Source organism: Sphaeramia orbicularis, chromosome 21 (assembly GCF_902148855.1).
Source record: "Sphaeramia orbicularis chromosome 21, fSphaOr1.1, whole genome shotgun sequence".
NCBI classification, from domain to species: Eukaryota; Metazoa; Chordata; class Actinopteri; order Kurtiformes; family Apogonidae; genus Sphaeramia; species Sphaeramia orbicularis.
In genome coordinates, this window is record NC_043977.1 from 35,020,175 (window position 1) to 35,092,263 (window position 72,089).

The 72,089-nt window shown below is 37.2% G+C and overlaps 1 protein-coding gene across 2 annotated transcripts; it reads left to right on the top strand.

The window, feature by feature from the left end:
- Nucleotides 1-2,776: 2,776 nt before the first annotated feature.
- LOC115411861 (ICOS ligand-like) lies at nucleotides 2,777-30,577 on the top strand. 2 transcript variants are annotated; one of them, XM_030124087.1, is made up of 8 exons: nucleotides 2,821-2,896; nucleotides 11,532-11,578; nucleotides 18,415-18,559; nucleotides 20,708-21,070; nucleotides 21,583-21,873; nucleotides 27,717-27,821; nucleotides 28,178-28,297; nucleotides 29,243-30,577. In XM_030124087.1, the coding sequence occupies exons 3-7, from the start codon at nucleotides 18,529-18,531 to the stop codon at nucleotides 28,243-28,245; spliced, it is 858 nt and encodes a 285-aa protein (XP_029979947.1). In that variant the 5' UTR covers nucleotides 2,821-2,896; nucleotides 11,532-11,578; nucleotides 18,415-18,528; the 3' UTR covers nucleotides 28,246-28,297; nucleotides 29,243-30,577. The 2 variants fall into 2 exon arrangements, with proteins under 2 accessions (XP_029979946.1, XP_029979947.1); XM_030124086.1 differs by lacking the exon at nucleotides 11,532-11,578 and having other exon boundaries at nucleotides 2,777-2,896.
- The last annotated feature ends 41,512 nt before the right edge of the window (nucleotides 30,578-72,089 follow it).

The window sequence follows — 72,089 nt, forward strand, 5'->3', positions numbered from 1 at the left end:
CGTCCTACTGTGTGTATAAATGTGAAATGGAAAAGGCAAAAATCAAGTTTTGAATCATACCTTGGTCACCTGCATCAGCACCGAACATATTTTACTAACTACACTGCCTGTCCTGCTCCCCTTGAGAACAACACATAATACTGGAGGAGGAACTTGAACACTAAACACCTACTTCATACATTAATACACTCTGCACTATCTGACTGAATGATGAATTGCATCTATTATAACTATCAACACGGGACAGAGCTGAGAGCCAGAGGAGACTAAAGTCCTTTAACACTGTGGATTGTGTGATTTTGGAATGCTTATACAATAATCTCATATGAACAGTTAACGGACTAGGAATCTGTACACTTCCATATATTTAACTGGGTAACTTAGGCCAGATGTTAGAACAGTCATTAATGTGATGTCACTGAAATTAATTCACTAACAGCCTGAATCACCGTCTTTTACAACAGAGGTTGCGCTACACATTTTTATTGTCTGTCATTTTGACGGACAGGATCATAAAAATGCCGTCATAACATTTAAAATTTTTATTTTTTAATGATAATGAGATATATTTAGTAGTATTTAATGTTCAAAAACATCTCAGTGATGCAGCAGCTGTAGTTGCTGCTGGCTGATAAACCAACGTGATATTACGACTCGCATAATTATATATGCCACTTTTAATTGGTACGTTATCTGTAGACATTCTAAGCTTTCTTCTGTATGTTCACGCAGTGTCAAATCCCATGCACTGAGGGTTAGGGTTCAGGTTATGTGAACCACAGATCTGGGCACAAATTGACATGCCATCAAATAACACATGAAAGGTAGAAAATGCGTACACATAGCACACCAAATGCCATAAGACATTGCGCATTCCTTGCTTGTTCGTCATCCTTCACCGCATCAGTCCCTCTTTTTTCACCGCGTTTATCAGTGCCATCACATTCACTGGGCTTTCTAAAATAACTAAGGAGACTGGGCTGTCTTCACATTTTGCACTAGCAAAGTAGCATCTAATTTTGGCTAAAGTCAGCTAAACAACGAGACAAGAGTTGACACTGACTGATTAATATGCACTCTCACCATCAACTGGACAGGGGTCTACTACAGGTGAACTAACTGGACAGGGGTCTAGTACAGGTGGACTAACTGGACAGGGGGTCTACTACGGGTGGACTAACTGGACAGGGGGTCTACTACGGGTGGACTAACGTTCATGTGACTGAAGTACAGCTGTTGCATTCAGTGTATAGTGAACAGTGGTGCTATTGGGTTCTATACGGGTAGGTCAAGGTCAAGGTTACTTCATTTGTACCTGTAGGTACATTTGTTTTGCAGTCTTGGTGATTGCTTTGGTATTACAACAATACATACATTGAACATGTAAAACAGGTACTTGATCGAGCTTACAGACAGGACAAAAAGTGCTCAGTGTTCCACCATTCATCAGTATAACATATGGATAAGTAAAAGAATAAAATAAATAAATAAGATCAAATAAATAAAAACAAGACACAATAGAGGGAATGCACTACGTCACTTCCCCCCTGGGCCACGCCCCTTTGAGTCAGACCGAGTGGCAAAAACAAACCGGCTCAACATGGCGGAGCATAGCAGTAACTACAGCGAGAACGGGAAAAATGTGGAATATAACATGAAATTAAAGACAATTGGACTCGACACGGATCCATACAAGCTACCAAATAACAAGTGGTCTACGAACATTGATATGTGGCCGGAAATCACTATCCTGACATTTATATGAACCTTATTTCAACTCTGGGAAAATCCATAATGCAAAGGCTGAAAACATACAAAAGACTAAGAGTTGTTGACATCCTCGTCATCGTTAATTAGAGGATTACAGCTGGTGAGTGCTTTCAATTCAACATACTATTGTTTTGGAGGTTTTATGTCAGTGCAGACATATTTTCTTGGCGGTGATTGCCAAGGTAAAGGCCCAGCAGTAGTGCTCACAGTTCACTACTGATTTACTGGAGTTGAACCCTTAGTATTGACCCAAGTGAGTGTATGATCTACTGGTACTGTGGAGATTTAAGTAGAGTTAACATCAAATACTTGATACAACACAGCTACAACAGCTTTGTACTAGAGTACCCCCTTATTTGGAAAACTAGGTTAGCCTCAGTTTAAGCTAGTTTACAAATCATGTAGAGCACAAGGTTCAGAATCACACAACTGAAGACAAAAACGTTTCAGTTATGAAATGTAGAACTAAATGACAGATGCTAACATTAAGAGCTTTACTAAGAAGTAACGTTAGCCAAAACGATAGCGGAGATGTCACGTGCATACCCGCTATAGAACACATTAAAAACCAGAAAAGATAAAAACAATTCGGGATGAAAACCAGGATAAGAACATAAAAATTAAAAATTTAAAGTCACAATGCATTAGTAGGATGCTGTTATGGAATGTTTGATAACTTGTTCAGAGACAGACAGACCACTGGTCCTGTGAGCAGGTTCTATTCACAGTGTTGTGTGAAAACTTTCTTTGTTAGATTACCGTCAGTATTTTAATCTGTCAAAATGACGGACGGTCTATTTTCCGTCATTTAAAAAAAACCAAACAAACCGGAAGTGTGGTCCTGCAGCTGTGGTGCTACAGATGCACAGACTGGAGAAAAAAAAAGAAAAAAAGTTCTCCTACTCACTGGGGAAGGTTTCCTGAAGTGCCTCTTCCGAACTTGGGCGGGCCTGATGCCTTTGGTGGGTGGATGATACTGACTGGAACCACTCTATCTTTTGGACAACCCCTACCCTTTCCTCTCTGCACCGCACACCACTTGCCTTGCATGCACACACACAGATCAGACAGTGATCGGTGCGTCTCCCTGCACAGAGCAGCCAAGCAACCGCGCAGTTTTTTTCAGGTAAGGCAGTTTTCTCTTTCATACAAAGTGTTAGTCAGTTAAATATGTAATGAACAGAATATACGCTAAAGGCGATGTGTCAGCACTTTCATTCATCACGAGCCAAAAGTGATTTGCATCTGGTTTGTTGGATTATTTCCTCTTTGATTAGTTTGCTGATTAGTTAAAGTTAGTAAACAGTCTATAAAGCATTTAGACATGTAAAACTGCTGATCAGTATCACAGCAAAAAGCCGGAACAGTTAAACCAGGTTACACCTTTACTGTCAAACTGGGAAAATAACAAATACAGTTAGAATGCAAGGATTTGAACCTGACATGTTCATATCTTGACACTTGCAGGCTACAATGAAAAGAGTTAGTAAAAGTATCTGTAACATCATTATAAGTTATTTTGGGGAAACATTTGAGGAATGAGCAGGAGGAAGAGAAGGGGGAGAATAGAGAAGTAGACAGAGTGGTAGAGGTCACTGAAAAACAAACATACTAGGACAGACGTGAAGAAGAGGAAGGAAATAATGTCTGACATGGGTATCTGAAAGAGGGATCCTTTATGAGTCAGACAGAGAGAGGGGATCACAATAAGGGTTTATTTATACAGATGCCGGTGCAGTGACATAACATGCTACTCACTAAAATAACATGTTTTCACAAAAAGCCTTTGTCATAAGGTTAGATGTGTAAAGTTTTACATGTATCTTGTTTTATCAGTAATTATGATAAAACTAAGAATGAAGCAATGTTCTACTCTATTGCATAACAACTCAATAAATAGTTTAAAGCTATTATTGACTGTATTTATACAGATATTGGGATCTCATGCCACCCTGCTGAAACCTCCTGCCATCACATGTAAAATGATCTAGGTCTGTGTGTTTGTGTATCTGTAATTGGTTGAATAGTGAAAATACTCAGTTATACACCAAATCAAACCACCAAACCTGAGGAAAATGTCACGTCTGACACATGTTTGTACATTACTAAAGGGGACAGAAGCACAAAAGTATGCACATGACTGCACGCCATGACCTGCCCCTAATCTCACAGCTAAGATATGGCTAAGGCCACAGATGAAGTTAGAATGTCTTTAATTTTTAAGTTTTTTTTAAAGACATGTTTACAGCTCACTGGCTGATGTCCTGAAGGAACTGTGTTTGGACTTGTGTCGTTGCCACCTGAGCTCAGAAATATCACTTCACTCCGTCTTTGCAAATCCAAACTCAAAACCCATCTGTTTAGAACCGCTTTCTCTTTGTGAACACAATTGCATTGTCCAATTTTTTAACCTGCCTTTTATTTTTTACCCTGTTTTGTTGCGTGTTTTATACTCTCCTGTTTTACTGGATGGTGTTCTTGAGTGCCAAGAAAGACGCCTATAAATAAAATGTATTATTATTATTATTATTATTATTATTATTATTATTATTATTGTCTTCATCGTCTGTCATCATCTTTATTAGCAAAAGTTGGATTCCTCTAAAGTTTTATATGTATCTTCCTTTCAGACAATGTGAACAAAGTTTGTTCACAGTTTGGAGATAATTAGATTTTTAAAGTTTTGACAGATTTTTGAAGTCTTAAAAATGAGCCTTTACTTACAATGGGCCATATTTTGATGGCTTATAACATGGAAATGGTTGGAGATATTAATAAAGTTACTATTGAGCACTGATAGGAAGTCATTTATGGACTTTCATTTGGGTCCATGACCTTTGACCTTGAGTGACCTGGAAGGGTCAAAAAGGTTACCAATATCTACAATTCAAAAATTTTCTTCTCCAAAACTTCTGGTCAGATTCATTTAACATTTTTATGCAGCTTCCTTGGATCAATGTCTGCAAAGTTTGTTCGCAGTTTGGAGATATTTAGATTTTTAAAGTTTTGACACATTTTTGATGTCTTAAAAATTAGCCTTTACTTACAATGGGCCATATTTTGATGGCTTATAACATGGAAATGGTTAGAGATATTAATAAAGTCACTATAGAGCACTGATAGGAAGTCATATATGGACTTTCATTTTGACTTTCATTTAGTCTGCCATCGTCTTTGTTAGCAAAAGTTGGATTCCTCTGAAGTTTTATATGTATCTTCCTTCAGACAATGTCTACAAAGTTTGTTCACAATTTGGAGATATTTAGATTTTTAAAGTTTTGACAGATTTTTGAAGTCTTAAAAATGAGCCTTTACTTACAATGGGCCATATTTTGATGGCTTATAACATGGAAATGGTTAGAGATATTAATAAAGTCACTATTGAACACTGATAGGAAGTCATATATGGACTTTCATTTGGGTCCATGACCTTTGACCTTGAGTGACGTGGAAGGGTCAAAAGGTCACCAATATCTACAATTCAATAGTCTTCTTCTCCAAAACTACTGGTCAGATTCATTTAACATTTCTATGCAGCTTCCTTGGGACAATGTCTACAAAGTTTGTTCAAAGTTTTGAGAAATTTAGGCTTTGGAATTTTGGATGAATTTTGTGAAACATTAAAAATTTGCTTTACACTTATAATGGGTCATATTTTTATGGCTTAGAAAATGAAAATGGTTACATATATTAATATAGTTACTATTGATTACTTATAGAAAGTCATGTGTATGGGCTTTGATTGAATTATTTGAGTTCTCCTCCAGTGAAAGTACCTCCACTTCTATTGGGACATTAATCTCCTGCATCAAGACCACAGGACTCTAACATAGAGGCAGAACCTGACAACCTCACAAATTCAAGTTATTGATTCTTGATAGAACATGCTGGTGAGATACAGGGCCATTGGTCCTGATATTTTAATAACAGTCTGTTAACGTCTATGAGCTGAGACCAGTTGCTGGAGTTTTGATAGAGCAATGTCATTACATTTTTGTCTTTTAGACCATTTTCATTATGGTTTTATTTTTGTTATGTCTTTTTATGGTTTCTTCTACTTCTACTTGAATTTTTTTCTTGTTGCAGTGCATTACTCAGTTTTCAGAAACAGCCTCTCGTCTAAACTTCACATTGTCTCTGGTGAGGTCAATGTTTACAAAATTAATCAACTTGTCACATTATTACCTCCGCCAAGGAGGTTATGTTTTTGCCAGGGTTTGTTTGTTTGTTTGTCTGTCTGTCCGTTAGTGTGCAACATAACTCAAAAAGTTAAGGACAGATTTGGATGAAATTTTCAGGGTTTGTTGGAAATGGGATAAGGAAGAAATGATTAAATTTTGGTGGTGATCGGGGGTGGGGGGGCCCACGGGGGGGGGGCCACGGGGGGGGGGCACTGATCGTTAGTGTGCAACATAACTCAAAAAGTTCTGGACAGATTTGGATGAAATTTTCAGGGTTTGTTGGAAATGGGATAAGGAAGAAATTATTAAATTTTGGTGGTTATCGGGGGTGGGGGGGCCCACGGGGGGGGGGGGGGGGGGGGGGCACTGATCGTTACTGTGCAACATAACTCAAAAAGTTCTGGACAGATTTGGATGAAATTTTCAGGGTTTGTTGGAAATGGGATAAGGAAGAAATGATTAAATTTTGGTGGTGATGGGGGGTGGGGGGGCCCACGGGGGGGGCCACTGATCAGCCTTGGCGGAGGTCTGCGCTCTCTGAGTGCTTCTAGTTGTTATTTTCCTCAATTGGTGACTGGATAAAAACAGATCTGCAACCCATGTAGGCCCAAACCCAAAGTTCAGGGATGGCAGCTATGAAGACATCAGTGAGAACTTCATATGTGCTGTAATTAATCAGCTGGAAAAGTGTTATACGACTACTTCCCTTTAAATGTAGGCATAGCCGAGGAGCAGGGCTGGAGAAAAGACATGGGGCCTATATCACCATGGCATCAAGATAAAGTAGATCAGATGCTTTACTTTAAAGTATGCTCAGATGCTTGGGTTACTAAATGCACGTTCCATTGCCAATAAATCCTTCTCCCTAAATGAACTTTTTACTAACAGGAACTTGGATGCATTATTCCTGATGGACACGTGGCAGAGGGATGGGGAGTTCATTCTATAAAGCTATACCGTATGATGTGGCATTTTTACACTTTTCTTTTGTCATCTTAAAATGCTCCTAATAAGTGTGTGTCAAACTAAAATGTAAAAGAAATCCACCAGGTATTGAAACTCAAAAATGTTTAATTCTCATATATTTCTGATAACAGTCTGACCAATCATTTTAGTCGGTCCGAATAAAATAATTGGCCGAACCTGACTGAGCCTCCTGTCAATCATCCATTACGGCCGTCCAGCATCCGATCCATTATCGCCGTCTCACATCCGATATGTGTCCCTCTGAATCTGACGCTTCACTGGTGCTGCTTCTCCTGACACTGACCACAGTCTACTGTCTAGGATGTGTTTGGATAGAACTGACATGCACATGTGGAAGGGATTAAACGGATTTATGAACAGAAACGACAACTGAGGGGCACAAACGGGAGTCTGATGAATGAAGGATGGAGATAAAAGTCCGGAAGTCAGCTGTACTGGACTGAACAGGTCTGCATAAAGCTCAGCTTTTATGACGATGGGACTCATACAGGTACATGTACATGGTGTCACACAATGTAAGATGATGTAGGATGATAATTGTATGGACTATGAAACCTCAAATGTCCACGGAAAATTTGCGGAGGCCGCGCGTTCACAGTGCGCGCGCCCATCCCCTGGGCACTGCAGTGAAGACACTGACCCAGTACTGCACAGACCAGGTCTACTGATGGAACAGGAGCCGCGGGCCCACGGCAGGTGGATGATGCATCTGATTACTGAGGGAGGGGTCCGCGGACACACCAAAACGGAGCGGACCTCCACCTCTGCTTCCTCCTCCGTTTCCATCGCGCATGAGGAGAGAGGAAGAGGAGCCTCAGTGCTCACGCAGAGGGAAGGGGGCGGGGCTTTGGGGGGAGGCAGGTTGTTCATGTTCAAACTTTTACTAAGTGCTGTGAGAAATGCCACATCGGTAGGTATACCTTTAAATGAGCTGTGCCCTCCTGGCTGCTCTGCTGTTGGTCAGCCCCGCCCCTGTCGCCGGGGTGGTGGCCTTGCTGTAGTGCACCAAGACAAATACACATGCAGAGGGATGAGCACCGATGACTTTCCCTCATTTGAGTCACAAATGATCAAGACTGGCTCCTCCAGTGTGTTTTACTGTTTCTTCATCTACTGTCTCCCTGGCCCTGCTGGTGCCTTCTTAAACGATTTTAGTGATTTCCTAACATCAATAATAAAACTGGAGAAGGTTTTAATTCTTGGGAATTTCAATCTGCACATTGACAACAATTCATCCAGCCCAGCAATGGAACTTTTAGCCATGACTGACACTTTTAACCTCAAACAACATGTATCTGGCCCCACCCACAAGAAAGGACATACCCTGGACCTGGTATTCTCACTGGGCTTACACGTCACAAATATGTGTGTTGAGGATGTCCACTTAAGTGATCATTGTGGTGTGTTTTTTTTTACTTATGTGTGCCTCTTGAGCCCAAGCCTGCACCTAGAAGGGCCAAGAGGAGGATTATTACAGAGTCCACAGCCCAGGATTTCCGTGCCCTGTTTAACCCTAGTCTTCTTAATGAGTGTCCTGATGTTGATGAGTTTATCCAGTGCTACACTGCAGCTCTATTCTTGACCAGGTGGCTCCCTTGAAAACCAGTGTCACTCGTAAGTGGTCTTGTCCCTGGATAAATGAAAACATTTTAAACCTAAGGAGAACTTGTCGCAAAACTGAGCGTCTTTGGAAAGCAACCCAGTTGGAAGTACACAGGTTACATCTTAAAGATCTCATAACCTCATTAAATAAAATGATTAAGGAGGCAAGATCCAGCTACTTCCACAAACTCATAGCCACAAACAAGAAAAACCCCAAAGTAATCTTTGACACAATCCAGTCCATTGTGTCCCCTGCTGTCCCTGCTGCCCCCGTGCTCTGTAAAGCTGACAGCAATGACTTCCTAAACTTCTTCACAGACAAGATCAGGGATATTAAACACAATATCCCACCACCCTCTGGCCGTCTGACCCGAGCTGATCCCCCTCTTCAAACCTGGTCCTCTTTCGACCCTGTGACACTGGAGGACATCTCAGCACTTTTATCCAAAACGAAACCCTCCTCCAACTCTGCAGACATCCTCCCCCATAAGCTCCTTGTCAGTGTCTTTGACACAATTGGACCATGGGTCACAAAGTTTTTTAACCTGTCGCTCTCAACTGGTTTGTTTCCCAGCTCCTTCAAACAGGCCATCATAGAACCAAAACTAAAGAAAACCACACTGGACCCCACAGACTTCAAAAGCTACAGGCCCATTTCAAAGCTCCCCCTATTGGCCAAAATCCTTGAGAAGGCAGTGTCTAAACAACTTACAGCTTTTCTGGAGACACACCAAATCTATGACACTTTTCAGTCTGGGTTTAGACAACGCCACTCAACAGAAACCGCACTATTAAAAGTGTCTAGTGACATCCTGATGGCAGCCGACTCTGGGAAATCCACGGTCTTGGTCCTGCTAGATCTCTCCTCGGCCTTTGACACAATGGACCATACCATAATGATTGAGAGACTGAGGGACCTGGTAGGGATGTCAGGTCCTGTGCTTGACTGGTTCTCCTCTTACCTGACCGGCAGAAGCTTCACTGTGTCAATAAACAACTTCCAATCTGGCTCAGCGGATCTACTGTGTGGTGTGCCCCAAGGCTCTGTCCTGGGACCAGTGCTATTCTTACTCTATGTCCTCCCACTTGGCCACATTATCCGACAGTATTGTGATGTCTCCTATCATCTATTCGCTGATGACATCCAGATATACTGCTCCTTTAACTCCTCTGAGCCCCACAAACTGAGTTCCTTAATCAACTGCTTGTCAGAGCTGAAGCAGTGGCTAAATGATAACAGCCTCCAGCTGAACTCCAGCAAAACAGAGACCGTCATTATTGCCCCGGACAGTGCAATCCCAGGGATCAGACATCACCTTGGAGACCTGAGTTCCTCAGTAAAGACCAAACTGAGGAATCTGGGTGTCATCTTTGACCAGGACATGTCTTTAGAATTCTACTCCAAACACCTAGTGAAAAACTGTTTCTTCCAACTACGCAACATCTCCAAACTCAGATCTATGGTGTCCATCAATGAGCTCGAGATGATCGTTCACACTTTTGTGTCTTCTCGCTTAGACTACTGCAACAGCCTGTTTACATGCTTAAACAAGAAGGAGCTGGCCCATCTACAGTTTGTCCAGAACTCTGCTGCAAGGCTCCTGACCCGCACAAACAGGAGAGCCCACATCACTCCCATTCTTAAATCTCTCCACTGGCTCCCTGTTCTATATCGTCTTCATTTCAAAATTCTTGTGCTAACTTTCCGGGCCCTACATGGCCAGGCCCCTGCATACATTGCTTCCCTGATCCAGCCCTACAGCTCGACTCGTAGCTTGAGGTCTTCAGAACAACACCTGCTGATGGTTCCACGCACCTGTTTTAGCACATGCGGTGACAGGTCTTTTAAAGCTGTGGCACCACGTCTATGGAATGACCTGCCTCTACACCTACGGTCCATGGACTCTGTAGAGAGCTTTAAAAAACACCTCAAAACCCTCCTGTTCAAAAAGGCTTTTTAGTCTCCCACCTGACCCAGGGCCACTACAAATTGATTACACTCTATGTATTCATCATAAAGTGCTCCATGTGCCCCCCCCCCCCAGTCTCTCTATATCTCTATCGCTCTCTCTTTTCTCCTCCTTTACGCTCTCTCTTTAACCCCAACTGGTCAAGGCAGACGGCCATCCTTCAGGAGTCTGGGTCTGCTCGAGGTTTCTGCTGTTAAAGGGAAGTTTTTCCTCGCCACTGTCACCAGTCACAAGTGTTTGCTCCTGAAGGATTCTGTTGGGTCTCTGTAAACTTGATTTGATTCTGATTTGAATTGGTAAAGCACTTTGTGACTCTGTCTGTGAAAAGTGCTCTTTAAATAAAATTTACTTACTTACTTACTTACTTACTTTAACTATAAAATGAGGTAGATGACAGCTGAAACAACATTTACAGTCTGCAGAACTTCTCTCCACATTCCCTTGTCATTTGCATCATCGCCTGTGGCCATGGAAACTAGCAGATCGTATCAGCACCAACATTTTTATTTACTTTCATTCACTGAGACAGCTAGATAGTTGTAACAGCAGAAGGGCTGTGTTTGCACAGTACTTGTTAAGTTTTACAGAAGAAATATATTATTTGTTTACGACTTACAGGAAACTTATTTGGATCAGTCTAACATTTCTTATCAAAAGTCTTATAAACCTGCCTCAATGAACAAAGAAAAGTACTTTATTTGAATAAATAAAAATCTAAATGCAGCATGTAGATGGCAGATATCAGTAATATAGTGCATTTTTGGGTGAGTGAGGGTAGTGTGTGTGTGTGTGTGTGAATCAAACACACCCAAGACACAAACTAAACAGTGAGATCATCAGGCTGCTCAGTCATGGAAATACAAAGCAGACCTGAGTTTTAAGCAACATCCATAAGAGGTGTGACCAAAAAACAAACAGCCCAACATGGTGCCCTCCAGCAATTGGAGAGAAAAGAGATCGGTTTACGAGAAATCAGGTGACAAACAACGTCTGAGCTACTTTGTGGTTCTTCTGTCTTTAGGTAGTTGTCAGAGGGAAGAAGTGGTCTGGACTGCTTGACTGTGTTGTGTAAGTGATACTTTACTTAATCTTTTCCAGTGGTGAACCAACTGACAAATGAGGTTTTCCTTTTATCTTTGCAATAAATTCATTTCATAATTCAGTACTCCATATATTGCTCATTTAACTTGTTTTTGATTGTGAGACATTTTTATTTCTCAGTGTCTACAGTTATCAAATACTTTGAAGAATTCAAATGGATGAATGCTTTGGATTCTTTTTATGAGTTCGATATATGTAAGCAATATGTAGACATAAATTTTTCTTGTTCAAACATTGAAGATAAATAAGTAGTAATATACTGTAAAATAATGAGAATTAGAATGAAGCCCAAAATGCATAATTTATATAATTTACTACACAGGTTATATAATCATAACCTCATGGTCCTGAAAAATGAACATGTTACTGAAGACATGCAGCTGTTGAGAATTATATTTGGCAATTGTCAGACTTCTATACATTTAAATGGTACAAGATTATAGTTAACTTTGTATTATAATATAAACTTGGAGTCAAAGTCATGTTCCAGTTTTGCAGATCTGTGAGAGTGGAAACTCAAGTGTAACTGTTCTTACTGCAGAACCTAATGTTTGATGAGCAAAATGTGACTGATGAGTTAGAGGGAAATCTTGACGCAGGGTCCCGAGTATTTCCTCTTTAGAGAAATAGCACTCACTTCTAAACGTGCATGAATTTATCCTTTCATTCAATGTTAACCCAGGACAAACACTATGGATATGACAGAGCCATAATTCATGGTTTATCAGTTTTTTTTCGCTCCATTTACTTCCTTAGATCAGTAGCAGCCATGTGTGTGTTCACTATTTCTGTGGCATGTGTTGTCTCTTAGCCGACTACACATGGACTGTCACTAATCTGACATATCTGATGATTCGCTATAGGAATTTTCAATAATATCACACTCAAAATGTTTTGGTCTAAGGCAGTGGTTCCCAACCTTTTTTGGCTCGTGACCCCATTTTAACATCACAAATTTATGGCCACCCCAGACATTCAAAACTGACTTTTTTTTCTAAAATTAAGATGGTTTTGATCATGTAATAGTTTGCTGTAATATGTTGCAAATACACTTTAATTTTAGAATACATTTAGGCTATATAATATATATTATTATGGCAGGAGGCAGTAAATCCAGGTGCAGATTACTGCACAAAGGGAGAATTTTATTTTCCTTGGTCAGGATATGTACAGTCAGTCCAGCTTGTATTTACAAGGCTGACAATTAATACTGAACAAACAATAACTCAAACTATGAATTATGAAAGAGCTGCAGCATCTGAAACTGACCACAATAAACATTTGAAAGATAAACAGTACCACAGTGCTTCAGTTTCAGCTTCACAGTTTGTCATGTGTTTTGTGTATTGTGATTGTCTCTCTCAACTCACCATATATTTTTATTAGTAAGTTTTTTTGTTGGTTTATATCAATTACTAGAAATTTCAGGCAACGCCGTTTGAATTCCAGGTGACAAGGTTGAAAAACACTGGCCTAAGGTAAAGATTTATGATTATGAATGCATATAAAATATCCTTCCATTCTGATTACACAGTTTTATCATAAGTAAACTCAGCGTGATGCGTGATTGTCTGTCAAAAAACTGGTTAGTTTTTTCATACACACACACACACACACACTGAGGAGACACAAGGTCTATATAGCACAAAGTTCATCTCATAATATTAATAGGACACAGAGTCATATTAACTCTATCAAAAGACGCTCATAAGACAGTAGCAGTACAGTGAATTCCATGGTTTCCAAATAGGAAACTAAATGTAGTTCGGGTGCTCTTTCTGAAAAATATGAAAATGGTAAATAAATTTTGTAATAACCCAATAATTGCTAATACAGTCAGGGCTTGGCGAATGGCTCGTCACATTGAAGGGAGACCTGGGTAGACCTACACTTCTTTTGTCAATAATCCGGACTTTCTTCCAGGTGTGCTGGATTCAGGTTTTGAGGACTGGGTAACTAAAGGCATTTCCACTTTCGGTTGTCTTTTTAAGGAAGGAATTCTCGTGTAATTTGACCAAGTTGAAGTCTTTGGAATAGGGAAAAACAATCATTTTTGCTTTTTTCAGATAAGAGACTTTGTTAAAAAAGAAGCATCGTTAATGAAGGACAATGAGGTTTCGGACATTGAAAAGTGGTTCTTTGGAACTAGGAAGGTGTCACTTAGTATATGCTATAAAACTCTGAAAGGTCATTGTAAGCTTGATTCTCCTATTTTGGCTCAGTCCTGGGGAAGAGAACTGGATATTGATATCACAGAAGACATGTGGAAGGAAATTTGGAATGCGGCCAAAAAAATTACTATCTGCAATCGTTCTTGGGCTTTACAACTTAAACTGCTACATAGAGCCCACTTGGCGCCAAACCGTATATCTAAATTTAAACCGGGCTGTTCTTCACAGTGTTTCAAATGTAGAATATATGAAGGCAGCCTCACACATTGTCTCTGGTCATGCCCCAACGTTCAGGGATACTGGGAGTCTGTCCTACTTGAAATTAGAAAAATTCTCAAAACCCACATTTTGATCCTCTATCTATTCTCCTTGGCTTACCAAATAGGTGTATCAGTAACAAACATAATAGGAAACTATATAATGTTTTAACATTTTGTGCCCGAAAGAATATACTACTACACTGGACTTCTGATGAACCCCCTTCTATTTCTGGATGGAGGAAGCTGATACTGGAGCACATTCCACTTGACTTTTTGACATGCCTGACACACTCTAGGATCGACATATTCAATCACATTTGGAAACCCTTCCTGGTCTATACTGAGGGAAATTTGTCCTCAATTCTGCCTCGAGCTTTCATCTGCTCGTGAATGAACTTTTTGTTGTATTGTATAGATATGAATGTGATGAGTATCTGTCTACGTGCTAACTGTGAATCTCTGTTTCAGTTTTGACTGTGGTGCTGAGCTGTTTTGTTTTGTTTTGTGTCATTTTGAAAAATGAAAATTGAATAAATATATTCTTTAAAAAAAAAAAGACGGTAGCAGTACAGTGAACTCCACAGTTTCCACATAGGAAACTAAATGTAGTTTGGGTGCATTAGTCAGAGTGAAATCTTGGCACAGGGTGCCAAGTCCTGTATTTCCTGTTTAGGGAAATAGCACTCACTTCTAAACGTGCGTGAATTTATCCTTTCATTCAGTGTTAACCCAGGACAAACTATGGATATGACAGAGCCATAGCTCATGGTTTATCAGTTTGTTTCGCTCTATTTACTTCCTTAGATCAGTAGCAGCCATGTCTGTGTTCACTCTTTCTGTGGCATGTGTTGTTTCTTAGCCGACTTCACATGGACTGTTGCTAATCTGATATCATATCTGATGATTCGCTATAGGAATTTTCAATAATATCACACTCAAAATGTTTTGGTCTAAGGGCAGTGGTTCCCAACCTTTTTTGGCTCGTGACCCCATTTTAACATCACAAATTTATGGCCACCCCAGACATTCAAAACTGACTTTTTTTTTTTCTAAAATTAAGTTGGTTTTGATCATGTAATAGTTTGCTATAATATGTTGCAAATAAACTTTAATTTTTGAAGAAATTTGGGCTATGTAATATATATATTATTATGGCAGGAGGCAGTAAATCCAGGTGTAGATTACTGCACAAAGTGAGATTTTGATTTTCCTTGGTCAGGATATGTACAGTCAATCCAGCGTGTTTTTACAAGGCTGACAATTAATACTGAACAAACAATAACTCAAACTATGCATTATGAAAGAGCTGCAGCATCTGAAACTGACCACAATAAACATTTGAAGGATAAACAGAACCACAGTGCTTCAGTTTCAGCTTCACAGTTTGTCATGTGTTTTGTGTATTGTGATTGTCTCTCCCAACTCACCATATATTTTTATTAGTAAGTTTTTTTGTTTGTTTTTATATCAATTACTAGAAATTTCAGGCAACCCCATTTGAATTCCAGGCAACAAGGTTGAAAAACACTGGCCTAAGGTAAAGATTTATGATTATGAATGCATGTAAAATATCCTTCCATTCTGATTACACAGTTTTATCATAAGTAAACTCAGCGTGATTGTCTGTCATAAAACTGGTTAGTTTTTTAATTAATAAAAAAAAGAAAAAAATTGGTTTATTTGTACTACAACACACATCTCTTTTACTTCTATTTTATACATGCATTGCACTATTATTACTTATTTTATCACTTAATGTAATGCACAAATTACTCAATGCATTAGTCTTGTGCCTGAATATTTTTGACATGTTTGAAGTGTAAAAGGACTGAGTCTCGTGTACTTTAAGATACAATCCATTTCCTCACATTTGCGTTTCCTTGTAGTTTCAATTTTGGCAAGACGGCAGTCGTAAATCATATCCATTTGGAATGTTTTTCCCATGTGGTGAATGTTGTCAGTAGCTGCACATTTGGAATAAAAGGCAGATGCAGACAGCTTAAATTTCTGTCCAGATGCACAGTTTTAATCAATCATGTTGGAATATTCCCATTTTACGTATTTCCAAAGTTACATCACACATAATGCTATGTACAAAAGCATCTGCAGATTTCACAGAACTGGAGTGGAACAGCTCCACATGACGGTCACTCTAACAGTTCTGTAAAACTGGACCATGTTTATATACAGGGTGGGGAAGCAAAATTTACAATATTTTGAGGCAGGGATTGAAAGACAGTGTATGACCAATTAGTTTATTGAAAGTCATTAGAATTTATTTGCCACAAGAAAATTTACATAATAGAAAATGTTTTTATTCTATGTGTCCTCCTTCTCTCTCAATAGCTGCCTTCACACGCTTCCTGAAACTTGCGCAAGTGTTCCTCAAATATTCGGGTGACACTTCTCGCATTCTTCTTTAATAGTATCTTTAAGAAAGTCGACATTGCTGTGGGATGTTCTATTGGTAGCATGTTCTAAAATGCCCCAAATAGCATAATCCAGAGGGTTTAGATCTGGGCTAGAAGGCGGCCATAAACATGATTCCCAAAAATTGCTAAAGTTGGCTTTGTTGCTTTTGTCAACAAGTGTTTTGGTGTTCTTGTGTAAGATTTGAACTTCAAATCATATTTTACTGCATTTCTAACGGTCTTGTTGTCTACCTCAAGTTCAATTGCCATTTTTCTCATGGATTTGGTTGGATCCTTTAGGATTTTGGATTTGAGAGCTTTAATAAAAGCTTTGGTACGTTTTTTGTTGCTTCCTCCACTTCCAGACTTTCTCGTAATAGTTTTGCTCATAGTCATTCTCTTCTTTCCATTATAAACAGTCTTTATGGACACTCCAACTATTTTTGAAATCTCCTTTGGTGTGACGAGTGCATTCAGCAAATCACACACTCTTTGACGTTTGCTTTCCTGATTACTCATATGGGCAAAAGTTTCTGAAAAGGTATGGATAATAGTGTTAGGTATGATTATGACATCAATATATGTTTGGTTTCAAAACAATTGACATAGTGCCTGCTGAGAAAAAAGAACTAAATCTTCATTGTAAATTTTGCTTCCCCACCCTGTAATAATACAAGTTTAACGATAATCCCATGTCATTTAAATATATAAATGACTGACAAGTGACAAATATAATTTTCAGCAGCTGCATGCCTTTAATAACATGTCTCTACATTCACTACTGAGCCTCTGAACGTCCAAATGGATCATATCTGATGACCATGAACAGATTATTGTTATTATTATTATTATTATTATTATTATTATTATTATTATTATTATTATTATTAACATGTATTGATAGGATTAATGGATCAACAGGTATTAAAAAGTTTATATCAGTAGATACTTATTGTCACCAGTGGATACTTCGGTCTTTATGGGGTAAGAGAACAGAAAATAGTATCAGAGAGACTGAGCTGAAATGTCACAGAGTACAAATCAGTCATCTACATGTTTTATCAATTACAGCACTTTCAGTAAACTCAATATCAAACTCATGTTTCTGTATGCACTCAAACGAGGGCACAAGTCATAAATGAACCAAACAACTTATCACCATAACAGGCCAGAGTCAAACTTCTTAAAGTATAAATGAGATTAATTGCTTACAGAAAACTACTCCTCTGCTCAGTCCACCACCACGTGTCTACTGTATGTCTTCACAACAGTTATGAAACTATCGTTACTTGAAAAGCTCAAATAGCTAACACATTCAGGGTTTCAGCCCCAGAGGGCATGCCCCACCTCCACCTATGTTTCAGATTGTCTCATCATGGTTGGAAATTCCACAGTTTGGTCTGAGGTGCATTAAAAATAAACAGTGACCTTAACAGAAATTACACTGTCAGTAATATTTTTGCTACTTGTCCAACTCATCAGTGTAGAAGGCATGTGAGTTCAGCATCAAACATTCTTCCTTTGCTTTCATGAGGGAACAAAGGAGTGGAATGCTGTGTCACTTGCAGTTGTATAATGTCATAACGCCGCTATTTGTGTTGCTAAGTGACATGTCATCCAGTCATGAATGTCAACCATGAGTACTGTAAAAACAACTTTGGGACTGACACTGTGTGGTTATTCACTTGTTGTAAACTCTAGTGGAAAATACATAGGAACTGAATGAGAATTAGAGAGAAATGTTGATAAAAAGCAAAGAAAAAAAACTATTATTAATTTATAATCGTCATCAGAGCTGTTTACAGCAATGACACATTTTGATTTTGACAAACCTCGCATGTTACAACGTGTTTTTCTATCACGTGTCAACTTCCTGTCAGACATGCAATGGAGAAGTGAAAATACTTCGATCAAAAGAGGACTTGTTTTAATCACTTTTTCTTTCCTCTCACACACTACAGGTTTCTTGGCGCGGGACTCAGAGGTGGAGTGGGTCTTCGTCTATTTTAGACTAATTCAGGAAGTGGGTTGATGTAACAGTCACCATTCACTGCCTTTTTTTCACCCTTGATCTAATGATGGGAAAACGACAGGCTGTGTTGCTCGGTAAGGTTGTGCTACATTCTTCATTTCATGTCATTCATGTGCATAATAACAGCTAATTAATGGGTGTAGGGAGTTTTGTTTTGTTTTGTTTTATTGTTTGTTACTAAAATATAACAGGAATACAGATAATATGTATAGGTACCATGCAGAGAAATGTGCAGGCTTCTAACACTGGAACTGCAAATGAATATAATTTATCTGTGGCTGTTGTACATTATTATATTTTAGTAAAATATCTTGGTTTTTGATATAAAATTGTGTTCCATTACACTTCCTATTAAATATAGTCAAGATTAGAAATTTGATTGACCATTAACTTCCTATCACTCTGCATGGAGTTTTACATCATTTATGTTAAGCAACAGCATTTGCATTATTTATAAATGTTTGTTATGGACAAGAGAGACAGATTTATCAACCACACAAATACCCAATTATTTATCCATTTTCATTTACATTTTAGGATTTGGACTTACAATCAGTCGCAGCAATTAGAGTTCTTATAGATGCTATAATGAAAACAGACATGACTAAACAAACTCATGTGGCAACTTGAAATGTTTCTTAGTAAAAATAATCCTTTAATAGAATTACTAAGGGGTATTTTTGTGGAATAGAAATGCTCCATGTGTTGATTTTATCTGTTGGCTGTTTTATCCGTGGGTGATTACAGTAATAATTGTACATCTTTTAGAAATCCTCTGTTGACGCATAAAAACTGATTACCGTAAATTCCGGACTATAAGCCATTACTTTTTTCCCACGCTTTAAACACTGCGGCTTATACTCCGACGCGGCTTATACGATGATTTTCCCTTATTGCCTGCCACACCCCAGTGAAGAATCTGTCTATTGTTACCAGGTATGCAGGAATGGATAACATTAACAACTTAACCTTTATAAAGTTAATATTAACACACACAAAAGGATAACTTTTAAGGAAAAATAGTAAACCTTCAAATGTTAATATTGTTTCACAAATATACAAAACAAAACTCTGAATGAAAACACTCAGTAAAGCTCTCCAGAGACCGTCATAAATTTAAAGCATCTCAGAATTAATGCGCACGTCGTGCGTAATGTTAAATGAAAATGATATTACAACAGACGTAATTACTTGTTTTTAATCTTTATATTTTAAAAATAAATTAAAAGTCCTACTCTAACAAAAAACAAAAATTTGTTCACTTTCAAGTCATTTTAAGTCTGTGAATCCACAGCCGGCGCAAAAGCAAGTCAATCCCGTATCGGCACGAATCCAAAGGAAACCCCGATAAGTCCATTGACAAAAAAAAAAGAAAGAGAAAATGTGCTTTTATTACTATCCTTTTATTGCCTTGTTTTTTGTCTTTTGTTTTTTAATCATCATATTAACAATGAATCAACCTATAGATATGACAGCAAGCTCACACATATCAGACCCATTTACATACAGGGAATAATTTCATTTGAACTCAAAGAAAACCTTTATCCAATTACCGTCCAGTTTTGACGCAATGAAGAAAAAGGTTCCACTCGGTCCCATAGACTCCCATAGAAGCCAGGCTTCAACGGGGAAATGCATTGACCATAGATCGTATGAGGAAACAGCGCAACGGGAATGTATGAGAAGTGAACAACATGGAGTCTGATGATTTGTGATAAAGCTGATTCTGAACGAACTCGTCTGTGATATGAACGTGTTTTAACACATGTGTAGTCAATGAAATGTAAACACAACCAAACATATTTAACCATTTAATTTTCGTAATGATAGGGGAAGCTGGGCTTCTCTTGCAGTCCATGAGAAATCACCACTGGTGGACACCCGCGGCTTATGAACCGGCGTGGCTTATACGTGTACAAAATTGACTTTCTTTCTAAAATTAGGGTCTGCAGCTTATATTCAGGTGCGGTCTATAGTCCGGAATTTATGGTACATTCCCCACATAAATTTAATAAGTTTACTGAACAGAGAACTGCCCACATCCCAGCTCAAACTGTTCGGTGTAGTTGCTACTAAAATGTCTTGCTGTGACGCTTTGGTTAACTACTTCTCCAAATTAAACTGAAAATGAGGCATAAAGTTGCCCAGGGATACAGATTGATTTCTTTTGTGACTCCATCAGTTTGAATTGTTTAATTTCACTAATTCTTATTTGTTTGCAGCTTTATCTCTTTTTCTACCTCTGCTGTCTGCATTTAAAAATACCAATGGAACAAATGGAAGTTGGGTTCTCTGGGAATGCCATCACCCCTTCTCTGACCCATCCGAGGCCAAGGAAAGTAGAATATATTGGCAGGGGATAGAACCATCTAAAGTTCTACATTTTTGTAAGGAAGGAGAAGAAAACTTAGACCACCAGGATGAATCATTTAAAAACAGGACTAAGATCTTTCCCAATCAGATACCGTCTGGAAACTTGTCTCTTGCCATTAAGCTTGATCTGGAACATGATAATAACTCGGTTGAAGTTGTTATCTCGAGCAAAGATACAAAGAAAATCTGCCAGACGACTCTGAACGTAGCAGGTCTGTATAACGGGCACTACTTCTTTACATAAAACCATAAAGCATTTAATTATCCCCAAAACATCACATAACTTCTCCTGCCTCTGTAATTCACTTTATAAAACACACTTATTTTTAAAAAGTGTATTTACATTATAAACTATATACAGTCGTGGAAAAAATTATTAGGCCACCCTTGTTTTCTTCAATTTCTTGTTCATTTTAACGCCTGGTACAACTAAAGGTATATTTGTTTGGACAACTATCATGATAACAACAAAAATAGCTCACAAGAGTTTAATTTCAGAGCTGATATCTATCCATTTTTCATGGTTTTCTTGATAATAACCAAAATCACTTCAGTTCTTACATCAATATCTATGGCATTGTACTGCCAAAAACAGTGCTTTTAGACATTCCATGTTTTCTTTTCTGTATGTTTTAGTCACACACAGGAGTTAGTACTTGATTGCATAACCATTTTTTTATGACTTTTGATGGTTTAATAATTTTCTCTGCAACTGTATATTCAGTTTCTTTCCAGAAACCTACAGTTGAAATGAACCAAACTGATATGACAGTAACCTGCAGCACAAAGGGAGGATACCCTGTACCTGAAGTCAAATGGACCTCCTGGGATCGTGAGTCAGGACTGGAACGTACACTGGAGGAAGATGAAATTTGGAATAACATCACTAAAGAAAAAAAACTCTACAACATTGTCAGCAAAGCCAACGCCACTGGGTCAAAGAAAATGACCTGCACTGTTTACAACCCAACTTCAAATGAGATCCTCATTGGAAGTATAGATATACCAGCCCAAGGTGAGCACAGATTTACTTATATTTAACAGTGATGTGCAGACACCTTCGCTTTATTTCATAAATGTATGCCCTTAACTGGATGAGCCATGTTAAAAAGCAAGCACATAGGGCTACAGGATGACAATGTACTGTATATTGTGTAATGACAACACAAATAGTACTCTTCACAGCCACAGTTTTCATGATTTGCTCGATGCCTTATGTTCTTACGTCCAAAATTCAGATGGGAAAATAACATGAAAGCAAAATAAGTACATTTTCCATCCAGCTGTTTTCAGTTTCATTTTTAAGTAGCGCATCGAAAAGGTTACAAAGCTGAAAATTAAGAAAAATGCTTGGGAGAGATGGAAAAGATTTCATATTAACAAAGGTAAATAGGAGTAAGTGCAAAGGAAACAGATTTAACTAAAAGGTAGCTTGAGGAGACTGCAGCAATTTAATACAGAACCAAACATAAATGTCAGATCAGTAGCGTTTCCAGCCCATTTCTGGGAGTGTTGAAGCGCCCCTAGATAGGAGTTAGCTGATGTTTTTTATACCAAGGAAATGTTACAGGTAGTCAGTCAACCTCTGTCCTCTATTTGAATTGGACTGAGAGGTGCCAAGGTGCTACCATCTGCATCTGACTAGGGAACTGACTGGATGCACACTAACTCCTATTTTCCACAGCAAGCAAATATTCTAATACAACGATGTTATAAGTTGGATATATGTATCAGTTTATGTCTCGTATTAGATATAAAACGGATGGTTTGGTTATTTGCTTTTTGGTTAACAGTACAAAGAGAGAGAAAGGGGAGCAGAGAGAGAGCTTTATTTATTAATATTCTTATAAGTATTTTCTAGAGCCCGACCGATTAATCGGCCGGCCGATCATGGAGCTACACCCACCCCCCCACATCCGTGCGCGCTCTGACAAGGATGGACAGCTTATCCCCCCGCTCCGACCCTCCACCCCGGCGAAAATTGCTCTGATGAGGATGAACCGCTAAACCCCCCCCCCCCCCCCCCCCCCCCCGTCTTATGAAGTATTCACCCCACACACACATCCATGTCCATGCACTTCCTGTCTACCTCACAGTTTCATTCTGCCAGCAGGCCTGGGTGTTAATAGTGTAGGGGAGACTTGGGACAGTTGTAACACGGGTCAGTTGTAACTCTTGCAATTGCTCCAACAACTTAGGACTCACCTAATTCACTCTGCACATGCTCAGTTTAGTCCTTAGTCCACATAAGAAGTTGTAGTGCCGTGAGGCAGACACATCAAAATTTGTGAGTGAAAACATAATTGCGTGGTAAGTAATATTTTTTGCTCTAATTATTTTTGTGATTGCATAGTTTGCATTTGAAAGTTGTGTAAATTATATTTGTGAGATAAACAAAAAGTTTTGCAACTGTTTATCCACCTATCCACAATTATCTAATATAAGATTGTTATATCCTGTGTAGATCAGTGTTCTTATTTCATATATCGGCCAATATATTGGTTATCGGCCAATATATTGGATACTGGCTTTTTTTAGCCCCCAATATTGGTATCGGCATCGGCCCCAAAAATCCCATATCGGTCGGGCTCTAGTATTTTCTCATATTTATGTAGTTTTTCATCTAGTTGAATACAATATATTTGTATATGACAGTCAGTGTAAAGAGGGAGAGACGAAAGAAAGGAAGGAGAGGAAAAAGTGCAAGATCAGGAAGAATCTGGTAAGAAAACAGACAGAGAACAATGGCAAAACAGTAACTGTTAAGCTGAGAAAGAAAAACATTCCATTCACAATATAATTTTACTTGTACATCATGGAAGTTATGTGTTCTCCCCACATTAAATGTGTTCCAGAAGCACACATGTGCACTTAACATATACACTCCTGATCAAAATCTTAAGACCAGTTGAAAAATTGCAAGAATTCACATTTTGGACTGTTGGATCTTAAGAAGGTTTCTAAGTAGAGTTTCAAAATGCAAAAGGAAGAAATGGGAGTGAGACAAAAGAAAAGAAAAAAAAAAAAAATTGAGTAAGCAATTTATTGAAAACAACAATTAAACTAAATAGGCTGTTCATCAGCCGATCAAAAGTTTAAGACCACAGCCTTTAAAAGACAAAATCTGTACAACAATGTGGATTCAGTGTCATTTTCTGTCAGGTATTCATACTGTCATGACCTCCTGATGGCAAAGACAAAAAAGCTTTCTCTCTTTGAAAGTGGTTGAATTGTTGAGCTGCATAAGCGAGGCCTTTCGCAATGCGCCATCGCTGCTGAGATTGGACGAAATAAGACAGTCATTTTGAATTCCTGAAAAGATCCTGGGGGTTATGGAACAAAAAAGTCAAGTGGTAGACCCAAAAACATTTCACTGGCGCTGAGCAGGAGGATCCAGTTGGCTGTCTGCAAAGACACAGGATGATCCTTGACCCAAATTAAGGCGGTTACTGGTGCCGACTGCAGCCCAATAACCATCAGACAACATCTGCCAGAGAAGAGCTTTAAGAACAAAAAACATCTTCAAAGGCCTCGTCTCCTTCAACGCCACAAAGCTGCCTGTTTGGACTTTACAAGAGAGCACCAAACATGGGACATTGAAAGGTGGAAGACAGTTTTATTCTCTGATGAGGAAAAAATGTGACCTGGATGGTCTTGATGGCTTCCACTGTTACTGGCATGACAAGGAGATCCCACGGAGATGTTTTCTAGGCGGCACAGTGAAGGGGGTGTGGCCAGGAGGGGGCCACTGACTGAGAATAGAGGAATAACGTCACTCTTTTATACCATCCTGCATGTTCCCCTAATCTAAATCCAACATAGAACATTTGGGAATGGATGGGAAGGGAAGTTTATAAAAATGGACATCAGTTCCAGACAGTGGATTCAAAATGACTGTCTTACTGCATCCAACCTCAGTAGTGATGGTGCGTTGTCAGAGGCCTCGCTTATGCAACTCAACAATCTGACCACATTCACAGAGAGAAAGCTTTTTTGTGTTTGCCATCAGGAGGTCATGACAGCGTGAATACCTGACAGAAAATGACACTGAATCCACATTTTTGTCTTTTAAAGGCTGTGGTCTTAAACTTTTGATCGGCTGATGAACAGCCTATTTGAGTTTAATTGTTTTTTTTGTCTCACACCCATTTCTTCTTTTTGCATTTTGAAACTCTACTTAGAACCTTCTTAGGATCCAACAGTCCAAATTCTGAATTCTTGCAATTTTTTAACTGGTCTTAAGATTTTTTATCAGGAGTGTATCAGTGGACTTCATTCTAAAAAGGACGTCTTCATTACATTTCCCTAATTAACCATATGCTTTACTATTTGTTTAATTTCACTATTCAAGGAAAAGAACAGGGAGAGACTCTGGGAGACGACAGAGCAGTTTGTATTATATAACACAGACAAGAAGGAAAAAGGAGACAAACATTGAAAAAGTCCATTTCTGTCAATGTGTTTTACATGTTGTGCATTGCATTTCAAATAAAAGTCCAAAAAGTAAGTCCAAGGTCCATTTTTGGTATTTTTGGTACTTACTATAGGGGGCTGTTTTACTCCAGAAACATACATATTCAGTTTATGTGTACAGTATACTGTATTTATATGATGAGGAGCTGCTGTATCAAAATGAGTTGGCTTCTTCCAGAAATTAGGGTTGGGGTAGATTTCTTTTATGATCCCTTTTCATTCCTCTTTTGCTGTGGCTCAGCATTTAAATCTTTTTTTTTTAATCAGATCTGATGGTTTAAGTCACAGTTTACCTTACCCAAAAAGTGTTATGCTTTTCTTTCACAGATGTGGGCAATATGTGACAATAAAATAAAAAAAATAACAAGAAACTGAAGAAAAAAATATTAGATTAAAGCCTTATTTGCAAGGGACTGGTATAACCTTTGATGGAAACTATCCCCTTGCCCTCATGCCAGTGTATTATGTGACATATTTGCATATGACATTTCCAGATTCTGATGTCACAGGCAGGTCCAACACTTACAAATAACTGTTGAAAGATCAAAACATGTTCTTTACTGTAGCTGTCATGTATCCATCTCATCTTTTGAGTCGTCGCTCTTCTGAAGGATTTAAGTTCAAGATCCAGGAAATAACCTGAATAAATGCACATTCCACCACATTATAGAAATCTGCATTTACACCAGACTCATATCGATAATATAAATAATATTATCATAGGTCCTCTGTGTTGTCTGAAGTAGGTCAGTTGTGGAAAAAAATTTGCTTTGTAAATTATATATAATAATAGGGCTCGAGGCTTTGACAAATAAAAGTTGGAGTCACAAAAAAAGTAAATGTCCCATGAAATGTGCCTTTGTGGGAACTTGTCATTTTCTGCATATACTTACGTCCCCTTATAGGCTTATAAGACACTATTGACATTCAAAACAGGAAGATGACCAACATATTTCTCTTTGGTTTAAGGATGTTATGTTTTTTCTTATATGAGAAAAGATTAGACTCTCAATACAAGGTTCCTCAACTAAATTTTTTAATAAATGGCAATTGTTTTTAGATTACTTTTGATTTTTACGAACACTGCCTTCAGATTGATCTCTCACACCTCCACCCTGCTCTCTATTTTGTGATTTTTTAGGTGTTGTTTTTTGTCTTAATTCATTCTGTCTACCAATTATTGTCACATTTGATACATCTTATAATGCCTAATATTTTAAAGTAGGCACATGTATCTACAAGCTATGTCTTTTTTGTTTGTTTTTTTCCTGAAGAAAAAAAATATTAGATCAAAACCCTATTTGCAAGGGACTAGTATTAACCTTTGATGGAAATTATCCTCCACCCTCATGTCAGTGTATTATGTGACATATTTGCATGTGACATTATTTCCAGATTCTGATGTCACGGGCAGGTCCAACACTTACAAATAACTGTTGAAAGATCAAAACATGTTCTTTACTGTAGCTGTCATGTATCCATCTCATCTTTTGAGTCGTTGCTCTTCTGAAGGATTTAAGTTCAAGATCCAGGAAATGACCTGAATAAATGCACATTCCACCACATTATAGAAATCTGCATTTACACCAGACTCACATCGATAATATAAATAATATTATCATAGGCCCTCTGTATTGTCTGAAGTAGGTCATTTGTGGAAAAAAATTTGCTTTGTAAGTTATGTATAATAATAGGGCTCAAGGCTTTGACAAATAAAAGTTGGAGTCACTAAAAAAGTAAATGTCCCATGAAATGTGCCTTTGTGGGAACTTGTCATTTTCTGCATATAGTTGGAGCTCAGAAGTTGGCGTTCTTTCACATAGCAAAGCAAACACTACAAACTATAAAAGTTGCTTCTATTCCAGCAAAGTGCATCTTTTGAGCCAGACTAGTAGTAGTATGTTATTCAATGAAGTAATGCATCAAACTGCATCTAAGTCTGAAAGCTGACAGGTTTCTGCTGAGACATGAGTTTACACCATCTCCACTAAATAAAGGCTGAACATTTGCAGACAGATTCTAAACACTGCCTTAGACAAACGCTGCGCTTCATTTCACTTAAACAGGTTCGGCTTCACCACTGCAGTCTCATTTGAGATATGACTAAACCAGTGACAAAAACACCCAAGGTAATTTATAGCTCTGTTCTTTGTTCAGTTTGGATTGAAGCAGTTATAGTAACGACAGCACAGATGAAGACTGAGATAACTGAGCAATAACCACAGTATAAACGGCACCGATGTCCTAAAGTTAAGCTTAGCTTCTACTGTAAAAGATTCCAAAAGGCATTGTATACTTATACACTTAAACATTCACAAAAGTGCAACCATTCCATTGACAGTGTTAAAACATTGTGACACCTCTTCTCTTGTGTTTGTCTTTCAGGAACAGACAATCATAATGGGCTTGGTGTTGGTGGTATTGTTGGTATTGTTCTTGGTGTTGTTCTTGTTGGCGTTCTTGCTTTTGTCCTTTACAAATGCTGCAGACGTAAGTTCCCCTCTCTTTCATTTTAATGGCAACATAATGTATTTAATGTGTGGTCCAGTACATTGTCCACTGCAACAATGTGTGTAAAACAAGCTATTATCTTTGTGAACAGGTTGGTGTAGACTTTATGAGTAGTGATCCTGTGAATCAGCCTTTTTGAGAGTGTACTGTGATACTTTTTTGCTTTTTTTTTCTTCATATAATTAACAGAGGAACCAGGCATGTTTCCAAATGTTTTGGTTGCATTCAAGCTAAAAGTTGCCACTCAGTGTGTTCAGCCTCACTGACTTACTCTAATGTACACAATGCTTTTTTTTTTTTCTCCAAAATGACTGAAGCTGTTTTTTCTTGAATAGAACGTTGTCAACAAGGACCTGCCCATCAATATATTGCAGCATTTAGAAGACAGGCCACCACAGAATGATTAAGTTTTCCTTTGTCATTCATCTGTCATCAATTGTTCTCCTACAACCAGTGTGAGTATGAATGAATGAATGAATATTTTATTGAAGTGTCGTACACTTATGCGCCCAGCCCATATAGGCTTATGAGACACTATTGACATTCAAAACAGGAAGATGACCAACATATTAAACACATACCCATCCCAATAACAATTACATAAAACAAGGTCATTTTAGGTCAGGATACAGAGTTCTTTGTCTAAATTTCTATGCTTTCCCCAAAAAATCTTGCCAAACTATATATTTCATTTTCAAATAACCAACTCAACATGTCCTCATCAGGCATTCAAAACAAATCGGGCTTCTTACACAGAATTTTCTTAAACATAACAGTTCTGATATCATGATATAAAGAACAACTAGAAAAGTACTTGGAGAGCGCAGACCTCCACCAAGGCAAATCACCCCCCCCCCCCCCCCCCCCCCCCCAAGTATCACCACCAAAATTTAATCATTTGTTTCTCGTGCCAATATCAATGTTTCCTGAAAATTTCATCAAAGTCCTTCCATAACTTTTTGAGTTATCCTACTAACAGACAAACAAACAACCCCCCCGATCACCACCAAAATTTTATCATCTGTTCTTGTGCCAGTATCAACATTTCTTGTTTCTCATTATCCATAACTTTTTGAGTTATCATGCTAAGAGACAAACAGACAAACCCCGATGAAAACATAACCTCCGCCGTTCCTTGGTGGAAGTAATGAAACAGAAAATGCCATTCATCCTCAACAACCCTTAAATCACACAAAACACATAATCTGTCCTCTTCTGGGATGCCTTTATATCACCCCACCTCCACCTGTAGAGGCAGTACCCCTGCTCTGAGCTGGGCACAAACAGACCTCTGGGTTTTTTTAGATTACATGTAACATTGGGCTATGTGGAGAAATCATATTTATAGTGAATATAGCGTCATAGTTTAGGCTTATTTAACACCTGCCATTTCCAAACAGGAAATAATTTCTTCTCTGCTGGACTGGTGCTGGACTCATGGCCTGGAGCTGAATGTTTTGAAAACCAAGTAAGCAGTTATGGACTTCTTTAGCCGATACCAAGACCACCTACCCCTGGCCATCGACGATACAGAAGTCCAGCAGTGCCAAAGCTCTTTTTTTTTCTTACTGTTATTTGTGATGTGCAACTGAATAAATAATAATAATGAATAATAATAATGCATAGGGTTCGTACAGGTGCTTGAAATCTGTAAAGAAAAATGTATTTTACCCCAGTGATAAGGCGCTGTGCTGGAAAACTTTTAAAATTACCCTTAAAAGTACTTGAAAAGTGCTTGAATTTCATCTGGGGAAAATGTGTATGAACCCTGAAGAAAGCAGAACTGTGTTCTCACATTGTACTGTCTCGATATGGTGCTAAAAAAGAAAAAAAATGACAACTTCTTCACAATTTTATGCACTGATTCATCTTGCTGATAACCCCAATCGGTCTGGTCAGGAGAAAATAATAATGAAATAAAAAACAGAAGGTCTATTCAGAACATAAATGAGGGCACTTACTGCACATGCTGTTACTACACACATCAGGTTTCACATTTCATATATTGTTCCTCTGATTTGGACATGTATTACCAACTTGTACTTATTTATCAGTAACTTAAAAAAATGATGGACATTGTAATTGATTTTATTTATTTTGTTATTTTTATTATTATTATTATTATTATTATTATTATTATTATTATTAGGTATTTATTGCATGTATTACACTTTATTATGCACTAGCTACTATTGTACAATATATATGTCTATCTGCACTCTTGCCTTGTACTTTAATCAGTTATCATTAATGCTTTATTGATTATGTTTTAATTGTAGTTGTCTGTTCTTAACTTGGGTCATTTCCATTTTTATACAACTCTAAATTGCCCAGTATATGAATTGTGCTATGCAAATAAACCTACGTTGCCTTGTCTTGCTTTCTCAGATAATAATTCCAATAATTCCTTGAATGTCTGCATTAAGCTGCTCTCACTGACAGTATGATAAATGATGACTGGTTGATGTGTTTGTTGCTTATATTGTATATTGTACTTACGATTCATTACTTGAGTGGCAACTGAAGACTGGAAAACTGAATTACCCAATTTTGAATAAATGAAATTATCCATGTCTGTAAAAAATTAAGTGTTGTTATTCAGGAAAATCAAGGTAGGCATGCTCAGGTCATTGGTCTTTGAAATAGAGTGGCCTAGACCAAATGCGCTGCTGCCATCTGCTGGTGTTTGCTGGTATGACACTGAATTTTAGAACACTTGGTTTAGACAAAAAAAACCAAACAAACAAACTGCTATTTATTTGTGTATAAATATTTTATCATTAATTATTTACATCAGGGATAATCCTGGCCTTGGAGAAGTGATGCCCTATTTAGGTGACAGATTATTATGACAATATTAAAACATTTTAAATAGACTTTCCGACATAATTACAATGTGAATAGTTATACTGGTCGTTTTTCGGTCTAATTAGTGATTTATGCAGAATCAGACACAAGAAGTGTTAAAATAACAAGCTGAGATTGGAGGAGTGGAAAGCCATTCACCTTTTGCCTTTTAATACTGACAAGAACATCAGTTGCATCTACCTGTCTGGGTTGTAAGTCTGATCATGGCAGCAATATTTTAGTAAATTGATCTGCAGTTGTTTCATGCTGTAATGTGTCTTCATTTTTAATGTTTTTCTTTCTGTCTGCTGACAGACATGTTCGTATGTGGCATAAATAAAGTAAGTCTACTACACTTTTGTGATTCCATATGTTCTATCCCTGTAAAGCCAGAACTGGTGGGGCGGCCATGGCTCAGATGATAGTCCAAGGGTTAGCGGTTCGAATCCCGATCTGTCCTACTCAGTCCGTTGTGTCCTTGGGCAAGACACTTCACCCTCCTTGCCTCCAGTGCCATTCACACTGGTATATAAATGCGTATGAATGGTCGGAGGGGCTGTAGGTGCGAACTGGCAGCCACGCTTCTGTCAGTCTGTCCCAGGGCAGCTGTGGCTACAGATGTAGTTTACCATCACCATAGTGAGAATGTGTGAGTGAATGAATAATGGATCAATAATGTAAAGCGCTTTGAGTGACCAAAAAAGCACTATATAAATCTAATCCATTATTATTATCATTATTATTATTATTATTAAATCACTGGCAGAAAATCCCACTTCTTTGAAACTGGAGCCTTTATTGGTCCTTCTGAACAATCAAAAACATTTTTTTTCCCAAATATCAATTTCCATGTATGACTTTCAATTTTGTAACATATTTGATACATCAGGTCTCAATGCTCAAACATTATTATTTTTGAACAAACAAAAGCATAACACAAACATGTCTAACAAAGTGGTAATTCCTTTTCAAAACTGCTAAAGTTCTGCCTCCTTCATCATTAATCACAATCTTGTAGTGTCACTGGAAAGTCCTCTGGTGAACAAATTCCTCCTCCCTGGTGGATTATGCATGTATTGCATGTATCTAACTGCATACATCAGGTTTTTCAAGAAAAACTAAATCACACTGATCATGTAGAGGGCTTCAAAACTCAAGTATCAAATATGATACATTTGGCCTTATAGGGTGATCTGCCTCAGAGATTAAATGTGTATTATTATCAGTTTTATTAGAGCATTGCTTCTGTGATTCTTCAAGATTTAGATAGAGGATAATGATTAAAATTAACTGCAATACATTAATTATTACACTTGCATTAATTACACTTGCTTAGGTACAGTAGTATATAATGTAATGTTTTTCAACCTTGGCGTCGCTACCCCATGTGGGGTCACCTAAAATTTCTAGTAACTGATACAAAAAAATTCTAATAAAAAATATTTTTTAATGATTCAATATGTATTTCAGTGTAATTAAAACACCACACAGTTTTTTCTTAAGACAAATCAAGTTCAAATAAAATGCAGGATACAATATCTAAAAGGGCATATCTTGATTGACCCGATCATGTGACTTTCAAATGTTCATTGTGTTCAGTTTAAGTTGCTGCAGCTCTTTCATAATTCATAGTTTCAATTATTGTTTGTTCAGTATTAATTGTCAGCCTTGTAAATCCAAGCTGGACTGACTGTCCATATCCTGACCAAGGAAAATAAAATTCTCACTTTGTGCAGTAATCTACACCTGGCTTTTCTGCCTCCGTCCATAATAATATACATTATATAGACTAAATATCGTCTAAAATTACCGTTTATTTACAACATAGTATAGCAAACTATTACATGATAAAAACAGACTAATTTTAGCAAAAAAAATGTCTCTGTTTTGAATGTCTGGGGTCGCTAGAAATTTGTGATGTTAAAATGGGGTGCCAGTGGTACTGTTATGGTTTACTCTAGTCCCAAAATGCTTTTTATTAATGTTATTTGTTGCATCTGTGTTTACACCATGTGAAGCCAAAAGTCAAATGGGGAAGAGGGTTATTGTCACTTTATTATATCATTTTTTTCGCATATTTTTATAAATCATTTTTGATGCAGATTTAAATTACATTGACGATTTGAACATTCAATTTCAAAAACATTAAAAATGGCCCATTCTTCCCAACCCCTCATCTTCCCACCCCTGGTCCTACATGGCATACTTTCTTAGTGCATGGTGCAATAGTGATAATAACAACAATATTATTATTGTCACATCATGAGTCTTGATATTATCACCATAATTCATAATTATATGAATAGTAATAAAAAAAATAGCAAAATACTCATAAAACAAAAAGGTAAAAGTATCAGTGAAAGAAAAAAATAATATTTATAACACAATAATACTAGACAAATGTACTTATTCACAATTACATCCTACACGCAAAATATGGACATGTGGTGTTATTAATATTATTAGAGAGTACACAAGTGTATATATAGCATGTAAAAAAAAAAAAAAAAAAAAACCCCACCCAAGAAATTCTTTATTATATATGCATATAACTGCATTTTATCTGAATTATTTCAATGCATTACTATTAGTGGTTGAAAAGTTTTAAACATTTAGATCAGTAGCTTTAGATCTTTGAGGGTTAAAATAATAATGAATTGACATTTTTCGTGATAGTTGTGATTTTATATATGTATGTATTTATGTATGTACTTATTTTTTGTTTCTTTCTGACCTGATCCAAGTCTAGTTCTTTGTCAAACCTTAACTCACCTTTCCCAAACTCTGGGAGTTGTTTTGTGTGTGTGTATGTGTGCGTGTGTGTGTGTGTGTGTGTGTGTGTGTGTGTAAAAATATAACAAAACAAGTCCAGCTACACTGCTCTCTCTCCTTTCTGCTCTTTATAGGCTACTGAGTGTGCAGCTCTGTCTGAGAGACAAAACTCTGGGCAAAGAACACACATATACCACAAATCTTTCAGGGCATTTTCACACTGGGTATCCGGATCCGTGCTGTATGTGGATATGATCACACCTTTCCCACGGATGTTGCGTTCACAAGTACGTACTGTGCCCTGTGTCCAAGAACATGTGGGTGTTACAGGGCCGAAACAGTAGGTGGCGGTGTGGAAGGAATTCTGTGGCTATCCAACAAACGCGGAAATCAGAAGAAGACAAACCCTTACGTCATCAACTGAGCAACTGTTCTGTTCATTTGTCTACAATGGTGGCAAGACAGGCAATGCTTTTCTATCTGTTAGCCTGTTTGAGGCAAAGAGAAGAAGAGCGGCCTTTGTTGTCCCTGATATATAGATGAGTTTCTATGTTTACTAACAACTGCGACGTCATTAAGATGCGTGCGTAACTGGGAGGCAAAAACATGAGTACCAGCTTCCAGCCGGCTCACACCAGCCGCGTACATCTCCAGGCTCTGCCCTGGAACTCATGAACAAGCCGATATGTTCGCTCTAAAACGGTCCATTAACTGTCTCTGTCCAAAAGCCGATCCCATCTTCTCTTTCACGGCTGCATAATTTGACTTGACCGCATCGGGAAGGCTGTCCCATAGTAGAAAAGCAGACTTACACAGATAGGTGGGGAGTATTCTCACCAGCTCCCCGCTGAACTCACCGGTGTCATCCCCCATAACTCTGACTGCCACTTCCAGCTGAGGAAACTCTGGCTGCCATCGCCGCCAAAGGGAGCTGGTAGATCCACAATCACTCTCTCTCAGTAGGGTGATAGGCCAGGGGAAACCCTCCTGGTAGGTTTAAAGGGGTCTTCATCACCATACCACATGATGACAATTCTTTCTTCCACGCCGCTAAGAGCAACAGACAGGCTAACTATACTGAGAAGCTATGCTAACCACGATAATAACTATAAACAGCGGTCGGCAGAACAGAACCACCGCTGCCACCAATGGAACCGAGCGGTCTTTCTGCCTAACTTATATTTGGTGAAAGCTGAGTAATAAGCGGCACACAGGAGTTTAGCAGGTCCATCATTTAACACGCTACGAACTCGGTGTGACTTCCACCTCCAAGACTTAATGTATGCATACGTCACATGAAACTCATCTATTAGTGAGCAGTTCGGTTGATAAGGTGAGCCCGTGCAACGCTGATCCGAGGCCACTTCTGGTCTCGGATACAGATTGCCTTTACACAGCAACGTTCCGTACTGGAATCCACGCAGCCCGTACCCTGGACTACCTTCTCAGCTGGACCCTGGTATGGTGCTCATGCATGGAGCGTTTGCTTTCACTTTGATAAAATTAAGTGGACTTTGGGGTCCAATGTACTTGGATACGGGCCCAGTGTAAAAACAGCCTCAGTGTATTAACCCTGTCAGCAACACATGGCAGGAATGAGAAACATTGTGCTTTGGCTGTGTATTGCTTTTTTCCAGTTATTTTTCTTGTACTCTGCTTGCTGAGTGGCAACAAGATGGTAAGGTTAAACACTTCTCTGTGTAATCCTGAGTGAGAGGTTTGACAGACTTTACTGCCTTTCAGAACATTAACTGCTTTGCATGACCACCAGTATCAATCAGTCAAAAATTATACAGGATCTGATATCAGAAGAAAGTAGCTGCTCATTTGTGTGGTCAATGATTCTCTGTCTTTTACTGGTTGTAAGCTTTAATAAATGTCTTGTGTTATTTAATATTGAACAACAAATACTTCAGCCTGAGAGCTTTGCTCTAACATAAATGTCATATCAGTCCCCGGACTTTTACTTGTTTTGTCTGTCTTGTGTGTCGTTTCCTGTTTTATTTTGTTAAGTTTCCCTCATGTGTCATGTCTGGTGTCTTTACTTCCCTTCCCTGATTGTTTCCACCTGCTCTGATTACCTGACTCCTCCCTGATTGTTTCCACCTGTGTCTCATTGTCTTCCCTCCCTTCTGTGTATATAAGCCCTGTGTTTTCCCCTGTTCTGTGCCAGTTCGTTTTCCTCCTTTTTGGTGTGATTACTTACCAGCGTTTTTGGATCCTGTCTGTCTGCCCGTTGTGACCCGTTTTGCCCACCAACCACCGACTCTGCCTGTCCCTCATCTGCCTGCTCGTCTGACTTCGACCTGGTTTGTTCTCCCACGCCTGACTATTCGCCTGTCCCCTGTCTGTGCTTCTGCCTCAGTGACCAAGCCTGTTTTCGACCCCCTGCCTGGACTATCGGTACGTGAGCCTGCCTTACCCCAGTGTACGTTTGCCTGTCTGCTTGTCCTCCCGTGTATGACCTGGTCTGTCCCCTGACTCTCGTTTGCTTCCTCCTAGTCAGGTTCCCCTCGTGTGCTCCCGACCCGGGTTGTGAAGCGTCTCACTTGGATTCGGAATCCGTGACGATTCCCCAGAGCAGTTCTGCTGAAGATTCATTCATTACCATTCTGTGTGAACTGATTTTACTGACTGTGTTAAATAAATACCCTTTCATTGTATTCCTGTCTGAGGGTCTTGCGTTTGGGTTCGGTCCATGTACTACCAGCCTTAACAATAAATGTGCAAAACTGGGTGGTGTGGTGACACAGTGGTTAGCATGTCCACTACTCAGCTAGAAGGTTCTGAATTTTTCTGTGTTGAGGTTACCTGGTCTCTCCACACTGTGCAGGTCCTCTGGTCCCTCCCCCCTCTTAAAAACAGATCACTGATTCTCTGAATTCAGTGCCTTTTGTGTCCCACAGGTTTACTTTAAATATTTTCACATACAATAAACCACAAAATGCATTTTTAAGTCAGAAATGGAAAGGCCCATGTGTCTTTGACTATAACACAAGCATACTGTGAAAATCATGTTTTTTTTTTTTTTTTTTTTTTATGGATTGCTGAAAGTGTAGAGGTCAGCCAAATATGCATGTCCTGAGTGACTAAAGTTATATTTTTATTACCTCCGCCAAGGAGGTTATGTTTTTGTCAGGGTTTGTTTGTCTGTTAGTGTGCAACATAACTCAAAAAGTTATGGACAGATTTTGATGAAATTTTCAGGGTTTGTTGGAAACGGGATAAGGAAGAAATGATTAAGTTTTGGTGGTGATCGGGGGTGGGGGGGCCCACGGGGGGGGGCGCAGACCAGAAAATTTCATCAAAATCTGTCCATAACTTTTTGAGTTATGTTGCACACTAACGGACAGACAAACAGACAAACAAACCCTGGCAAAAACATAACCTCCTTGGCGTGGGGGGGCCCCACGGGGGGGGGGGGGGGGGGGGCACTGATCAGCCTTGGCGGAGGTCTGCGCTCTCCGAGTGCTTCTAGTTGGATTTAAAACCAAGAATAAACAGTTGTACGTCAAAGTCTTTTATATTAATGAAATGACCTGATTTTTTGCTTTAACCTACATAAAACAAATCTGAGAAAAACACAGAATTCACTAATAAAATATCACGATTTAATTGTGTCCCTCAGTTTCGCTCAACCCCGTAACAGAACACCAATTCCCCCCTTTTTAAACATAACGGTTCAGTCCAACTTCCTCAGCACCCAGGAAGTGACATCACTCTAGTCTTCTCCAACTGACGCTGTAAAGAGAGGTAGGTGTTAACATGCTTTCTTTCCTATATTTCATTACCTCCGCCAAGGAGGTTATGTTTTTGCCAGGGTTTGTTTGTCTGTCTGTCTGTTTGTTTGTTTGTCTGTCTGTTAGTGTGCAACATAACTCAAAGTTATGGACAGATTTGGATGACATTTTCAGGGTTTGTTGGAAATGGGATAAGGAAGAAATAATTAACTTTTGGGGGTGATCGGGGGTGGGGGGGCCCACGGGGGGGCCCACTGATCAGCCTTGGCGGAGGTCTGCTAACCCTAACCCTAACCCAGCAACCATAGACCCCAAATGGCACCGAATTCAGAGAATCACCCAGATGCATATAGGGTAATTCCCCTGTCAGTTCCCCTGATGAAGATCTTCTTTGAAGAACACTGTTGTCTCTTCTTCCGTTCTCACGGTCTGGTGAAATGTTCTCAGTTGTGGCCCAAGTATTCAGATTGAAAGTTCACATAAACCAAAGACACATAGAATACCTGGATGTTGTTCTTGTCTGCTAGCTTAAACCAAGGATGCACTGGTTGGTTACTCATGCAGACTTGGCTCTGAAATATCCCACAATGCACTTTGTGCTACTCTTGAATGCAATGGTGGCTTCTGTATAAACTTAATTCAGAAAAGTTTAATTGACTAGATGATTGTAACAAGATGATGCTACAATGTTGTAACACACGTCACAGGCAGCTTAGCGAGAAATACATCTTTATTATCATATGGGATTCAGCGAAATTTGTTACAGTTTTGAAAAAATATACAAAATGTATAAAGAATATAAACAACGTAAATAGTAGTACAAATGTATTGAAATTGAATTGAGTGACATATTGTGGTGATTTGACGGAAATACATTAGGGAGCAAATGACAGAAATGCAGCATAGACAGGGAGAAAAGTTCACAAGTACACAGCCGCTCCAATTACAGAGAGACTTGCGCTCTTGGGAAGTCAATTCTCTGGGACTGCTCTTACCAAGTCTCACTAAGACCGCAGGACTGCATTCTGCAAACTTGGCATTGAGAAACTGCTAATGTGTGTGATGTGCTAATGCTAATGCTAGGTGCTATGTGTGTCTTAGGATGGGTAAAATGCAGAGGCTTTCCTTACAGGGATAATAAAGCAAGTTATGTCACATTTCCACTGCATGGAACCAGCTCGACTCGACTCGACTCAGGTACCAGGTCCTATTCCTGGAGACTGTTTCCATTACAGGATACTACTGACTTTAGAGTACCTGGACGTCATAGCGATGTGGCATGTTACTTCAGTGACATCTGCTCAGAGAGTTGTTGATAAACTCGCTCGTTGCGTATTATCTCATCAAGCTCAAGCGGAATTTTTACGTCGGCCACCAAAGACTGAATCTCCTCAACCAACCATGGTGCCATTTTGCAGGCTGTCATCATTTTTAACCTACCACTATATTTACTGTCAACTTCGGCATCTGTTTTTTGTAAAATGGCGGGTCACAGAGACAACTCTCTGACCAATCAGTGGTCTGCAGTGTTTACACGTCACATTTTAGTTTCTGTTCCCTAGTCTTGGAACCTTTGGGGAGGTGACACCGAAAAACTAGAACCAGATTCCAGGTCCTTTTTCTTACTGGAAACGCAAAAAGGCAGAGTTGATTTGAGCCGGTACTATGTAGTGGAAACGCAGCATTAATGTGTAACCCAGTGTTTTTCAACCTTTTTTGGCTCGTGACCCCATTTTAACATCACAAATTTCTGGCGACCCCAGACATTCAAAACAGAGACTTTTTTTTTTTGCTAAAATTTATGTTTTTGATCATGTAATAGTTTGCTATACTAATAGTTGCAAATAAACATGAATTTTAGATGACATTTGGTCTATGTAATGTATATTATTATGGATGGAGGCAGAAAAGCCAGGTGTAGATTACTGCACAAAGTGAGAATTTTATTTTCCTTGGTCAGGATATGTACAGTCAGTCCAGTTTGGATTTACAAGGCTGACAATTAATACTGAACAAACAAAAACTCAAAATATTAATTATGAAACAGCTGCAGTATCTGAAACCAACCACAATGAACATTTGAAAGATAAACAGTATCACAGTGTTTCAGTTTCAGCTTCACAGTTTGTCTTGTCTTATATGGATTGTGATTGTTTCTCTCAACTCACCATATATTTTTTTTTATTAGTAATCGTTTTTATTTTTATTTTTATCAATTTCTAGAAATTTCAGGCGACCCCATTTGAATTCCAGGTGACCCCACATGGGGTCCCAACCCCAAGGTGGAAAAACACTTGTATAACCTTTAAAAATCAGTAAATTTTTATTGGGGTAAATTGTATCCAGTGGACATAATAGGTGTAACTGCCCATATTTTTAGTCTGAAACATCTTGATGATATGTAACAAAAGAACAAGTGTGAGTGCAACACAGCTTGCTTTAAGGAAAAGTCCAAAACCGGCCGGGGAGCAGTTTTATTATTGTTTTCCTTATCATTATTATTATTATTATTATTATTATTATTATTATTATTATTATTATTATTATTATTATTATATATAAAAAACAGTGTATCTTAAGGCATAATTGAAAAACAGTTGCAAGTATATTGATAGAGCTGTTTTTTCTTTAAGCATGATGATTGATATCCTCAATCTGGATTGATGTCCGCAATAATTGTTCTGTTTATGTTGGTGCACATTCCTCAGACACAGGCTATAGTTTGAACTGTTAGTAGCTTAAAGCAATTGAACTGAGAGAAAAGAAGGTGAAGATGTCGTCTGTCTGGTTTTTATAAATAACTTTTACTGCTTTCTTTTCATGTGTGTGATGCTGAGTGTCTTTGTCAGGGGAGTGTGGGGTTAAGCCTGTATTTATGAAACAAAATGAAAGAATAGGTGTCTGTAACATGCCGTTGCACACGTGGTATCGGTGGTATTTGGTGTGTTGTTGGGCTGGTGTGTGTACTATGTGTGTGTCAGAGTGACTGCAGCTTTAGGATCGCACTTTTTTTTTTTTTTTTTTTTTTTTTTTTTTTAAAGGTAAGCAGGCTGGAGATGGTAAGCTGTTAGACAAACTGACTCAGAGGGAATGGGCTGGGAAATACCACTTGAATTAGCTAAATAAACAAGTGCAGGATTTTCTGCATGGTTAAAGAAAGCTGATCCAGCACCGACATATGACACTTCCAGGGTCACACTTAAAGGGTCTGGCTCCAGATACACATATCGACAAACATATACTATATCAGCCCTGATCCAGGAGTGGATTTTCATTGTCATGTAATTACTTTTAACAAAAACATCTAAATGGTGGCTACAGTGGCTTTTCTGTTTTTTATTTATTTATTTATTTATTTTATTTTTTTTGCATCTTCTGATTTTTTGAGCAGAATATCAAATAGTGAAATTTGAATTAATTTTTCAACACAATAACACAGAAACCACAGCTTCAAGTTAAGGTCAGATGAGACTTTATCCTCAGTGTTTTTCTAAAAGGACTGAATGAAATGAAATGAAACGAAATGAAATACCGCTTTCTGCTGCTTCTATGTAAAATCTTGCAGTTGTAGGAGCTGCCCCGTTGCTTCTATCAATAAGTACAGAAGCAAAGATGAAAATCTCTGATGGTTTTTGGGTAATAGCTTATACTTCTTATCAACAGCTCCTTTTCCACCACCATTTACAGGACCTTTTATTTCCAGGAATTTGTTTAATTTTACACGATTAAAGGAATTCTTGATCATTTGTATGATTTGCATTTCCCCTGCAGCTCAAAGTTCTGGAAAATTTATTCAAATCAGGCTCGGAGGTTTTGAGTCGCTAAATTTCATCCTCAACTAAAACGCTTTAAACAACCTTGACCTCGTCGTTCGTCCACTTGTTGTTGGTTCTCTTCTTTTCCTCCATTTTCCAAATGATCGAAACACAAATGAAGTGAAACTAGTAGAAATAAAATAAACAAGTTTGCAGCTGCACACTGGCTTAAACAATGTGGATGAATGTAAGTGTGGAATGCTGAAAGTATGTTCCACCAATCAGTATTCTTCAGCACACAGCCCCGCCCCTGTAGAATTTGGGGGCTCTGAAAAGTCCTACCCCATTACAAGGTACTTTTTTTAATGGAAAATGTGGGGTTAAGGGAAAGTTTTTGAGGTTGAGGTTGTTCAAAATCTCAGATGAATAATAAAGGTTGTTTGACAGCAGTAAGGAGTAAAAACAAAGACATTAGACAAAGTGTTAAAGCTGTGGTGCTTTCTTCAGAAGTGGTTCAGTCCTGTGTGGTGCAGTAGCCGCTTTTCTGCTGTGCCATGATGAACGATCAATTAGCTCTCAGTTGATGTCAATATAGATTCTTTGGCTGGAGTCTGCAGAGGTCAGATGAAGGAATGTGACATCCATTCACTAAACAACTGCCTGATTTGTTGGAGATGGTGTTCCTGATGGATTTGTGACAGTGATTGGTTATTTCACCCATCAATCACCTGGTTTTCATCGTCACATAACTCATTAAATAACTTGAGAGGTTTGTGAAGGTCGTCCCTACACCCTGGATGTGTCACCAGTTCATCGCAGGGCTTTATCATACAATTACTTACTTGAAATTGTTATTAAATGACTCACTTTTATGAAAATTATATTTTAAGTACACTTTGAATTGTTAGTTTCGTTCTAGCCCCTTTGGATGAAATTGATTTATAGTTTATGGCCTATACTGTGAACAGCCACCAGGGGAGATCACAATGGTTTGACTTCACTAAATGGCCTGATCACTATCAAGGTGTACAAGTATATTTGCATCAGTTATTAATCAGTATTGCAAAAAGATACCCCCAAAACCATTCCCAAAATGTTTCTTTGGCCATCTTATAACTAGATCTTGCAATCCTCCAAATTTGAAGAAAACTGGATAAAAACTGATAAAATGGCGACCCAATGAGCAAGAAAACGTGTACAATTTTATTGTTATAAGAGAGCAAAATTATTGTACATAATGTTTTGTCACACAATAAATAATTACTATTCAACTCCTGTGTCTTTTTTATGACAAAATACACACATCACATTGCTTTTCATTTATTGATAATTTTTGTTGAACAGCTGTTTGATTATCAATTCTTATTTTCAGCATTAAGACAATCAGCCATTTTGTTATGAAAACCCTTCTTTTACAGCCCTTTAATTGTAATAATAGAATGGGAACCTGTTATTTAAGTATTATTATGACTAAATATGCACAACTAGACAGATTTTGGTACGCTCCCTGGCTGCAGAAAATTTGGTAACAATGTGGCAAACGGATGTTTACGTCAAACCGCATGTTTTCAATGGTGCGTTGTTCACCAAAATTCATGTAGTGTCCGTACACCAATATACTTCCATCAATAATGTGGTGTATATGCCTTATAGATATATTGTTATAACTTGTTCACAAATGTTTATTTCCTCCTGTACCAGGAAGACTTAGTTACAGATCTAACAGAGATGTGACCATGTGGTAAGCCAGATTTCCATTCCAATCTTGTAGAGCCCGTACACCAAGTAGTGTCCGTACACCATATCAGATATGTGGGTCAAAATTTTATTGTTTCTGTCAATATATGGAATTTTTCAGCACACATGCTTTGGACACGACATCTATGCAATAAACAATGCATGATTATCCTGAGTGCTGAAACATTTGTATATCTTTGTAGGCATTAAATGCGGAGGCTATTGGGCTGTAGTGTCCGTACACCCAATAATTTCTGATTTGACAGGGGCAAGTCTGTGAAATTTTTAGTAGACACCATAATACAAAAATATTTTGGACGTTACAAGAGAAATATCAGACAAATAAAATGGCCTGTCTGATTTTTTGATAGAGCATTATTATTTTTTATCTATATGTGCACCCTTTCTGTTACCCTTGATTGTGATCAGGCCTTAAAGCCATCTCCACAGTTACAAATACTATAATAATACCAGGCTAATAGCTGGAAATTCACTTTACGTCAACAAAATCAAATACCAGAAAATAAGTTTCTGAGGATGAGTAGGGTGCTCATTTTTCAAAACAATAGCACGTAATTATTCAATAATTTATTCATGTATCATTTTTAAAGCCCACAGTGATAGGATAAAGGATATATATACATACACATATACATACAAACACCAACATATATACAGAAATGAATGACAAATTAAAAGTTGACAGTGCTGTGGCTATACTTTTTCAACACAATGGTTTTTATTTTAATTATTTATTCATTTATTTATTTATTAGGGACAGTGCATATTAATGAACATCTACAACAATTGCAGCTGTAAATATGCCAGATTGTAGCAGCAGCAGCAGTGCTAATTTCCATCTGTAGTCCCTAGGCAGGTGACAAGAAAGACAGTTGACAAAAAGGCAAAACATCATAAAAGACATCATAAGAAGACAGTTGACAAAAGTGTAAAACATCATAAAAACACACAGAACAACGCAGTGAGGAGAAGCTACTGATGGTCACAGGCCTGGTTTTTCTTCATCCAGTGTTTAAGTTGTGATTTGAAGGAGGCATATGATTGTGAGTCTCTTATGTTTAGTGGTAAACTGTTCCAATATTCAGTTCCAGTAACTGAAACTGTAGTTTGTTCAAAAGTAGTGCACCTGCGTGGCACCTCACAGTCTCCTGGAGCTGTGGCCCTGGTGACCATCCCACTGACAGAGCGGGAGGAGGGGCAAGTCCATGCAAGACTTTATATATCAGGCAAGCATTTTTAAAATGCACAAAATTATTAAAATTAAGAAATTTTTATTTATCTAAAACAATACAGAGGTGGAAATTAAATGTTTTTTTGTCAAATATTTTTATGGCTTTTTAAAAAAGTGATTCTATGGGTTTGAGTGTTGTGCGAGCAGCTAGTGACCAGGAAGTTATACAGTATTTAATGTGAGAGAAAATCATGGAGTGTAAAAACATCTTAGCAGCATGTAGGGTCAAAAAGGGTCTGACTTCTTTAAAATTTTGCACATTAAAATTTACTGTCTTCTTCAGTCGCTTTATGTGTTGTTTAAATGTTAATGTTGGGTCAAAGGTTAACCCGAGGTACCTCTTTGACTAAATCCAGTTCCACCCCTTCAAGTAAGATGTTAGACTGTTTCAGTTCAATTGGCTTTTTGTGTTCACTGTTAAATAAAACAACAGTGGCTAATATGTGACTAATATCTGTATTCCTTATTTATTTATTATTCTTATTGTCATTTTTCTTTTTTTTTTTTTTTTTTTTTTGGTGCAACAGGGTGGGAATGTTCATGGGCTTGGGTTTAAAAACAAAAAAACAATGACTGTATTATATTTTTCTGTGACTCGATATGTACTAAAAAACACTTTGAACAAAATAAATAAATAAATAAAACAACAGTGGGCAAGAGTCAAGTCATATTTTGTATTTTTGTCTTTTATGTGACCTAAAACCTGAGGATAAAAAGCCAAAACAGAAAATAGTGTTAAATATACAAAATATCTGCATCAGAGTTGACAGGTCCAAAAATGTATGTCTATAACCTACCAAGGAAATATGCTAGTTTTATTTTTGTAACCATGTGGTCGACTCAAAGCTTCTTATGTGCTTGACTTGAGGTTTTTTTTTTCTGAGAACAGGAACCCATGACCTTAATAAAACAACTGCAGTGTGAGTCAGAGACAAACAGCAGTACTGAGCTGTATTCACATCCCCATACTGTGTCCTGTCACATTAAGTGAAAAAAATAAAGAGCACACAGGTCTGTGAGGGGCACTGACATGGGGGGGTGGGGGTCCCTCTCCCTCTTCTTCCTTTTCTACCCTGGACCTTTGGAGCCCTTGTGTCCCTGGTTCCCATGTCTCTGGTGGGATTAATCCCTGAACCACAGGTGTGATAATCCCAAACACACTGGTGCTGCTGAACACAGGGGCTGACAGTGTCCAGGCCCCAGTCTGCTTTGATCACAGCTCCAACAGCTGGGTTTCTGTGGGTCCGCAATCTGAGGCCGGGCCATCATCCACAGAGACACAGGACCGAACAAAGCACAGACGCTCTGCACAGTTGCAGTTCAACACGATGCTGAGCAAAAATCTTTTTGCCACATCCTCTTACAGAGACCACAATTACATGTGACTTCGTGTAATCATCCTGTAATGTGTCCTTTCTGCTGACGATGCATGCACCAAATTGTTTGCCTCTGGATACACGTTTTTTAATCCTTGAATATGATCTAACACTTAAACCGTTTATGTTTCTGTAGAACCACATGAAATGTTCATAAGGTTTGGTTTATCACAAAAAATATCATACCATTGTCACTAATGGTCTAATTCTTCCTCTTTTTTTTAATGAAAAAGATATTTTGCTGAACAGAAACTGTAGTCTTCAGTTTTGTGGTGTGCACTTTCTGGTAAAATGTAAATGATCAATTCCAGAAAAAAAGAAAACACCACTTTTATTTAAATCACAGAGTTATAGTCCAATCTCAAAGTCAAATGAAGTTAAATGACATAATTAACATATTAGGTAACACTTTATAATAAGTACACACTATGAAGCATTAGTTAAGCATTAACAAATACTGAATTCATCATTTATAAAGCATATTTCTGACATGAATACTCATTAATATATGGTTTATCAGCACAGTTATAAATGTTTTACTCATCATTAATAAGCTCATCTACAATGCGCTTAATGATTGTATTTTCAGACTTTATAAATTATGGATTCAGCATTTAAACATTTAGTATTCAGTGAATATGTCAGTGTGTATTTTATACTAACTCACACATTTATTTTCCAATAGATGTCTTATAAACAGTTAATAATACAAGAATTCGTTATTACAGGTAGTTATAAAGCACTCACTACTCATTAATTAAGTATATGGTGTGAGCTCATCTATAGTGTGCACTATCTGTGCCATATAAAGCATTTACAAATGAGATTTAAAGGTTGGCAATGCCTAAAGACTCACAAAAGTCTGAGTTATTCTAACAAAGGAAAGACACAGCACATGGGATTATCAAACAAACTGCATGATTGAATGATTATTTTTACCATTTTTAATTACCATTAATTTGGTGGTTAAGTTTTCTATTTCTCTGGTTTATTTTCACCTTTTTAGGTTTCGCTTGTTTGTTGGCTTGGATACACTGTTTTTTTTTGTTTTTTTGTCTTTTTCTTTTTCCTACATTGGATGCTGGGTAGTTGAATATGTTATGTAGGACAGGCATTAATATAAGCATTTTGCTTCTGCCTGTGCCTTTTCAGTCATAACCTGTTGGTAATGTTTGTAATGTTTGAAGTGCTGTTGTTGACACTGGTTATTGTGTGACTGAATAAAGAACTTCATTATGAATGACTAGTAAAACATTTATAACTGTGCTTATAAACCATATGTTAATGAGTATTCATGTCAGGAATATGCTTTATAAATGATGAATTCAGTATTTGTTAATGCTTAACTAATGCTTCATAGTGTGTACTTATTAAAAAATGTTACTACATATTATTACACTATTTTAACCCTAATTCCCAGCTGGTATAATAGATAAAATCACAACTACCCCAGTGCTGGTAGAATTTCTGTGTTATCTTATGCGAATTGTCTCAGATGTAACGTGGCATTCTTTTATTTTTATATTTCTTTGCGATAAAATCACTCTCTATCTACATCAATACACACAACAGACCACGTTCACACAAACCACATTCACAGAGACACACATGCCTACAAACACATAACTTAGTACCCGTAACTTCTGCTGCACATTACTGGAAACAATATGTAGCTTTTAATAGTTCACCTTCCTCTGACTTGTTAACAGCAACCACAGACACCGGTTCCTAGATTATACATAAATGTCGCCACTGTCTTTGACAAGTTTGGATTAGAAGCATTGTGACATTTACATTTGTCATCCAACTTAAATGAACTCTTATATTTTTGGGGTTTATCGTTGCTCAGGTTCATTAGCTTTAAGGAAAACAGCTAGATTGAAGGTCAAAGGTCAAATCTAAAGGAATACAATTACATGACAGAACAGAAAAACATATTAAGTCCCAATTAGAAACATCACATAAACAGGAAAGACATACTGATCTACTGAAATGGTCTATTTTTCTAATGTTTCGTGTTTAAATGTACAAGGCCGTCCCACCTGTTGATGGAGAAACTGACTCATGTTTTCGTTGTCCTGAGGAGTAAATGTACACGTTTGAAGGATTACAAAGCAATCCCCCTTTCGAAATGTTATCCTACTTTTCACTTGTCTATTTTCTGATTCATGTCCAGTCATTTTATGAACTGCTTAGTCCCAGTGTGGGTTGTGGGGGCACTGGAGCCTTTGCCAATGGGTGAAGGCCGGATGTGTCGCCAGTTCATCACGGGGCTGAAATATACCCACAAACACCCATTCACTGTCATATTCACACCTATGGGTGATTTGGATTGACCAGTTAACCCAGGGGTGTCAAACTCATTTTAGTTCACGGGCCAGATTCAGCTAAATTTGATCTGAAGTGGACCTAACTAGTAAAATAATAACATAATCATATATAAATAATGTCAACTCCAAACTTTTCTGTATGTTTTAGAGCAAAAAAAGTTAATTTACATTATGAAAAGGTTTACATCTACAAACTATCCTTTCAAAAGATGTGAATAACATGAACAAACTGAAAAAATAAGTGTAATTTTAACAATATTATGCCTCAGTACATGTACAGTATAACTTACAGATCACAGTGGATCTACAAACACACAAAACATTTAGTAACAGACAGAATCTTGTTAAAATTGTACTGACTTCTCTTAAGACATTTCAGGTTATTCACTTTTTTTTTTTTGCAAAATTATAATTTGTTTTAGTGTAAATATATGACAATATTTACATTTACAAAGAGAAACATTTGGAGTTGTCATTATTTATGTTATTATGATAGTATTTTACTGGTCTGACCCACTTGAGATTGAATTGGTCTAAATGTGGAACCTGAACTAAAAGGATTGTTAATATCTGAGTGTAATTTTTGCATTTCACAAATTCATCCCAAGGGCCAGACTGGGCCCTTTGGCAGGCCGGATTTGGCCCCCGGGCCGCATGTTTGACACCTGTGAGTTAACCTATTAAATGTATGTCTTTGGATGGTGGGAGGAACCTGCAGAGAAACCACGCAGATTTAGGGAGAACATGCAAAATCCACACAGAAAGGTCCAGAATGATCTTGTACAGGAAACAAACACACCTTCTTGCTATGACGTGACAGGTGACACTACTCCATTAGTTTATGAATAGAATATTTATCTAGTGATTTTCCACTTAATTTAACAGTATTTGATTCAGTACTTTGGTGCTTATGTTTTCCTATTTGTCTAACTATTATTGAAAGCTCCAATTAACCATATTGACTTCAGACACTTTCAGACTTTCAGACACTAGATTGGTCGGGACTTTCAAACTTTTCCTTTTGATCAGAACTAAATTTGCGGGTGTGAAAAATCATTGGGACCACATTGCAACACAAATATCTGTTCTACAAAAATAAGAGGTCTTGGTCCAGATCAAACAGAAAACACTTTTTGGCTGGTTCAGATTTTCTGATTGCAGAAAATGATATAAGGCTATTGTTGCTAATAAGTGAAATAAGAAGAAAAACACACAGAAAATAATGAATAAAAAATACAAAACCCAAATTATGCGTGTCTGCTGATGTCAGATACATAGGTGTCAGCAAACCAATCAATGTCAAGTAAAGGGAGATGCATCACATGTTGATGGTTACCAGTGGTGATTTCTCATAGACTGCAAGGGAAGCTCGGCTTCCCCTAAAATTATGAAAATTAAACGGTTAAATATGTACAGTTGTGTTGACATTTTATTGACTACAAATGTGTTAGAACACATTCATCTCAATGATGAGTTTGTTCAGAATCAACTTTATCACAAATCAACGGACTCACTGTTGTTCACTTCTCATACATTCCCGTTGCTCTGTTTTCTCATACGATCTCTGCTCAGTGCATTTGCTCGTAGACGCTCAGTGTCCATGCACTTCAATGGGACTGAGTGGAACAGTTTTTTTCATTGCCTCAAAACTGGACGGTAATTGGATAAATACCACGATGTTGTCCCGCCCCTGGACACTCGGCGTCTCTGGGGGTGAATGGAGCTGTGGGTGGACCTTGGCCGCTGGGCTTCCATTGGATTGGAGGATCAGTCGAAAGGCTGAATCCCATTTGATTGACAGCTAGCTTGAGCTCTACTCCTTCACTTGACAGAGTTCAGTTTAATACCGTTGCACATTCTGCTGTGAAATCGAGAGAGAAACCACTACGAAATTACTCGTTCATTTCTTGCACTGTAAATAAAACACACTCATTGCACTTCCTTGTTTCAATTTAACATAATTTTAACATTGTCTTGTTTCAGTTACATAATTTAATCATTTCTTGTTCGAGTTTAATATCGTTTTGTAGATAGTTAAATCAATCATACTGTTGGCTAGGTCGGAGTGAACTTGCTATCAATTCCCTGGAAAAGACTCCTGTTTGGGACGATAAGGTCACTGACCATATTCTTAAAAAGGAACAGAGGGCTGAATTTATGTTTAAATAACTTGACAATTTCTTTTGATGTAAGCCAACAATGATCTTCCCCTGTCTGAAAGACGAGCAGCCACCACTGCTGCACAATGCATGATTAAATGGTAGTTTACAAATGGATGGTGGTGGCAGACAAGTTCTACTTATCATGCTATTGTACAATGGCACCACAGGTACAATGCCGCTAGTTAAAGATAATAGTACATATATATATATATATTCAGTAAAATAGCCAAAGAAGTACATAAATAACATATGTGTACTTGCATGTATATTTTGTTGTTGTTGTTTTTCCAAATGTTCTTACATTTTTCCTTGATGACCAACATGTTAAACCTCCTACTGTATCTGCAGGATTTGCTGATTTGGTGGATTTCACTTTGGAAATAGTATTCTGCAAGAAAACAATACTTTTTTTTTTTTTTTTAACTTTCTCAAAAAAGTGCACTTTTCAAATAGGAGGTTTTGGCCCTTGCTTCCTCCTGATTCTTTTTTTGTGTGTTATTTTGCCATATGAAGCACTTCAGACTGCACATTTTGTACAGTATGTAAGGCAGAATCAAAACACAGCTGCCCTGCTCTGTTTGTCCACTGGAGGGTAGCCTTTACCTGCTAATGGCTCCACTTCTGCTTCCTGCTCAGTGTTTGTGTGGGAGTACGTCTCAGTGATGAGAAGTCCTCTGCTCGTACTTTCCCACTCTGCTTGAAGCAGCTCTTAAAGTCCTGTTATGAACTGTTTAATTATCAGATGTGTTGCTGCCTGTGAAAGTTGTTTGTGTCCGACTGCTGCCCAGATAAGGGCTGTTGTGTAGAGATGGACGCCCTGCGGTGACCAGAAGCTCAGAGAGGAGAGGAGATTTCAAACACACTGTGGTGACTTTGTGTTAATATACTCTCCCAGTTGAACTGTCAAGATGTGTTTCACACTGCCAGGGTCACCCTCTATGTCCCAGCCCGAGCCTCTGCCTTTGAGTCACACACAGACACACACACATGCTTGGACACACTGTAATCAGATTAAATGCAAAACACATGTGTTCCACATCAGAGTGCAGCTAGATGTGAGTCAACAACGAAATGCAACACGCGTTTCAGACAAATGAACAAGAGCTAATCCCAGTGTTCCAAAACTTCACGTAGGTAGGTTTTATTAGTCATAGTCACAGGTGGTAATTTTTTTCGACATAAATTCAACATGTTGATGAGAAATAACAAGTACAAATTCCCTTTTGTCCATGAAATTTGAAAAATTCTGAATCCCACTTACACTTTATCTGTCAAGAATTAATCACATATTCACAATCATTTCATAAGAAGAGGTAAAAATGTTTTATTCCAACTTTAGTCCAACATTTTTCTAGATTTCTAGACTTGAGCGTTGTTTTCAGGTATCTGCACCTCACTCAGTAACTTTTTTTTTTTTTTTTTTTAAACTTTTATGTCCTCCACAAAGTTCTGAATTACTCGCTGCATGTTAAAAAAGACCACTTTTGCTTATTTGTTTTTCATTTATTGATCAGACTAATTTCAACCTAAATGTACTGGACAATAACACGAAGAAAAGATGATTCCTTGGTGTGTCCATTGGTGCATATTATACCTAACAAATGTTATTGTGCAAAAAAAGTGAGACAAAACCATAAATATCAACACAAGATAAAGGTGTTATTCAGGGGGAGATGTAGTCTTCAGTTTTACTGCAGTAAAGACATAGAATCAGTACTTCTACTTTTACCAGAATCTCTCTCTCTTTCTTTTTCTTTATTTACAACGATATCTGTTAAATGTGTCTTTTGCCACCTCTGATTTTAATAAGGTAAATACGTGGTTGCAAATCTTGAGTTTTACTTCTCAGCTCAATTGCTTTTTCCCAACTTAAAGCAGCTTTAAATGTAAAATAAAAAAAAAAAAATCTTGAAGTTGTTTGTTGTCATAGTATCATTAAGATCGAATGATGTGTGTGAGCTAGATGTTGATGCTGTCTTTGAAATTGATGTAAGCAGTTTGGCTGGTGCTGTAAAATTGTAGAAGTTTGGTTCATTGTCCTTTAAGTAATTAACTGATATATTTTTTTCATGACCAAAAGCGAAGTGGTTTATTATTAATCAACAAATCTTATACTTACAACATATATATATCTGAATTAAAATTTTAGATGCTTGTGCCTTTAAGCTGACTGTTAAATCAATTTTAAAAAGAACTCCATGTATTATCATTATTGGATTATAGATAATAAACTAAACAAATTAATTTTGTTTTCTCATGTCAGGGTTGACCTTGATGCATGACATGTAACCAATTAGATTCTACTGGAAATAATAATACTAAAAATGTGAATAATCTATACAACAATCAGCTTATGGTAATACTAAGTGTTTAAGGTACCTGTATGTAAATGTTTAATTTAATGGAAGAAGTACTGTGTTCAGATCCCTAATTCGAAGTACTACTATCACACTGTGAAAGTAATCCATTGTACATAATAGTTGTACTTTCAAAATATTTCTGCAGTAAAAGTATCTAAATATAATCAGCCAAATACTAGCCCAGTAGTACAAGTATGAAAAAATCAAAGAAGTCATGTATAGTCAATGGTCTTATCACTTCCTTTTACTATTATATTCTATAATTTTTTTTTTTTTTTTTGATATTATTGCTGTAGTTGTTTAAGTACAGTACTGTCTGACCCTTTAATTCACAGATGTCAAACATGCGGCCCGGGGGCCAAATCTGGCCCACCAGAGGGTCCAGTCTGGCCCTTTGGATGAATGTGTGAAATGCAAAAATTACACTGAAGATATTAACAACCATTTTAGTTCAGGTTCCACATTCAGACCAATATGATCTAAAGTGGGCTGGATCAGAAAAATACTATTGTAATAACCTATAAATACTCACAACTCAATGTAAACATTTTCATGTACTTACACTAAAACAAAGTATAATTTCGCAAAAACTGTGAATAACCTGAAATGTCTTAAGAGAAGTAAGTGCAATTTTAACAATATTATGTTTGTAAATGATAAACTGAAGCATAATATTGTTAAAATTGCACTTATTTATTCAGTTTGTTCATGTTATTCGCATTGTTTTAAAGGATAGTTTGTAGATATAAACATTTTCGTAATGTAATTTTACTTGTTTCACTCTAAAACATAGAGAAAAGTTTGGAGTTGACATTATTTATATATTATTATGTTATTATTTCACTAGTCTGGCTCACTTCTGATCAAATTTAGCTGAATGTGGCCCCTGGACTAAAATGAGTTTGATACCCCTGCTTTAATTCATCCATCATATTATTAGCAATAGAAATAAAGTTAAATTATATGTAAAATATTACATTAGATATTAAAAAGTGAACTGAATGCTCTTCCATTTGTTGATCCAGTCCAACTTTGCCACTTCTACCTCAGAAAAAAACATCTCAGTACTTGTTGGACGACTGTATAATTCTAGTTTATTACATTTTTCTTTCCCGCCAAGCTTCCATAATGATCCTAATTCAACAAAAATAAGACCCAGGTTGTAATAAGAAGGAATTACCCTCCAGTTTCTCACTTTCTCACATGATTAAAAAAGACTTAAAAGCGTTTCTATGCTCTGTATTCCAGGACAATGAGGTGAACAGATAAATAAACCCCAGCCGACAGTAACAGCCAGCCATCCTGCCCTGGGATCTGGGCACTGACCTTTTCATGAATAGGGGAAGATATTGACTGACAGTGCGAGCTGAATAGGAAGCCTGGTTAGCTCCCAGTCGAGCACTCGGGTAAGCCGACACCTCTGTGCCCCCCTCCCACTGCTGGAGTAAACACCGTCTGAGTCTATCAGCCCCACTACGAAGCTGCAACAGTGTCTAAGAGGTCATTCTTCTCCAAAAGCCGACCCCTGCCTCCTCCAGACCCTCACCACCTCTCATCCCGGGCCTGTGTCACGAGGCCAAATCGATGCATCTGACCCCCTTTTCTTCTGTGATGAACCTTCACCCCTAGCCTAACAAAGCGAGAAACACAAAAAAAACTACTTCTTCTGGGAGTGTTTTCAGTCTCAGTGCTGTACAAACAAAGATGTCCTCCAATTCCAGCGCCCACTTAAAGGTTTGTGTGTGCCGCTGCGTGCTGACCGGCTCAAATAGTGAGATGGATAGCCTCTCGGAGCAGGACGTCCCATCGTAAAAGAGCCAAAGTGGTCCAGAAAGGGAAGTGTGCGTCTCGATAGGGAACTGTGAGAACTGAAAGAGCATCAAGTCTCCCACCCTTAAACTCAGCACAGACAGAAAGCACTGAGGTTAGTTACACTCACAGTCAATGAAAACTTTGAGACCGTATTTTTCGACATAATTTTTATTTTGAAACCCTAAACTGGAATTTTTTCATATGAATCATTTGTTTAGGACACAGGTGTCAAACATACAGCCCGGGGGCCAAATCCAGCCCTCCAAAGGGTCCAGTCTGGCCTTTGGGATGAATTTGTGAAATACAAAAATTACACTAAAATATTTTAGTTCAGATTCCACATTCAGACCAATTCAATCTCCAGTGGGCAGGACCAGTAAAATACTATCATAATAACATATAAATACTCACAACTCCAAATTTTTCTCTTTGTAAATGTAAATATTTTCATAAATGAACACTAAAACAAAGTATAATTTTGCGAAAAAAAACAAACAAAAAAAAAGTGAATAACCTGAACAAATATGAACAACCAGAAATTTCTTAAGAGAAATGAGTGTAATTTTAACAATATTCTGCCTGTTACTCAATGTTTTGTGTGTTTGTAGATCCACTGTGATCTGTAAGTTATAATGTACATGTGTAAATGATAAACTGAGGCATGATATTGTTAAAATTACACTTATTTTTTCAGTTTTTTCATATTATTCACATCTTTTGAAAGGATAGTTTGTAGATGTAAACTTTTTCATAATGTAAATTTACTTTTTCCGCTCTAAAACATAGAGAAAAGTTTGGAGTTGACATTATTTATATATTATCATGTTATTATTTTACCGGTTCAGCCCACTGCAGATCAAATTTAGCTGAATGTGGCCCCTGAACTAAAATGAGTTGGACACCCCTGATATAGGCCTTCGAAACCAATCCTCAAATTGTGCAGATACCCACTGAGTATTGTTTAATGTGTATTTGGTCCACTTTTGCAAAGAGACCAACCCATGTGCAATGAACCGTGAAAACATGACAACTCATCGTTATCTCAACTACCCGAGCACTAAGTCATCAATAAATCCACAATGAATAATTACAACCCCCCAACAAGTAGAAATATGCAGACATTTCAACCTCAAAGTTTCTATTGACTGTCAGTATATAACAGTGAACATATAGGCTGTACAGGTAGTATAAAGAAACGACCAGAGACGGAAGTTATCAAGCCATTATGTTATTATACTATATATAGTATAAGGACGGATGGTACATGCACATTTTCTGTTATTTTCATTATTACAGTGTGTATAGAGTGAGGAGACAATCTTCTCTTAGTGCTCTCTCTGCATTGAATGGTTTTCAAGATGCATTTTGCAATAACAACATTATTTATCTGTTTGGACCAAAATTCAATTTGAGATCAGTGAAAGCACCAGACCTTACAGAAATGTTCCTCTAGGTCACAGGTGTCAAACATGCGGCCCGGGGGCCAAAACTGGCCCACCAAAGGGTCCAATCTGGCCCCTGGGATGAATTTGTGGAATGCAAAAATCACATTGAAGATATTAACAGTTAAGGATGTTAAAATCATTTTAGGTCAGACCAGTAAAATACTATCATAATAGCCTATAACTAATGAAAACCATAGACTATAAAAAATAAAAAGGATGAAGCTTGCATTGATTTGTGCACTGCAGTTTTGAAGGCTTGAATTCTGCATTTTGGCTGTTAACTTCTATATTATAGAAACAGAAAAGCCCTTGTAGAGAACCATATTAACGTCATTTACACATACAATATTCATCAGTTTAAATGATAATTTTGTAATTCATTAAGTCACAGGATGTGGTAAATAGAAAGACTACACACCCTAAAAGGAACTGTCTCTTGATGAGAGTTGCTGAAGATGTCTCTGCAGCTTCAATATGACTAGACTGTAGTAATTTTAGTTTTTTTTTTAATGTCTTTTAATACTTTACACCTCTCTCTTAGACATTAAAGTAAAATTTGCTAAGGCAGCGTCTGTTTTTTTTTACCATCTTTGGCACAATTTGTGACTTTCTTGGCTCATAAAATGATCTTTTAAAGTGACAAACATCATAAAGCCACGGAAAAAAATTATTAGACCATCAAAAGTCATCAAAAACAATGGTTATGCAATCCAGTACTAACTCCTGTGTGTATCATGTGACTAAAACAGACAGAAACAAAAACACGAATAAACATAAAACATAAATCCTACCAGATAGACGTAGAGTGATGGTGCTCACCCATAAGACTCAACGTGGCCACACCCTTAAGTTTTCACATTTGTAAGCCTTAATACATTTTTTTTTTTTTTTTTAACCAGCAATTTATATATAAAAAATCACCCTAAACTTACCTTTGTATATTTGAACTGCAACCATTTCTTGCACCAGGTTGTAAACATGCTTATTTCTGCTATAAAATTCAGCATTTTTATATGGGGCTATGAGTCTATGGTCTACAGTTTATGAGTTAAATCCCCCTCACCTCATTCTCCCCTAAGGTAGCGCGTAAACATGTGACACACTTTTGTTGGTTTGTCTACTTTGGACTTTTTAGTTAAGGGGACATTAATTATGAAAAAAGAAAAACAAGACCATGCAAACTCTAAGTGACTCTAGAAAGAATGGTCTCCGTGGATGTAAATGTATCAGTTTAACCCATAAAGACCCAAACATCCACCGTTGACCAAAAGCATCAAATGATCTAAACTCTTCGTCCAATCATCCTATCAATTCATGCAAAATACAGTTTTTCATCTTTTTATGTTCATCAGATATGACCCATTTGGATGTTCAGAGGCTGTAGTTACCGTGGAAACACCGTCATCTTCTACAGCATTGATTCACCAATAAAACCCATGGAGTTGGATTAATGACAGTGGATGGACACACTTGGTTTATGTTCAGTTAATGACAGATTTTACTGAAAAAGTCACTTTTTCTCCAGGTTTTGTGTGTTTTGACAGAATTACACTGGTCTTTACTCTGAGTTTTTATAAACTTTTACATGATCAGTTAATTAAACAGGAAAATAGATGATTTTCACTGGAAAAAATGCAAAATTCAGGCTATAATTATTTTAATAAATGATGATTAATCACTTAAGAAAGGTTAAATAGAGAGAAAAATTCATTTGCGAACTGACACAATAGTCACATTGGGTCCTTATGGGTTAAAGCAGGGGTGTCAAACTTATTTTAGTTCAGGGGCCACAATAAGTCTAAATTGATCTCCAGTGGGCTGGACCAGTAAAACAATAGCATAATAACCTGTAAATAATGACGACTCCAAATTTTTCTCTTTGTTTTAGTGCAATCAAAATTAAATTATGAAAATATGTACATTAACAAAATATCAAAACAAAAATGATGCGAATAACCTGAAAAAATGGAAATTTCTTGAGAAAAATAAGTGCAGTTTTAACAATATTACACCTCAACTTACCATTTATACATGCATATTACGGACTGGATCTACAAAAGGCACAAAATATTTAATAACAGGAAGAATAATGTTAAATTTCACTTTTCAGGTTACAGGTTTTTCACATTCAGGATAGTTTGTAAATGTTTATATTTTCATAATTTAGTGTAACTTTTTACACTAAAACAAAGAGCATTTTGAAGTTGTCATTATTTAGAGGTGTAATGAAATACTACATTTTTCACATTAAACTAAGAAAATTTGGAGTCATTACTTGTAGGTTATTATGCTATTATTTTAGTTGAAATCATGTGGAACCTGAAATAAAAACGAGTTCGACATCCTTGATTGTGAAGATTGTGAAGTGTAATTTTTGTGCTTTACAAATTCATCCCGGGGGCCTTACTGGAACCTTTGGTGGGCTGGTTTTGGCCCCAGGGCCGCATGTTTGACACCCCTGGGTTAAAGTAAAGAAATGATCATGATTTGACTTCATGTGATTATGAAAATATTATTCAGTTTCTCCAAATCTTACATAATCTTAAAAAATCAATAACGCCTATTTTGTGTTTTCTGTATTCTTATATTTATTTCAGTGTGATATCCTTATATAAAACCTGTTCCCACAGTGATTTTCTCTTTCTTTTTGTTTCACCATTTCCATCTCTGCATGTGTTTGTGGGAATGTGCTAAAACATGCTCTTACACTAAAACAGTGTGAAAGTCTGAGGACGCGGTCGTACGTTGCCTATTCTCATCAGTCACAGTTGTAACAAGCTGGGAGCAGGGAGAAGCATCATTCCCACCTGATCCCTGCAGGGAAGGAAGAGGACACTGAGAACAATAGGAAACTGGGAATAATGGACAGAGAACTGGTCTCCGACTGATATATGTGGGAAAATAGGCAACGTGTAGGCAGGGGGTAAACTAGAAACAAACTAATATGAAATGAGTGAAAATATTAACGGTTTTTATATAATATTTAATTCAATTATGTGAATTCCTGTATTTTTTGCTGCTGCTGTAAATGTTAAATATAAAACAAGTCCCACAAGTAAATGGTTTTATCAAATGTAATCACTAAAACAGTAGGTAGGTGCACTGTCACTTGGTTGAACAGCAGATAGATGCACTATATCAGGGGTGTCAAAGTCATTTTAGTTCAGGGGCCACATTCACCCCAATATGAGCTCAAGTGGGCCGGACCAGTAAATTAATACCAGTGAAAAAAGTAAAATTACATCATGATAATGTTTATAATCTACATTGTGTCCTTAAAAATCTGAATAACGTGAACAACTTGAAATGCCTTCAGAAAAACAAGTGCAGTTTTAACAATATTCTCCATCAGTGTATCAGTTTATCATTCACACATATGCATTACAACTTACATTACAATTACAAATACACATAATATGGATAAAATTGCATTTACTTTTCTCAAGGCATTTCACATTGTTCATATTTCTTCAGGTTATTCACATTTTTTGTAAACGGATAGTTTGTTAATGTAAACATTTTCATGTATTTTAACTTTTTTTTCTTTACACTAAAAGAAAGATAAAAATCTGCATTTGTCATTATTTATAGGTTAATATGACAGTATTCTTCTGGTCTGACCCAATTGAGATCTAATTGGTTTATATGTGTATGTATGGAACCTGAAATAAAATGATTTTTACACCATTGATTGTTAATATCTTCAGTGTAATTTTTGCTTTTGACAAATTCATCCTACGGGCCGGGCCGCACTGGAACCTTTGGTGGGCTGTATTTAGCCCCCGGGCCACATGTTTGACACCTGTGCACTATATGATCCAATACTCCCATGATGCTCTAAAAAGGCAGCCAGTACGTTACAGAGGGTCAGAAGGTCAAGGTTGGTGGGTCGGAGTGGGGCAGCTGGTAGCCAGTCTGTGTTTATCCACTGGAAGGACTGGGAGCACATCTGTCCAAACAGCTCAGCCTCGTTTGGTGTTTGCAGCTCAGTCTGAGTCCATGAATAACAACAACCCCACGGTGCAGTTTACTGGCTCCTGTCAGAGCCCAGCGCATGTGTGGGAAGAGTGAGTGTGTGAACAGAAATGGATTGTTTCTAAAGAATGTTGTTAATGTTTGTGAGTGTGAACTCCTCTGTAAATGAGCTTTTAAAATGCATATTTTACCGTCACATTTACAATTGTGTCTTAATATGTGCGTGTGGTTTAACAGTGGAAAGGTCAAAGGGTCAAAGAAAGTATTTTCTTGTTCATTTTGTTGCTGACAGGGTGATCAGCAGGTGAAGGGGAGGAAAGACATACCAGGTGGAGCTCACCTAACCAGGTGTGACACACACACACCCACTCTGTCATGTCCCTTTGAACCCAGCATGTGTGTGCATGCAGTGAATAGTACAATGAGACCAATGCCCAGTCCACACCAGTACAGGTGTTTTTACAAATCAGTATTTGCTGCACCATTCTGTCCACAAAACCTTTGTTTTACTAAATATTTCTGACATCATTATGTAGCGCATTGAAATTTAAAAGCAAAAACTATTTACACGGTAATAGGATTTGGTCAATTATAAGTACATAATTATCAATTCATATTTCATTGTAGAGGTTAAAACATTATATATATATATATATATATATATATATATATATATATATATATATATATATATATATATATATATATATATATACAATTGAGTAATTCTTTTTTTTTTTTCATTCTAAAACTGTACCTATGTAATAACATGGTCATGTTCCTTTAAGAGTGAGACACGAAAGGACTCATGGGTAGTAGAGTCAGTGCATTGTTGTGTAGTCGTGCAGAAACTTAAAAAAATGCTTGATGTAAAACAAACTGAGGACAGTAATAAAAGTTGCCCAAAACGAAGAAGAACATGAGTCTGGTCATTCATTTCAAGGGTGCAACAATTACAACCAAAAAAAAAAAAATTGTATAAACTGATAAAGTCAGTGGTTTCACGCACTTAAAAAAATGAATTATTACATTAGTCTGATTAAACCTGGACTTTAAAAGTACATGTAAACATGCTAGCTTGACTAAAACTGAAGTTTTACTAATTGGACTAACATACCTAGATAATGTTATTGTGAGTGAGTCTACTCCTGTATGTAAACAGACCAGTCAGACTGGAACAGGACCAGGTGTTCTGCACATGCATTAGAGGTCTGTGCAAAGTCCTGGTCTGGAGGTCAAACATCATGCATCTCATCTGCACAAAAGGTAGAATGGACAGGAAGTACGCTATGTACACATTTTAAACATTGTCCATTGTTATGACAGTTTACCTTGCTATTGATTATTGATGTGGTCTGTGACGGCGTAGGATAACTAGCCAAAGGAGTGCATGTAACCACCTATTATAGTGGAGGTGACATTATTTCAACAATATATCAATTATACTCCCATGTATGTAGACAACTGTCCAATTAAAGCTGTGCGTGAAAACATGCTGATTGTTTCTGAGTGACTTTAAACTGTGGACCTGCAGATGATACTGGACACAGCAGATATAGAGGTTTAGGTCTGTCTTGAAACTAAGAAGTGGTAATAAGTATGAATCTAAGTTGCCTCAAGTAGTGGTTTGAGTTGTTGATGTGTATTCTATTGTTGAGGTGTTATGTATTCTGATTTTGTAGATGTTGCCACTACACTAGTGCATGTCTGGTCTGGTCTATCAGGTCGCTCTTCTGGAGGTCATACACTGACCTATACACCTGTACTATACACCTGTCTTTTTCAGAGTGGGAATGGATGGAGACAGACAGTAGGTACTTTTCCATTGACCCTCAAATTGCGCAAATATAACTTGCTCATAAAAATTTACCTAATGGAAAAAACACAATTTTGCCAAAACTCTAGTTTTCAATGAAAACTTTTTGTGCAGGCAAGAGGTGGTTTCTCGGGTGTAGTGAAATTGGTATATCTCGCAAAACTGCAATGGAAAGACTTTTTTCCACAACTAGAGTCACATGAACAAAAAACAAAACAAAAAATGGATGTTGACGGATGTGACAACAAGCAAAGACGAAGACTTTTAAAAGACACATGGTGCAGTATGTGTGGATACACCAGGAAACCGAATCATTTTTGAATTTAGTACGGGATAGAGGGGTAATATATAATTATAATAATATATTTTTAAATCAATGTAATATTCATATTTGTCGCTATGTTTATGGAATGACTTCTTGTGTCATCTTGTGATAATAAATAAACAAATCATCACATTTGTGATTTAATGGAAAAACCAACATTACACACTTCTGTTTTTTTTTTTTTTTACATTTAGTAAATATTGGTAAAGTTTTGCACAGATGTCCAATGGAAAAGCAACTAGTGTTTACAATGAGGTATGGAAGATGAGAGTAGGTGACCAATAAAACTCAGCTGTTCAGATAGTTTACTCTCAATTTACCATTTCGCTCCTGAGAGCACAGACTATTTTGACATTTGATTCTTTTATTCTCTGATGAGTAAATTATTAATCTACCCTCTAAAATAAAATGTATGTCTTTATATGCCAACGCTGCTCACATGTTCTGACTATGTCCCAACTTGAAGGACTACCACTGGAGGACCATTCTGAGTCAAACCTTCCCATGTCACCGGAATTATTCCTGAGGGGATGCAGTTACCTAAGAGGGAGTTGTAAAACCATTGCTATTACTACCCTTCTGGTCTGATGCCTGATACTCTTGAGGTGGGAAGAGGCTGCTCCGCCCTCTTGCTGGGTAAGAGACATGTTTGACTTGAACACTGAAAAGATCAAATATACACAATCAGTTAAAATGACTGTGTTTCTTTTAGTTCGTATCCAGTGAAAACCATGAGTTGATTTTTACCTCCACCAAGGAAGTTATGTTTTTGCCAACATTGATTTGTTTGTTTTTTCCGTTTGTCTGTCTGTCTGTGTGCAAGATAACTTAAAAATTTATGGACGGATTTGGATGAAAATTTCACAAAAAGTTGATACTGGCACAAGGAACAAATGATTAAATTTTGGTGGTGGTGGTGTGTGTGTGTGTGTGTGTGTGTGTGTGTGTGTGTATGTGTGTGTGATCTGCCTTAGCGGAAGTCTGCGTTCTCTGAGTGTTCTCTGAGTCTTTTCTAGTTAATGTTTGTGATAAACGGAAGGTTAAGTTTCAGAAGTTACATATAGAGGTTTGTATAAGTGATGTTACTGGACACAAATCCTATAATTCTGCCTTCAAAGAATGTTTTCATTGAGTCAGTAAAATACACCACGTTGCTGTGATATTTAATTCATTTCAACTTAATAGGAATCAACAAATTGGACAAATATCCCCCAAATTTATTCCACATTTATTCCATAGCACTTTGAAACTTGATGTGTCAGTAAAAACATAAGTATAGTCATTAATCATGCATGAAAAACAAACTAAAACTAGAAGCACTCGGAGATCACCACCAAAATTTAATCATTTGTTCCTTGTGCCAGTATCAACATTTCCTGAAATTGTCATCCAAATCTGTTCATAATTTTTTGGGTTATCTTGCACACGGACAGACAGACAGACAGACAGACAGACCAACGCCGGCAAAAACATAACCTCCATGGCAGGGGTAATAACATCATATGGTTTATAGGCTGCAGTAAATACATTTACATCAGAATGTCCAAACAGCCTCTGAGATGCCGATGCAAAAAGTATCAGGCAGGAAGGGGTTAATGTGTTGCATTACAAACAAGGGATGGTCTGTTTATTCAGCAGACAATAAGAGCTCATAGGACCATTCTATCCAGTTGCAAACTATTGCTGCACAACTGAAAAAAATCAAATCCAAAAAGCAGATGGGTGTATATTTGGTGTGTGCTGCTCTGACACTGTGATGCTAATTCTCTGTTTTGTTTGTGAAAAGTATGGAATGAGACAAGGACAACCTCTGCCTTGGAGACAGGGGAACTTATTTTGCATAAAACATATAAAAATCAGAACAGCAACTTCTCATGACCAGTTTTCCACATGCACATCTTTAAAAGCAAGGGAACAATCCAGCAAAGTGGGTGAAAAACTGGGGCCGTGTCACCGTAGCTTAAGTTGAGATCAACAACTGACAACCAACAACAGACTGTGTGTGAACTTTACCAAGCAGAATATGCACCTCTGGTAAGTATTTTTTACTGTGTTTTGACACGCTATAAACAGGAACACACATAAACCTCACCTCTCCTCATGGTGTCTGGAAACTGAGTAAGGAGGATAGCACAAATGTACAGGAAACGAACCACTCCTAAAGGTCAGAGGTCACAAAACGTCAACACAAATGACCAAGATAAAAGCTGCACAAAATAACACACAAAAACAAAATATTAACAAACAGAAAAAGTAGATTTGGTGAAAAAAACTCTTAGAATTATACATCAGTTATACTTGGATCTTTTAAAATATGAGGCATTTTTGCTTATGTAAAAAATGAGAAATAAACATGAATGCATCATGCATAGGATTAAAAAAAAGAAAAAAAGACTGGGATTATTTACTGCTTTTTATTATATTGAAAGCAGAATTTTTGCTTGTATTGTGTTGTCACCATGTTCTATCTGCTTTTACTTAAGTAAAAAGTGATATGTGGAACATGCATTTGTGTGTGTGTGTGTGTGTGTGTGAACAGTAGTCACTTCACAGCCTTTAGTGCCCCTCAAGCAGCGCCATAAACCAGCAGCACTACTACAACTTTTATGGCCCTGGTCACTAAAACCATAATGGACGGCTTTAGCTTAAACACAACTTTCAGACAAACAAGTGTTGCTACAAACAGGTCGACTGGCTGTTTTTTAGACTGTTTTATTGCATCCAAAATGAAGTGAGACAGACATGAGTTGCAGAATGCTTTAAAGAGTCAATCTGCACGATAAAAACTGTGATGAAAAGCAATGCAAACATTACATAATACATAAGAAGTAGACAGTATGCACATATACTCAGTGCCAATGAAAATGCAACACTTGAAGATTCTTATATTTTTTTAAATCGATGAGGATTTTTATTCCATAAGCTCTTTGGAATTAATCATAGGCCATTTCTATACAATAAAAATAAAAAATCACATCCAAATTTGTTGACAAAAAATAAGGATAAAGAAAGAAACTCAAGGACCTCCAAAACCAAAAGTCAAAAAGCGGTCCCGGAGGTGCTGCAGCTCAATGTAGCCATCCTGCTGTGGCGTGGTCACACATGTTCATCCAGGACGAGGTCTGTCTGCAGTTGAGCCAGTTTCTTCATGCCTCTGTTGCATCCTGACTATGGTGGAGACATTGCATCCAAAACGGCACACCACCTGCCGAGCAGAGATTGCGGCCTCCAGGAGCCCCATAGCATGGCATCTTTGGTCACGTGTCAGTCTAAGCATCACTGAGTTATTGCAAATGATTTTGGTGCTTTTCAGCTTGCCTTTATATACAGAACATGACCACTCCTTAACTGACCACAGTTCCTTAAGTTGAGCAGTTCATTGCTGAGCAATGAGAAAAACAAGTCTTATGAATGCAGACAAGTTCATTCAAGCGTGACAATAGCTCAACCCGTCTCAGGTTGTTAAGAAATTGTCTGGGATTATCTTAAACAGGTGAAACTTAAACATACTGATGCAGCTCAGGAACAATAAAACACATTCAAGTGTTGCATTTTCATTGGCACTAAGTATATTACCCAAATACCCGACTAAACCAGAGGTGATTTCTCATAGACTGCAAGGGAAGCTCGACTTCCCCTAAAATTACTAAAATTAAATGGTTAAATATGTACGGTTGTGTTGACATTTCATTGACTACAAATGTGTTAGAACATGTTCATCTCACAGACGAGTTCGTTCAGAATCAGCTTTATCACAAATCAACAGACTCGATGTTGGTCACTTCTCCTCCGTTCCCGTTGTGCTGTTTTCTCATACATCTCTGCTCAGTGCATTTGCCTGTAGACACTCAGCGTCCATGCACTTCTATGAGACTGAGTGGAACAGTTTTTTCATTGCCTCAAAACTGGACGGTAATTGGATAAATGCCATGATGTTGTCCCGCCCCCGGACGCTTGGTGTCTCTGGGGGTGAATGGAGCTGTGGGTGGAGCTCGACTGGGCTGGACGTTGGGCTTCCACGTGCTGATTGGAGGAACAGTCGAAAGGTTGAATCCCGTTTGATTGACAGCTATTTTGAGATCTCCTCCTTCACTGACACAGTTCAGTTTAATACCATCGCACATTCTGCTGTGAAATCGAGAGAAACCACTATGAAATTACTTGTTCATTTCTTGCACTGTAAATAAAACACACTCATTGGACTTCCTTGTTTCAGTTTAACATAATTTCAATGTTTTCTCATTTCAGTTTCATAATTTAATCATTTCTTGTTCGAATTTAATATCGTTTTGTAGATAGTTAAATCAGTCATACTGATGGCTAGGTCGGAGTGAACTAGCTATCTAGCAAGGTGCACATGATGGCAGACAATGCTAATGGAACAGAGGGCCAAATTTATGTTTAAATAACTTGATAATTTTTTTGATGTAAGCCGACAATGAGCTTCCCTTCTCTGAAAGACAAGCAGCCGCCACTGGACTAAACACGTATAACTGCCTGAATATTAAATTATAACAAACACAGACTGACATTAGTGATTTTGACAGACAGGATGTCAATTTAGAAAACATCTAATGAAGCTTTGGGTAAATTTAACAACTGTTTTTTGTTTTCATTTTTATTTGCATACATCTCATTTCTTCCCCGCAGGATCCTCATCTTTCCCCCAAAACAATAACATAAAAAGGCTTGGTAATTTTCTAAAACAGCTGGGTGTTTTACTTTTTGATCAAGCAAACAGGAGGAAATGTGTTGGGAACTAGTATCCATAATTGGTACTATAATTGGTGAATATTTGTGGCAGGAGGGTGTGTGTGTGTGTGTGTGTATTTATGGTAATGGACACATGCCAGTGTAGTGTGTCTTACTGATGTGATTTTAATAGTTTCTGGACAACAGCTGAGATCTAGGGATTGAGAACATACAAAAACATAACGTGCTGCACACTTTTAATACCCCTCGGCCAAATCTAGTGGAAGATTCTGTTGACAGTTACTGCCCTGTAGGCCCTAGAGGTCACCTGTTGTCAGTAGGCTTCTGCTCCATGCTAACATGCATCCACAGTATAAATTTAGTGCAGATATCGCAATGTATTCTTCAGATGATGCAATTACGTTGTTGAATGGACAGACAGACAGATGGATGGATAGATGACGATTACAGTACCCCTTAGGCCAGAAGTTGGCACAAGGGTAAAAACCCTGCAAGTTTATACAATATAATTTTCATAGACCGCATATTTTACTTTCTATGTTTTCAATCATTCATATACATTCATATGCAGCTTGTAAATAACATTGTATTTGACAAACCTCTACAAAGTTATGGTGTAGATAAAAACAGAGCAAAAAGGAGATTAAATATTGAACATGTATTAATTCAGAATAAAATGAAAATTTTCAACAATGTAAGAAATTCAAGTTATTATGGCAATGCTATGTTTGCATATTCCACCTACAGGAAGTTTATAGAGAATCTGTCAAAACAGCCTTTGAAGATAAGCAATATTTATATTTAAAACAATGCAGGTCTATAGTCTATAGTTTTATATGCATATTTATTTTATCTTCTATAGTTTTATATGCATATTTATTCTATGTTCTGTAGTTTTATATGCATATTTATTCTATATGCTACAGTTTTATATGCATATTTATTCTATATTCTATAGTTTTATATGCATATTTATTCTATCTTCTATAGTTGTATGTGCATATTTATTATATATTCTATAGTTTTTATATGCATATTTATTCTATCTTCTATAGTTGTATGTGCATATTTATTTTATATTATATAGTTTTATATGCATATTTATTCTATCTTCTACAGTTTTATATGCATATTTATTATATATTCTATAGTTTTTATATGCATATTTATTCTATCTTCTATAGTTGTATGTGCATATTTATTATATATTCTATAGTTTTTATATGCATATTTATTCTATCTTCTATAGTTGTATGTGCATATTTATTATATATTCTATAGTTTTTATATGCATATTTATTCTATCTTCTATAGTTGTATGTGCATATTTATTTTATATTATATAGTTTTATATGCATATTTATTCTATCTTCTATAGTTTTATATGCATATTTATTATATATTCTATAGTTTTTATATACATATTTATTCTATCTTCTATAGTTTTATATGCATATTTATTCTATCTTCTATAGTTTTATATGCATATTTATTATATATTCTATAGTTTTTATATGCATATTTATTCTATCTTCTATAGTTTTATATGCATATTTATTCTGTCTTCTATAGTTTTATATGCATATTTATTCTATCTTCTATAGTTTTAAATGCATATTTATTCTATATGCTATAGTTTGATATGCATATTTATTCTATCTTCTATAATTTATATGCATATTTTTTCTTATCTAGTTTTATATGCATTTATTCTATATTCTGTAGTTTTTATATGCATATTTATTCTATATTCTATAGTTTTTATATGCATATGTGTTCTATCGTCTATAATTTTATATCCGTATGTATTCTATCTTCTATATATTATCCTGTACATATATAGAGCCTGTTTGTATTTATTGCTGCTGCATTGAAATTTCATTTTGAATGTAAAATCTGGAATGACAAATACAGTCTGTCTAATTAATGTACAAACAAAGCTGAATTGTTGAATTTTAACTCATGAGCAGTTGAAATATTACAACTACTCCACCTTTAGATTTACAAACCAGACGAAATTGTTCCTGAAATCAAAGTGCAAATTCAATGCACAATAAGTCTGTGTGAGTATAAACAATTAAACCATCTCTGAGCATATCAGTCACTCAGACTTCACAGGCTGGACGTCCACTTTCTCATTGTCCGGCTTCATTAATCTGACCTGCCAGTTCCTTTATCCTCCCACTTCATCCATTTTCTATTGTTCGGCTTTCTGCTGTGATTGCTTTCATGATGCATTAACATTCCTCAGACATATAGACGCACCTAATATTCCCTCACACACCCAAACATACATCGACACACACTCATCTGATGAATGCCAGCCTCGTCAGCAGATCTTTAGACAGACACACTCCAGCATGGGCACAAACACACATGGTTGGTTCACGTCACCGGCATCGGATGTGTTGTTCAGCAGCGATAAAGCATCCAGTCTGGTTCTCACACACATGAACATTTAGTGTCATTCAAGTGTTTACCGATGATCAAACCACTATTATTTGTGTGTGTCATGTGTTTATGAGTCAGCAGCATCGCATTGCAGCTAAAATTTACTTAGGGGGTCAAATGAGTGGCTATTTTTGTCAACAAAAAAAAAAAAGTTGTAAGAAATGTGTAGAACTGTGTTGAAATAATGCTAATACATTTGTGCACAAACTACTGATATTATGTGACAGTGGAAGCTATATTTTCAGAAATACCGGATCTTGAATAGCATGTTTATGTGGAAACTTTTGCTGGTGGACGGACGTGACATTACCCATGATGTTCTGGTCAGTACCAGTACTTTATTAGTAATAAACTTATATACTTACTAGGCCTGTAACGGTACACGTACCGAACCGAACCGTTTCAGTACTCACCTGTTCGGTTTGGTACACAGCTGTACGCAGCTGTAGCTGCTCAATATGATGAGAAAAAGAAAAAGGAATGAAAGACATCATTCAATGCGGAACTTTAAATCCGCACAAGTTCCACACTGACATATTGAAGGAGCACACATTGACCCGAAATATGAAAGAGCAGTTGATATAAGGTTTAAAAAAAAAAAACAACAAATATGATGTGAACCTGGAAGGAAGAGACTGAAGACCCTCTATCATCATTACAGTCCAGTTTGGATCAGTTCAGGTTCAGGTGAAAGACAACAACGAGGAAAGAGACGTTAATAAGACGGACGTTGTTTGGCCCCTGGGAACTACGGTAGTTCTAAAACACTTACACTAGCTCTGTCTGTCTGTCTGTCTGTCTGTCTGTCTATCACGCACACTGTATAATAGAGGAATAAATAGAACGTTGAAAGTATGTAAAGTTTCACTTTCGTTTCATGACAGTGTTCCTTACGTTAGTTACGGACCGCACCCCCAGGTATATAACTGCGCGAAATCCCCCGTGCACACAGGCACACACAAATACACACAGTGTCCTAAACAGTTTGTTCTCTGTCCTAAAATAAATAATTTGGTTCATTGTGTTGTCAATGTTTCTCTTCAGTTTGTTTCAACAGAACACCAGTTTACCCTCTTGTTAATGTTGCACTTCATGTGGAATTTTGTTGTCATTTTTATGCAGAATGTGAACTGACAGAACTGTAATTAGATTTTTCTTGTTTGTTCGAAACTACCTTTCAGGGAAAAGTGCAATACTAATGTTTAAAATACATTTAGTAATATTAATAATTTATTTTATTTTCTATTTGATTTGTAGCAGCAGAATTATATTATTCCTGTTTTTCTATATTCTATTGTCTCCAAAAATTGGGGGAAAAATGTTAAAAAAAATTCATAAATGCATTAATAGACATTCTGAGGGGTTTTCTTTCTTCCCGTACCGAACCGAAAAAAGAAAAAGCGAACCGTGGCTTTGAAAACCGAAAACGTACCGAACCGAAAATTTTGTGTACCGTTATAGGCCTAATACTTACTATTGCAAATTATCCTCTTATTCATAAATGTTAGTATTGTGGATCTAAAACAATAACAGCTTAAAAAAAACACAAAATGTGGCAGTGGACGGATGTGACATGGTTGTTACGGATCCCATCATACTGATGTTCGGCAGCCATGTCACCGTTTCCACAAATGATCCCTGTGCAAAAACTAGTATCATAAATATTTATTGTGTAGTTTATCATCATACTAAAGAGTAAATAACAATATAGAATTGTTATTTCTTTATAAAAATGCTTATTATTAGAAAACTGTTGATTTAAAAAGTGACATGTGACATTCTTAATGTATGTATTGACGTAACATAAGCAGGATGGATCAGCACCATACTTCATATTGCAACCTGTAAAAATAAAACATGTGATATGTAGGATAGAATCTTGTAAGAAAAATTGGGGAATCTAAAAGAATAGAATGTTTGTTTTTCAGGCAAATTCAGTTAAAATATAACTTGGCCATTTGTGACATGAAAATATGGCATTAATTGTGATGAAATTGGACATTTTTGACCTGAAAACATAGTTCATATGACCATCAACATGTTGCAACAGAACTGAAATCCTGTAAATTTGCATAACTTGCATTTACCAACACAAAGTTCCTTTGGGGATTCACTTATATTGATTTCTTATGCACAAAGACATAAATAAGACCTCTAAGCAAATTTTAGCTGATTGTCATATGTTATAGACTTTTAATCTAATTCAGGGGTCTCTGATGTGTTTTTTTTTTTTTTCTTTTTTCTTTTTGTTTTTTTCTTGGGGAAAGCTAATTTGGCAAAATAAAGGTGGTCGAGAGCTACTCATGTTTCTAATAATTTGTTAGATTTATTCACATAGCTGATCACAAACGTGCATGAATATTTATCACGTCTCATGAACTTCAATGAAGTGCCACTCATCGTCTCTTATGCGCTGACACAGACTGTTGCACAGTCATGGGAAATAAATGTTTTGCCTTTCATTGTTTTGCCTATTTTCCAGAGGTTATTGTTAAATCTGTTGTGTGCACCATATCTTTTGACACTGACGAATAGTTTCAGTGAGAAGGTGTCAGATTAACTGACAACAGTGATGTGTTGTTGGATTTACATTTTCTTTTGAACTTATTTTTTGAACCTTTATCGAGGCACCGGCGTGTACTGGTTGGAAAAACTAAAAGTAATCTGCCACAGCGTATCAGATTTTCAAGCATTTTCCATTATCACACACACATGACATGTTTGCAGTGCGCTGATTCACCATTTGCATCCCTGCACTGTACCACATTATTGTCCGTTATAACGTCATCTGTGCTATCACTCAGTCATCTGTAATGGAATGTAATCTGTATCTGTAATGTCACTTACATGCAATATTAGGGTTATTATTGATTTTATCTGCACTACTCATGCATGTACACTTTTCTTAAATGGGTCATATTTTGCTAAATCCACTTTTATTAGTCTTTGGTTCATTTATTTGTGAATTTGGACCCAAAAAGTTTGCATTTGAACCCTCCAGGTGTTGCAAAGCTATCTTTATTCATTTATTCATTCCGGCAAAAATCGAGTGGATTTCTACAACCCGTTTTAATTCCTGCTTAATTTGTTAAGTTTTAGAACTAGTTACGTCACGACATTTGTACATATAAGGTCAAGACTTCTGATGAACATTTCTCCGAGTACGCCATAATTTACCACCATTAAATACCTTTCATGACACTATTTCTGTACATTGGGAAGCTTGTTTATCAGTGGTGAAAATGTGGTCAACATAGAAGTGGTTCATGCCAAAACATCTACAGTAGGTTAGTTTAAAACATTTGTTAGATACATACTGTACAGACATATACACACATACATACACACACATACATATTAAGGCTGCACGAATTGATTA

What these genes read in the sequence shown, in the direction of transcription:
- LOC115411861 (XM_030124086.1), top strand. Translation starts at nt 18,529, where the DNA reads ATGATGGGAAAACGACAGGCTGTGTTGCTCG. An exon ending in GACGACTCTGAACGTAGCAG is followed by an intron (nt 21,071 to 21,582) that starts GTCTGTATAACG and finishes CTGTATATTCAG; the next exon opens with TTTCTTTCCAGAAACCTACA. An exon ending in CCTTTACAAATGCTGCAGAC is followed by an intron (nt 27,822 to 28,177) that starts GTAAGTTCCCCT and finishes TTTCTTGAATAG; the next exon opens with AACGTTGTCAACAAGGACCT.